Source organism: Quercus lobata, chromosome 8 (assembly GCF_001633185.2).
Source record: "Quercus lobata isolate SW786 chromosome 8, ValleyOak3.0 Primary Assembly, whole genome shotgun sequence".
Classification (NCBI taxonomy): Eukaryota; Viridiplantae; Streptophyta; class Magnoliopsida; order Fagales; family Fagaceae; genus Quercus; species Quercus lobata.
In genome coordinates, this window is record NC_044911.1 from 61564371 (window position 1) to 61615367 (window position 50997).

Below are 50997 nucleotides of genomic sequence, written 5' to 3' on the forward strand. Positions count from 1 at the left end.
ATTAGTACAATAAAGTGATATTTTTTATAGAAGATACAGTAAAGTGATTTACTCCTTTTATCTTGCACGTGAAAACAAGAAATTGCCAACATGTGAATTAAACATGGATATATGTCCTTTTGTGTTACACAATTTTACTATGCACTTGCCAAAGTCTATGTCCTTTTGTGTACAATTTTATAATATATGTACAGTTTTATTAAACATGGATATATGTCCTTTTGTTTTCTACAATTGCCAAAGTATTTTGTTATTATTTTATTAGACACTTCAAAATTTACTGTGCAAACAGTGCACTTCATTTGACGGCAAGGATTTTTTTTGTTAGTGGGTTGACGGCAAGGATTAAAATTGATGTGATTTTCTGTTTTCAGAAATTGAGGTAGGCGAATCAAGTTAGGGACCAAAATATAAGGACCAAAAGTGCATTTTTGCCTTAAAATAAATGACTACCAAGTAATAGCAATATAATGGAAACAAAAAAAAAAAAAAAAATTTAGTAAGCACCAATAGAAACATGGGAAGCATGGACATGGCAAAATTGCCTACGTACTGGTGTCGGATACGTACCTGACATAAACTCAAATGTGTATCATTTTTCAATTAAGTTGTTCTATTTTAATGTTGAATGTTGTTTATTTGAACTCTTTTATTCGTACTTTAAATAATATTTCGTTGTCTTTAAATTCATTTTAGATATATTCCAAACATTTCATTATTGTTATATACTTTTTAAATCCAAAATAAACCTAACTTATTCCAAATATAAAATATATATACCTAAAAATAAATATTAATTAATTGTCATATTCTTGACGTATCGTATCCTAGTTTTTCAAAAAATGATGTGTCATCGTATTACATATTGTGTCTATATCCATGCTACATAGATAGAAACACAACCATGCAAAACACCAAACTTATGTGGAAAACCCTTCAGTGTTGAGGGAAAAACCACAAGGCAGCTCCGAAAAGTATCTACTATGAAAATTGAGATCATAACTCTCAAATTTATGCCAAACTTGAATTCACATAAATTAGAGGTGAAAATAGCCAAATACCACGTTTTGGCAAAATTTGTGGCGAACTAGCACTGTTTCGGAAATATTTAGCAATCTATCACTTTTTTAGTACTCAAGTTCCACAAAATCAAGTTTTAAATAGTACTCGAGTTCAGTGAACTCGAGTTTCTAGTGAGTCGCCAGCGTGGCACTGCTGACTTGGAATTTGTATAATTAAAAAAAAATAATGTGGTACTCGATGTTAGTGAAATCGAGTATCTCTTTATAGTACTCGAGCTTAGTGGAGTCGAGTACCTCGTTTTTCTTTTTTTTTTTTTTTTTTTTTTTTTTTTTTCCTTTTTCTACTTTTTGTTTATGTTGGAAATGACTTGAATAGTCAAACTTAGTGGCTTGACATTAGCCAACAAACCATTAAATGGCTTGCATGCCCATGTCGGGAAGATGCATGATATTCAATAAGTTTCCTGCGTGAAGAAATGTAAGAGCTTGCATTAAATGTTCTTCATGAATTGTCAAAGAAGATGGCCAAGAAAAGAAAAGTAATATATATAAGAAAATGAGATTGCATGTGGCTTTATGTGGAGGAAAGTGAAAGAAAAGGAAAATAAGAAGATGAGGAAGAAGTGAACAAGTGGATGTGTGGCTTTATGTGGAGGAAAGTGAAAGAAAAGGAAAATAAGAAGATGAGGAAGAAGTGAACGAGTGGATGAGAAAAAAGAGAAAAAGAAAAAGGAAAAATAAAGGTTTTGGGTTTGGGTAATTAGAGCAACGTGGAAGAAAATATAGAGAGTAACTACACAAATTATTTCACAACTTCTTTTTTACAACTGTGATGTAAAGAAGCATGGAAGAAAATATAGGAAGTAAGAACACAAATTATTTTACAACTTTTTTTTTTGCAACTGTGATGTTGCGAAGAATGTGGTGAAGAAAAAATTATACGTACATGTATAAGTAAAAAACAACCACCCACAGTGTTGTGAAATAGTTTAGTAATCCTAGAACAACTCATTTAAAAGATAAGCATTAATAAAATTTTATTTTGTAGAGATTAATTCTACCAAAATGATTGGGTTTCAACTTTTAAGATAATAATTTTGTTTTTATTATGGAAAAGAGAAAAATTATTTCCACAACATTTTCACAACAGTTTCATAATAAAATCTAGTTATTGGTTGTTATGGATGAGCAAAAAAATAATTTAAGTGATAAGTTCAAATTAAATCCAACTTACTACATAGGATTTGTTGTGAAAGTGTAGCGAAAATATTGTGAACATAACATTTCTTAAAAAGAGAAATGCTAAAGCCAAATATTTTTTTACAAAATCTTTTATTAAGAGAGTCATTTATTATTAACATGAAGTAATTATTATTAAATTTATTCCTATTGTTATTATTAATAAGAACTTTATACTAGGTATGAAGTTATTATTAATATTGTTATTATTAATTTTATTCCTATTGTAAATTACCAAAAATGACAAAATATATATAAGGGAATTTATTTCATACTTAGTATAAAGTTCTTATTAATAATAACAATAGGAATAAAATTAATAATAATTACTTCATGTTAATAATAAATGTCTCTCTTAATAAAAGATTTTGTAAAAAAAAAAAATTTGGCTTTAGCATTTCTCTTTTCAAGAAATGTTACGTTCACAATATTTTCGCTACACTTTCACAACAAATCCTATGTAGTAAGTTGGATGTAATTTGAACTTATCACTTAAATTACTTTTTTGCTCATCCATAACAACCAATAACAACCTGTTATTTAGATTTTATTATGAAACTATTGTGAAAATATTGTGGAAATAATTTTTCTCTTTTCCATAATGAAAACAAAATTATTATCTTAAAAGTTGAAACCCAATCATTTTGGTAGAATTAATCTCTACAAAATAAAATTTTATTAATGCTTATCTTTTAAATGAGTTGTTCTAGGATTACTAAACTATTTCACAACTTCTTTGCCACGTCTTTGACGTGGCAAACTGTGAGTGGTTATTTTTCACTTATACATGTACGCATAATTTTTTTTTCACCACATTCTTCACAACATCACAGTTGTAAAAAAAAAGTTGTAAAATAATTTGCGTTCTTACTTCCTATATTTTCTTCCATGTTGCTTTACATCACAATTGTAAAAAAGAAGTTGTGAAATAATTTGTGTAGTTACTCTCTATATTTCCTTCCGCGTTAATTTAATTACCCAAACCCAAAACCTTTATTTTTCCTTTTTCTTTTTCTCTTTTTTCTCATCTACTCGTTCACTTCTTCCTCATCTTCTTATTTTCCTTTTCTTTCACTTTCCTCCACATAAAGCCAAACGCAATCTCATTTTCTTATATATAAATATATATATTACTTTTCTTTTCCTAGCCATCTTCTTTGACAATTCATGAAGAACATTTAATGCAAACTCTTGCATTTCTTCAAGCATGAAACTTCTTGAATATCATGCACCTTCTTGACATGGACATGCAAGCCATTTAATGGTTTGTTGGCTAATGTCAAGCCACTAAGTTTGACTATTCAAGCCATTCTAACAGAAACAAAAAGTAAAAAAAGGTAAAAAAAAGAAACAAAAAAAAAGAAAAAAAAAAGAAAAACTAGGTACTCGACTGCACTAAGCTCGAGTACTATAATGAGATACTCGATTTCACTAATATCGAGTATCACATTTTTTTTTTTTAATTACAAAAATTCCAGGTCAGCAGTGCCACGCTGATGACTCACTAGGAACTCGAGTTCACTGAACTCGAGTACTATTTAGAACTCGATTTTGTGGAACTCGAGTACTAAAAAAGTGATAGATTGCTAAATATTTTCGAAACAGTGCTAGTTTGCCACAAATTTTGCCAAAACATGGTATTTGGCTATTTTCACCTAAATTAGATATGCAACAAATAAATCCAAAGGAGTAAATACAATCTCACCACAAAAATAGTAGCAAAGATCTTCCTTTTAAACACTAACTCTCTATAATTGTAGTATTCAAAAATCTCCAAGAAAACCTTCACAAATTTATCTTCCTTATGAATAGCTAGAGCGTTTCTTTATCATTCTCTCAGATTCTCACTGTGTATCTCTCTCAATTTCGGACTGCACCTCTCCCTATCCGTGTGTCTTTCTTTTTCTTCATTTCTCACTCGCCGAATGACCTTGTATTTGCAGCAACCAATTTTTCTTCTTTTCTTCCGCATGTCCCACATGCTTAAGTCATTTCTCAATAAATGAGAAAGCTGGACTTCAAGACTTTTCGAACAAGCTCATGTGCTGGACCATACAGCTCATGTGCTCCGTATGGTCCAGCACACAACTTATCATTACTTCATGTGTATATATATATATATATATATATATTTTTTTTTGATGGGTACTTCATATGTATAATTGCAACCAAGTGATGTTGGTTATTCATTTGCATATCTGAGACCACAATATCTCCTAGCCTTCTGCTTCTCAAACCAAATGAAGCTTCACCAAACCAATTTATTTGCATTTTGGCCTATACTCCTCTTTTCTATAAGCCTACTATGCTTATTGCAACCTACCATGACTGCCATCCCTCCAACAAATGAAACTGATCGTTCGGCTTTGCTTAAATTCAAAGAATCAATCACTAACACATATATGATGTTGAGCTCATGGAATGATTCTATGCACTTCTGCCACTCGTCTGGAATCACATGTGGCCGACGACACCAAAGAGTCACGGCCTTGGACCTACAAGGTTATAAGTTACGAGGATCCATATCACCTTACATCGGCAACCTCACCTTCCTTAGGATCATCAATCTCCAAAACAACAGCTTCTATGACAAAATCCCACATGAAGTTGGCCGTTTGTTCCGACTACAAGAGCTGTATCTTAACAATAACACATTGGAAGGTGAAGTACCATCCATTTTATCCAACTGCTCCAATGCTAGAATCATAAATTTTAATTGGAATGAACTTAATGGGAAAATTCCAGCAGAGTTAGGCTCTTTGAAGAAGCTTGAAACGCTTGCGCTTCGTGCAAACAATCTGACAGGAAGAATTCCACAATCTTTTGGTAATCTTTCATCAATTAGAAATTTATCTCTACCAGTTAACAAATTGGTGGGAAATATACCATATCACATTGGTCATCTGAAAAGCTTAGTCCGATTCAGCATTTCTGCCAATGAAATCTCAGGTACAATACCTTCCTCCCTTTATAATATATCATCTCTCCAAATAATCTCAGTCTCAATAAACCAACTCAGCGGTACACTGCCAGCCAACATTGGCCTCACTCTCTTTAATCTCAAATTACTTTTATTTGGTATTAATGAATTCTCTGGGCCAATTCCTATTTCATTATGCAACGCATCTCAGCTTCAAGTCCTTGATCTTGGTTTAAACAATTTTTCAGGATTAGTTCCAACTAATTTGGGAAATCTACCAGATCTTTGGTATATAGACTTATATAGCAATTGCCTAGGAAGGGGCCTGGATTTCTTAAAATCTTTGACCAATTGTAGTGGACTAGATTTTTTGGATTTTGGTACAAACCAATTTGGAGGTGTTTTGCCTATACATGTTGGTAACTTGTCAACCCAACTTACGGGATTATATTTTGGAAGCAATGAAATTTCTGGAACTATTCCTGTAACATTAGGGAATCTTGTCAACTTAATTGCCTTAGGCTTGGAGAATAATCTTTTCACAGGCCTCATTCCCACTATTTTCGAGAAGTTTCAAAAAATTCAAAAATTGACTTTAAATGGAAATAGATTGCTAGGAGAGATACCAACCTCCATAGGCAACCTTACTCAGTTATTCGAACTCCATTTAGATGGAAACAGATTAGAAGGAAGCATACCTCCAAGTCTAGGTAATTGCCAAAATTTGCAAATCTTAAGCATTTCACAAAATAATCTTAGTGGATTCATCCCCCCGCAGCTTATTGGTCTATCTTCCCTTCCAATACTACTTAACCTGTCTCACAACTCATTTTCCGGCAAACTACCTTTTGAAATAGGCAATCTGAAAAATATTTACCAACTTGATATCTCTGAGAATAATTTGTCTGGGGAAATTCCTAGCTCTATAGGAGACTGTTTGAGCTTGGAGTACCTTAGCTTGGAAGGTAATTCCTTTGAAGGATCCTTACCGTCATCTATAGCTTTCTTAAAAGGCCTCAAATTCCTTGATGTTTCAAGAAATAACCTGTCAGGCTCAATTCCAAAAGGTTTAGAAAAGCTTCCTTTTTTAAAAGAATTGAACCTCTCATTCAATGATATCAAGGGTGAGTTGCCAACAGAGGGAGTTTTCAAAAATGCAAGTGCTATATCAGTGATCGGAAATACTAAACTTTGTGGTGGTGTTCCACAACTGTTGTTGCCTCCATGTCCTATTGAAGTCATAAAACCTACAAAGTCCCTTTCATTCACACTTAAAATTGCAACCATTGTTGTTGTTGTATGTTTCCTTTTGTTTTCATTCATTCTTTTTCTTCATCGGAGGAAAAAATCAAAAAGGAATTCATCTTCTTTGGATTCAACAATAGACCTCCTGCCAAATGTTTCTTATAAAATGCTTTATCAGGCAACCAATGGATTTTCTCCTAGTAACTTAGTTGGGACTGGCAGTTTTGGCTTTGTATATAAAGGAGTTCTTCACCCCGAGGAAAGATTAGTTGCTGTAAAGGTCCTTAACCTTCAACGAAAGGGTGCTTCCAAGAGTTTTATGGCTGAATGTAATGTACTAAGAAATATCCGACATAGGAATCTTGTCAAGATATTAACATGTTGCTCGAGCATGGATTACAGTGGGAATCAATTTAAAGCTCTAGTCTTTGAATTCATGACAAATGGGAGTTTAGATATCTGGCTTCATCCAAAGATAAACAGGGAAGATCAATCAGGGGTCCTGAGCCTTCTTCAAAGACTAAATATTGCAATTGATGTTGCTTGTGCATTAGATTATCTTCACAACCATTTTGTGCAACCAATCATTCATTGTGATTTGAAGCCAAGCAATATTCTTATTGACAATGACATGGTGGCTCATGTAAGTGATTTTGGTTTAGCAAGACTCGTCTCAACTGTTACTGATTCTTCTCAAAAGCAAAGTAGTACAATTGGGATAAAGGGGTCTATTGGCTATGCTGCTCCAGGTTACTATCTTTCCAACAGTCTAATTTCTTAAAAATGATTATTGATCTTGTTAATAATAGTTTTTGAAACATATTGAATTGTTTTTTGCAATTATCCTACTATTAATATAAAACTATCTTTGTATTAATATGCAGCACAAAAACACACAAACTCACAACATGATTTATACCTTGATAAATCATAAATTTCATTAATTGACAGAGCTAATTATTGACTATGCATTGGCCATGCCTTTTTTTAGGCATTTATTTCCTCAATTTTGTATGTTGTGATGACAACTTGTCAATCAACTATATCAGATATGGTATAGCTGGTCTCAAAACAAATCTAATGTATTGTTTTATGTTCTTTTTATTGCATGTCAACCAACATTATTCAAGTAATGGATAATAATTGGACCTCTGATTTTATTTGAACATGGGTCCAGCGAAGGCATTTAGGAACGCCAATACCTAATGTGTGCAACATATCCATATCAATTGTAAAATAATTTGCTTACATTTTTATATTCCTAACCATTAACCATGTTTCTTGTGCTTCATAGAAATCCAAAAAATACCTCCCAAGTTCGACCAGAGACCCTAAGGGTCTATTCTAATGTCGAAATTCTCATTTTTTCACATGAAATTTTGAAATGATAGCATCTATCTTATCCTTCTTTCTTAAGTTCAAATTTTTTTTTGTTTTTGATGAATCAAATGAATTTGCACTCTCATTAAATCCCAAATCTCATTATAATAAGAACTGCAAAATCTTCTTACATATCATAAATTGTAGAGTATGGCATGGGTGACGAAGTATCAACAGCGGGGGACGTGTATAGCTTTGGAGTATTTCTAATGGAGATGTTCTTGGGAAAGAGACCAACTGATGAAATGTTTAAAGATGATCTCAATCTCCACAATTTTGTTAAGATGGCATTGCCAAAACGACTTGTTCAAATTGTGGACCCAACACTTCTCATAAGAGAAGTTGAAGAAATTCCAGCAGTTGCAGTGCTAGCTAGAGAATATAATAATGAGAATGAAATTGAAGCAGAAGAAGTAAATCAAGGTAATGTTAATCACTGCCAAGTGGAAGCTAATGTGTATAAGTGCTTAGTCTCAGTCCTTGAAATTGGTCTTGCATGTTCCATGGAGTCACCAAAAGAAAGAATGAATATGGAGGAAGTTAGCAAGGAACTACATTCAATAAAAAATGCTTTTCTTGGTTCTAGATTTGAAGAGGTTAGAGAATCCAAGCTGAGGTCCTTCTACATTTCAAATTTGAATTTGCTTAAATAAAATTGCACATGACAATTGTCTCATAAATTGGTGATGTCCTAAGTTGTAACATACTGGCCATTACTGTTTTTATTCTTTTGGGCAGATGATCTTGATTGTATAACTAAATTTTCTGTATTAAATTATTTGAGTAACATATTCGATTGTTTAGACCTGACCTTACTGGACAAGATGTTAATTTTACATGAAATGACCAACTTAACTAATTTTTACTTGGATTGCATTGCAAGAAACTACATTAAAACTAGATTTGTGGATTCTCCGTACTCTGTAGTTGATTTGGCATTTATACGTAAAATATGTTGTCATGTTTGTTAAATCTTGTTTGAAAATTAGTGGATTATTTTGTTATCATGTTATGGCACTAATGATGCTACAAATTTTATTACAAAGATTTATAAATCAATTTATTAACTTAACAAAATTAATAAAAATTATTTATTATATGGATGATATTCATTATCAACTCAATTTGTAAAATTTTTGTGGTAAAATTAATATTAACTTTAGCATTTTCCTTTTGTTGTGCACTCTTCTTTTGGGTCATACTTGTATATGCATATCATCGGGGATGGACCTATGCTTAAACCACAGGGGCCTTGGTCCCCTGGCCTTAATTTTTTTCAATTTCAAAATTCTTTTTCTTCTTTTCTACAAGAAATTATTATGGAACAGTGAAAATTTCTCCTTCAAAATATTAACTTAAGTGGAACTCATTAGATAAATGGTCGCTGTTTAACAGTTGATGTTCATAGAGAGTCACATGACTGAAGAACATCATACTTTGTCAAAAGAAATTTTCACCAAATGAAACTATTGACTCTTCGCTTGACTAAAAACTCCTAAGTATTAACTCCATGTTATTTGGATTCTGAAAACTCTTCAACAATCAAGTCTTAATCCTAAAATTTTGGGAGTCGGGTATGAATTCTCAAAAAAATAATTAAGGTCAACCCCATATTATATAATTGAGTGAAATGATTTCAGTTATACAATGTTCAATTGACTAGAAGATCTATAAGGTGATGAAGACATCAATGGAATCCCACTGGCACAAAAATTGATATTCTTTAGCATAAAAGAGTGAAAGAAGCACGGGCTGAGCAGTAGGAGCTAGCAAGACAATGTAGTATTGGAGATGCTGATTTGAGAGGTCATTCTTTTATGGTCAATGAAGTTTTGTTTTTTTGTTTTTTTTTTTTTTTCAACCTTAGCTCTCATTGTAAGGTCACCTTTACATAAAATAAATTCTATTTTAAGTCCTTCACTCATCTCCTTTACATAATTGCAATCGAGCGAACTAGGTTGTTCAGTTGCATATCTGAGAGTGACACCAAAGCAATTTACCAGCTTCCTGCTCCTCAAACCAAATGAAGCTTCACCAAAAACATTTATATGCATTTTGGCCTATATACCATATCTTTGTTACGAACCTATGTTTATTGCAACCCACCATGACTGCCAATGCTCCAACAAATAAGACTGATCGTTTGGCTTTGCGAAAATTCAAAGAATCAATATCTCATGATCCATATATGATGTTGAGCTCATGGAATGATTCTATGCACTTCTGCAACTGGTTTGGAATCACATGTGGCCAACGACACCAAAGAGTCATGGCCTTGTACTTACAAGGCTATTAATTGCAAGGATCCATGTCACCTTACATCAGCAACCTCACCTTTCTTAGGTTCATCAATCTTCAAAACAACAACTTTTATGGTGAAATCCCACATGAAGTTGGTCATTTGTTCCGACTACAAACACTCAACCTTAACAACAACACATTGGTAGGTGAAATACCATCCAACTTGTCCAACTGCTCCTATGCCAGATTCATCAATCTTCTTTGGAATGAACTTCATGGGAGAATTCCAGCGAAGTTAGGCTCTTTGTTGAAGCTTCAAACACTTCAGCTTAGTGGAAACAATCTGACAGGAGAAATCCCAACATCTTTAGTAAATCTTTCCTCACTCAAAATTTTGTCTCTATCATATAACAAATTAGTGGGAAATATTCCAAATGGCATAGGTAATCTAAAAGGCTTATACTTTTTCTTAATCTCAGTCTATAATCTGTCTGATACAATCCCCTCCTCCCATTACAATATATCATCTCTCCAAACCATTTCATTTTCAGAAAACCAACTTGAAGGTACACTTCCAGACAACATAAGCCTCACTCTTCCTAATCCCAATAGTTTTCTCTTTGGTAATAATAAATACCCTAGGCCAATTCCTGTTTCATTATGCAATGCATCTTAGCTTCAAATATTTGATCTAGGTGAAAACTATTTTTTAGAATCAGGTCCAACTAATTTGGGAAATCTGCCATATTTTTATTGGCTAGACTTGAGTGACAATGACCTAGGAGGGAGCTTGGATTTCTTAACATCTTTGACAAATTGTAGTAAACTAGAAACAATGGATTTGAGTACAAACCAGTTTGGAGGTGTTTTGCCCATATCTATAGGCAACTTGTCAACCCAACTTAGAGAATTATATTTTGGAAGCAATGAAATTTCTGGAACTATTCCTGTAACATTAGGGAATCTTGTCAACTTAATTGCCTTAGGCATAGAATATAATCTTTTCACAGGCCTCATTCCCACTATTTTCGAGAAGTTTCAAAAAATTCAACTATTGGCTTTAAATGGAAATAGATTGTTAGGAGAGATACCGACTTCCATAGGCAACCTTACTCAGGTATTCCTACTTGATTTAGATGAAAACAGATTAGAAGGAAGCATACCTCCAAGTATTAGTAATTGCCAAAATTTGCAATACTTAGACCTTTCATAAAATAATTTTCCTGGATTCATCCCCTAGCAGCTTATTGGTCTAACTTCCCTTACAACACTACTCAATTTGTCTCACAACTCATTTGATGGCAAACTGCCTTCTGAAGTAGGCAATCTGAAAAACACTAACCAACTTGATATCTCATAAAATAATTTGTTTGGGGAAATTCCTAGCTCCATAGGAAATTGTTTTGAGCTTGGAATATCTTATCTTGCAAGGGAATTCCTTTGAAGGATCTTTACCTTCATATATGGCCTATGTACGTTTTTAGACCCTTTAAAACATAAGTTGTTTAACCTAGTTATTTAACCAAGTGATTACTTAGATAAATTATACAGATTTAGGTTAACACAATCAAATCATATCATGTAAATAATGCGAAAATATAAAGAACACACGATATGATAACCCAGGAAAACCAAACCAATAAAAAATCTAGGGAGGATTTAACCTAGCTATCCTCAAGGTAAAACAGATCCACTATGAAAGAATTGAAGTTTATACAATAAGACTTATACCACTAACATCCTATTACCACCTCGAGTAGAAAACTTGCTACCATGACTATTAGGACATATGTGATTTAATGTTAGGAGCATATATCATTATTTTATGTAATTGGCTAATCCTTTGACAAAACACACTTTACTTGTAATTGGGTAGATCTAGGATGTGTTTAATGCTTCAAGAAACAAGGTTTCAAGTTCAAGTATTAAAGCCATACAAGTCTGTCCAAGAACCAAGTCAGAAAGTGTTGTTCATTAAAGCTCGACAGCTAGCATCTATCGAGGCTTAGAGAGCTGTCTGAATCTCGTGGCTCGACAGCTACTTGACAGATAGGTATTTGTCGAGGTTTATGAAACTCAGTTTTTCAAGACTGTTTTTCATCCAATTCGTGAGTATGTGTTTGGGCTTTCTTTTCTCACAACCTTAAACATATATAAGGATTATTTTACGGACTATAAAAGGTTACGCACAATTGCACTAGAGTAAATTTCACAAGAGTGAAGAAGTATGATCATAAACCTAGTTTGCCCTAGTTCTTGAAAAAGCTGTTGTGTTTGTACACCATAGGGTTTTATGACCAAGCAACTTTATGATCTGAAAAACTTTGCAGCCAACAACCTTCTCTAGTTGGTGATTGAAGTCACGTACTGAGATCCGCGCAATTGGTTAGTCACGTACTGGGAGCCGAGCATTGAAAGGAGAGATTGTCACTACAGAGTCCAATTGGGTATTAAGGTAAGGGTTCAATTGTAGGTTGGTATAAAGTACTGGAATTCCTTTACTTATAACCGCTTGTTTTGATAATAGTGGATTCTCAGGAGTGGTGACCTTAAAATCACCCGGTGGGGTTTTTGCTGTGTAGGTTTTCCTTATTCGTAAATAAATCACCATGTCAATTTATTTTCTGCTGCATACTTAGTTTAATTGGTGATTTGTTTGTACTACCACGTGCTTTGCATGTTAATTTGATTAGTTAATAAACTTGGCTAATTAATCAATTAACTTGTCACAAGGGGTCAATAGGTTTTTGGCCTATCAAGTGGTATCAGAGCAGGCACACTCTGATTAGGGTTAATCTTTGCTGTGTGATCCATTGACCCCTGTTATCATGGCTATAACCGACTTGAAGAGATCTTTGTTTTCAAAGACATCTTGTTTTTCTAATCTCTACTTGTTTGAGTGTATCAGAAAATGCAAGTCTAAAAGTTATTTGAATACTATTATGATGACTATTGGAAAAGATCTTAGGTTGACAAAGAAGAAACTAGACTATCTTAGAATGAAAATGTGCAAAGGAGTTCATTTGAAAAGAGTAAGGGTTAAAGGTTTAGTTGATCAAAGGAAGATGAGAGAAAACACCATTCCCACTGATCTGTCATCTAAGCACGAAGTGTGCTTCATGATGAAGTTCGTATTTAAAGTTATGGACACGTGTTTGTGGTACCTTGATAGCGGCTGCTCAAGACACATGACTGGAGACCGATCTCTCTTCAAGGTTTTCGAGTCTAAGAAAGGTGGCAATGTCACTTTTGGTGATGGGAGCAAATCACATATTAAAGGGAAGGGAATCATCTCTCTACCTAGACTGTCGGACATTGCAAATGTTCTATATGTAGAAGATCTAATAGTGAACCTGTTGAGCATAAGTCAAATATGTGATCAAGATTTCATGGTACTATTCTCGAAAGGAAACTGCCTTGTCATGGATGAGTCTGGAAAGAAACTCATAAGTGGTGTTCGCACTCTAGAAAATTGTTATGGATTGGTTACTGATGCTGATATTGTGTGCAATAGCATTCGTTTACCAAATGAAGATCTATGGCACCAAAGGATGGGACATTCTAGTTACAAACATCTTTCAATTGTATCTAAGCATGAATCAGTCTTGGGGATACCAAAACTCAGTAGAGTGAGCAATGTGGTGTGTGGACCATGTCAGCTTGAAAAACAGACAAAAGCTAAACATCCGGGCACCCAGACATCTGCTACATCTAGACCATTGGAACTTCTACATCTGGATCTTATAGGTCCAACTAGAACCGAGTCTTTTGGTGGTAAAAGATACATCATGGTTGTGGTAGACAACTTCACTAGGTACACTTGGGTTATCCTCCTACGATCCAAGTCTGATTCTCCTGAGCACATTGAAGCCTCGTGCACAAGATTGTAGAATGAAAAGAGCCTGAAGATTGATCGAATTTGAAGTGACCATGGTAAAGAATTTGAGAACTCATATATGGAGTCCTTTTGTACAAGATCGGGTATATCTCAAGAATTCTTTGCTCTTATTACTCCTCAGCAGAATGGTGTAGTAGAAAGGAAGAACAGGGTTATCCAAGAGATGGCTAGAGCAATGTTGCACAACAAGGATGTGGCTAGAAACTTGTGGGGAGAAGCCATAAATACTACTTGTCATACGATCAATAGAATGTACTTTAGACTCAGTACCAAGAAAACACCATATGAGTTATGGAAGGGAAGGAAGCCTAATGTTAAGTATTTCAGAATCTTTGGAAGTACTTGTTTCATTCTCAAGGATAGAGAGAATGTGGGAAAATTTGACCCCCGAAGTGATGAAGGAATATTTCTGCTAAGATACTCCTCTACAAGCAAGGCTTATCGGGTATACAACAAAAGAACCATGAAGGTAATGGAGATAAATGTTGTTATTGATGAATCTTCAGATACTGGTTCTGAAAATTTTGGTGAAGAACTTCCCAAAGAGATTCTTCCTCCCGAACCCAAAGAAGTTCAAGAAATTGTTGAACAAGAGCCCGTATCACCTAGTACTCCAAATACTCCAAGTGTTGTAGAAGATTCTACAGATAAATCCACTTCACCAGATTCTGAATCCCATGAAGAGAAAGGACCTTCCTCTAGGGTTAAATTGAATCATCCTCCTGAAGTCATTGTGGGAAACATGAATGAACTCACATTAAGGAAGCGTACAGTTGATAAATGTGTTGCTAACTTTGTGTCTTATTCTTGTTATTTGTCACAGGTTGAACCCACTAAAGTTGAGGAAGCTCTTCAAGATGAAAGCTGGGTTGAAGCAATGCATAATGAACTACTTTAGTTTTAGAGGAATGATGTATGGACTCTAGTACCTAGACTAGAGGGTGAGCACATCAATGGCACGAAGTGGATATTCCGCAACAAGACTGATAAGGAGGGTAATGTGACCCGCAACAAGGCTCGTCTTATAACTTAAGGATACTCACAAATGGAAGGAGTAGACTATGATGAGACATTTGTCCCAGTTGTCTATGTGGCTCAACCAAAAGGATTCATTGGTCCACACTTTCCGGATCATGTGTTGTATCTCAAAAAGGCACTTTATGGTTTAAAGCAAGCCCCTAGAGCTTGGTATGATCGGCTCACACAATACTTGGTGTCACATGGGTTCACAAAAGAAAAAGCTGATTAGACTCTCTTCATCAAAAGGGAAGACAACGAATTGATAGTTGCTCAAGTATATGTTGATGATATCATCTTTGGGTTGACTAAGGATGAACTTGCTCATAGCTTCTCAAAACTCATGCAGGCCGAGTTCGAGAAGCATGATTGGAGAGCTGACTCACTTTCTTGGATTGCAGATTCATTAACAAGATTTAGGTATATTCCTATCTCAATCTAAATATGCTAAAAATCTTGTGAAAAAGTTTGGTTTAGAATCTTCTAGTTCTATTAGAACCCCTGAGTCCAAATGTTAAACTCACTGTTGACTTGTTAGGTAAAAGTGATTATTCATCTTTTTATAGAAGCATGATAGGTAGTTTTCTTTACCTTACTGCTAGTAGACTTGACATTAGTTACAGTGTGGGAGAGTGTGCTAGATATCGGCTAATCCCAAAGAGTCATATATGATTGCTTTGAAAATAATCATAAAGTATGTCAAAACCACTGCCGACTTTGGTGTGTGGTATAGCAAGGACACAAATGATGTCTTAGTTGGGTACTCTGACATTGATTGGGCTGGGAATGCCAATGATAGAAAGAGTACATCGGGGGGTTGTTTCTATGTGGGTAATAATCTTGTCTCTTGGATAAGCAAAAAGCAGAATTCCATCTCATTATCCACTGCAGAAACTAAGTACATCTCTACCGGTAGCTGTTGCACCCAACTCCTATGGATGCAAAAACTCTTCCATGATTATGGTATTTGTCAAGAGCATCTTACCATCTACTATGACAATACCAGTGCCATCAACATCTCTAAGAATCCGGTTCAACATTCTCGAACTAAACATATAGAGATTCGACATCACTTCATTAGGGAGCTTGTCGAAGATTGTACTCTCACTCTTGAGTTTACTCACACTGATGATCAGAAGGATGATTTGTTTACCAAACCTCTTGACAACAAACAATTTGAATTCTTTCGTCAAAACATCGGTGTCATCTCCATGGATTGATCTCTTCCTCTCCTCTTTCCTCATCATGCATTTGCATCTAATTTTATGCATTGCTTAGTTTTTGTTTAATTTGTTTTTGTTTGTTTTCTTTTCAGTTTTGGGTTTTTTTTTTTCCCCATATAAAAATTTTAAAAAAAAATTGAAAAAATACAAAAACAGTGTGTACACATTGGTACTTGTGTACCTTGGATGGCCAATGAAACAAAATTTTCTAAACTTTGTATCTTTTGTAACTTAGATGAGCATCGTTATGCACAACTAAGCAAGTGAGTTTTGTGGCTCATGTTTGTGATGAGTAAGGTTAAGTGATCTCTTGGACTTAACACTTGTATCACTCTTTTTTGACGAGAAGGACTAGAAAATCCTAAGAGAAATGCATAAATAACCATCTCACCACTGTTACCCGCCAATCATAAAATGACATCTGTATGCTTCGGCATAGTAAAAGTGCAATGTTGAAAGGTTAACATCATTAGGTATTTCTTTTCTTTCTCTTATATGCCCATGCATGATTTGCTTAAAATGAAAAATATGCAAAGAAAATAAAAGGCAAAAAGATCAAAATGCTTTATATATGATTACAAGTGTGTATTCTAGGAGATGTGGAAGTTATAGGATGTACCTCAAAGGTGATAGTCCCCATCAAATAGTTATGATTGTGTATGAGTTAAAGTGATTTTCTCATATCTCAAATCGTCATAACATGTAGACACTTATGCAATCTTGCAATATTTTTCACACACAACACGCAATATTCTTTGATACTTTTGATACTTGTGCAAGTACAATGTGATTTGGCCATCACAAGGTTTACATGTGTTAATATATGCTCACTAAATTGTCTTAACTTGTTTTTAAAATATAAAATTGGTTAGACTTTTAGTGTGTGTGTGTGTGTGTGTGTTTTGGGATCTAAATGCCTATCAATTTTACTAATGAGAGATGATTTTGAAATATTAAAATGATGTTTGGATATTTGGTTGAGTTGCATGTTGATTGCATTTATGTCTGTGTTTTTCTCTTCTTTGAAAAACTGTTTTTAAGCAAACTGTTTTTGAAGTTCTAATACATTTAGTTCCTAATTTCTTAAAAACTAACAAACTCCCCCTTTGGAAATCCGCGACAAAACACATTACAAAACTGAAATGCTCAAAGTTACAAAACAACCCCTTTAAATAAAATGCCCAAAAACAATTCAACCTAACTACTATCTATCAGTTGCCAGTGTAGACAGCAACACGATTAAATTAACTTGTATATTCCTGAAACACTCAACAAACACATAAACACGTGTGGAAAATACAAGTAAAACAAAAGAAAATTCTTGATTTCACAAATCATAAAATAAAAGAAATATATCATGAATAACCTCATCATATAAATCAATAACCAATGTATCACATGTGAAACAAGAAAAAAATAAAAGAAACAAAAACATAAAACAAAGTGTCTCCCCCTAACATATACAACCCATAAGAAATTAAAACATCACAAGAAGAAATAAATACATCACGAGAAGAAATAAATACATCACAAGCCCAACAACATATACAAAAAGCTCCTAGATACAATCTAAAACTCCAAAACTCCCCCTATCTCCATCATATGTACTCCCCCTTTTTGTGACGAATTGCCAAAGGGCAATCAAGGCTCATCATCAAAAGGAGGTGGTGGAGTAAACCACCGAGAACTCGCCAAATCAGCACGCAAAGCCTGAAGCTCCATAAGCACATCCACCAAAATCTGTCCATGCGACGCCTGAACGGTCATGACAGTGTCTAACATACTTCGTAGAGAAGCCTCGCTAGAAGAAAAAGGTAGAGGATCAACAATGGCAGTGGGATCGACATATGCCTCAGCAGTGGGATCACCAAATGAAGGCATAGATGTACCTGTAGAATACTCGATATTAGGGCATTTAGAGCTAGCTTTTAACTGAGCTACTCCTTGCCTAAGGAAGGTGGCCCCTATGGGAGCTATAATATGAACAGGCTCGAATGTAGGAAAATCCTCTAAACCTAAATGTAATAAAATCCTATGGATAAAAACAAGGAAGAAAAGACCAAGTGATTTAGAACTACTCCTATGAACCTCAACCAAAGAATGAATGAAAAGAGTAGGAAAACTCATAGGAGCATCAGTCACAAGGGCATACAAAAATGCACATCTCTCAATAGGAGTGGTGTGCAAGTGAGAGATAGGCCAAATAGAATGACAAGAATTCCAGAAAAACAAATAATTGATCTCAGTAAGCTCATGAGAGGTGACACGAGGATCAGTACTCCAACTAATGGAAGTACCGGTGATGTAAGACATAGTTTCATCAAGAGGAGGGGTCTCAGTGTATGGGTACACCAGCTGCTATACCAAAGGTACACCAAGAGCAGTGGCCACTACGGAAGGAGTAATGACATATTCTTCACCCCTTATCCAACTTATCACATATTGAGTGTTGAAATCATCGAAGTGAACAGAGAGGTTCGAATAGAACTCTCTAATCAAGGTAGTAGAAGGAGGGTGCTCAACCTCTAACAATGGTAACCATCCCCTACGCTCAAAGTTCCTACGTATCTCCGGATCTAACTCATCTAGTATGACCTTAGACTCAGCCCAAACCGACCTAAAAATGTTAAGCTTCTCATAGGTTTCCTGGTTTTTCTCAAACCTAAACTTATCACTCTTAAAAGCCGGGGTAGAGGGGGTGGAGGTTTTCTTATTGGCTCTAGTCTTCCTAACCATGATGCTAAGGGTTGGAAAGAAAAGACAAAAATAGAAACCAAAGAAAGAAAACAAAGTAAACCAAGGGCAGACTGCATAGAGAGGGTTAGATTAGAAAAAATATAGAAAATAACAATCTATATGATGCATGACATGAATGCACATATGATGCATGCTCTAATGCATTGAAATTTGTTCAAATTTACTTCACAAACCATCAATTGACATGAACATAGAGTTTTAGAACAAAAAACCCAAATTTAGAAAAACCCAATTTCAAAAATCCTAACAAATTGATCAATTTATCATTACACTAGTTAGATAACATCATATAATGACATGATCAATCAATAACACAAGTCAATTTTATCAAATTTAGCCCAGTTGAACAAAAACCCAATTTCTTAAACTTTCAAGCCCTAGAATTTCAAAATTTTCCCAAATCACAAAATTAATCAAATTAATTCATGGGAATCATGTTAATAACATGCAAGGGCAAAAACCCATCAAACAAAATTAATTAAAAACAACTGATTTGAACAAAAATCCCAAAATCCCTAGGTTCGAAATTCAAAAAAATGCATGAAAATGCATGAAAAATATTAATAAAATGAAAAGGAAAGGGTAAAAGTGACTTACAAGCACTAGAATACAAAAACCCTTGAGAAATTTGAGGAAGAAATCGAAAAATTTGGCTTAGATTGGATCGGTCGAAGAAGAACAGTCACAAGAGTGTTTGAAAAGTTTTAGAAAGTGTGAAGAAGAACACATGAGAAAACTGTTTTTAAAACACTCGCTGACCGATTTTCGATTGGTCGAAAATTAGATTCAATCGATCTAGCATCAATTAAGCACTGATCAAGCCAGGCAGATTGTAACCAAAATTTTTATTGCATTTTCGATCAGTCGAGAAACAACTTCGATTGATCGAAAAATCTGGAAAATTGAATTTTTTGAAAAACAAAGCAAGATAATGCAGAAACAACTCAAAAAACCATATTTCATGAATGAAATGCATGAGTATGAGTTTAAAAGTTTTCCAAAAACACATGAATTCAACCCAGGTCTTCCAAAAACACATTTTTGAATCAATTTGTCCTCAAAAACTCAAACATTAAATACATTTTGCAATAAAATCAAGGAATTTTTAATCTTGGATGGCCACAACAAGATCACACACAATATCATGTACTAGGTTTAGCAAAGAATAACTTGTGTAGTGTGTGCAATTAGCAATAGGTTGAGATACATGTGATGTGATATGTAGATAGTAATCAATCATAATTTCTACAAAATTCATCACATAAGTTTGAAAGAGACTATCACTCAAAGAGTTACATCATATAACTCTCACATCTCCTAGAAAACAAGATTGCAATCATGTAAGTTTCTTGTTTTGCCTCATAATGTACACACCAATTTTATTTTATTTGAAATTATGAGATTAGTCAAGTAATGTACACACCAATTTTATTTCATTGTGAATTTATTATAGCCCAATAATATACACACCAATTTTAGCATTAATCCGAAGCTACACCTTATGTTCTTTTTGTGCATGTGCTATACTTTTTTAAGCACAAAATCTTATGATATGCACTAAGGTGGTCATGATTGGCTAGTAAATAGTGGTGAGATGGTTATTTATGCTTTTCTCATTAAATTCAAGTCCAAACAATCAAAAGCATGTGACTTCAAGATCAAGTGATCAAAAACTATAAGCAATTCCCACACAACATGCACTATAAAGCTGCAACTAGCAAAGTGTAGTAAAATAAGCTCATCCAAGCTAAAAAAGGTACATAAACATGTTATGTAAAGATAATATGGCCAGACTTGATTACAAGTCTAAAAAATAATGCAAAACACATTTTTCCTTCTTTTTCCCTCTTTTTTTTATTATTATTTTTTTTATATATTTTGAAAAGAATAACAAAAACAACCTATCATGAAATGCATGAATGTTATGCAATGCAAATCCTAAAAAAAAAAGTAAATAAGAATGGTAACAAATAGTAGAGAGATGAAGCACAAGGACCATGAAAGCCAAAGATGACTAGGGACACAAAATCACACCAATTACTTGACGAAGTGTCTCAAACTTACTTCTATCAAGAGGCTTGGTGAAGATGTCAGCATTCTGATGTTCAGTAGGGATATATTCAAGAGTCACAATTTTTCTTTCAACCAGATCCCTAATAAAGTAATATCTAATCTCTATGTGCTTAGTTTTAGAGTGTTGAACAAGGTTCTTAGAGATATCGATAGTAATAGAATTATCACAATAGACAACTATGGTGTCTTGTGATATTCCATAATCACTCAAAAGCTTTTTCATCCAAAGAAGTTATGAATAGCAACTTCCAGTAGCAATATATTCTGCTTCTGCAGTAGACAGAAAGACAGAATTTTGTTTTTTACTCATCTAAGCAACAAAATTGGCTCCTACATAAAAACACCTACCAGTGGTGCTTTTTCTATCATCGGCATTGCCAGCCCAATCTGAATATGAGAATCCAGCAAGAGACAAATTTGACTCTTTGCTATAAAACAATCCATAATCACAAGTTCCACTAACATATTTTATGATTCTTTTAACAGCATTCAAATGTGAAATCTTAGGATTAGATTGAAACCTAGAACATACACCAACACTGAAAGCAATATCAGGACGACTTGCAGTTAAATACAAAAGATAACCAATCATGCTTCTATATAATGTAACATCAACAGACTCACCCAATGAATCATTGGTTAACTTTGCATTAGCAGTCATTGGTGTTCTAGCATGTGTAGTCTTGTCAAGTCCAAATCTCTTGACTAGATTTCTAGCATACTTTGCTTGGTTGATGTAAATTCCAGAATCCGTTTGCTTCACCTGCAATCCTAAGAAATAAGTTAGTTCACCAACCATACTCATTTCAAACATCTTCTTCATTTCATCTGCAAAAGATTAAGCAAGAGAATCATTAGTAGCACCAAAAACAATATCATCAACATAAATTTAAGCTACTACAAAATAATTCTTATCCTTTCGTATGAAGAGAGTAGTATCTGTAAATCCTCTTTTGAATCCATGCTTAGTGAGATATGCAGTTAACCTATCATACCATGCCCTGGGAGCTTGTTCCAAACTGTAGAAGGCTTTCTTCAACTTCTAGACATCATCTAGTCTTTGAGGATCAACAAAACCCTTTAGTTGTTCAACATACACCTCTTCTTGCAACATCTCATTCAAATTCAAATGACATCCATTTGATACAGCTTGAAATTCAAATGACTTGCTATGGCCAAAAGTATTCTAATGGATTCCAATTTTGCTACCAATGCAAAAGGCTCATCAAAATCAATCCCTTCTACTTGTGTGTATCCTTGAGCAACAAGTCTTGATTTGTTTCTAATAATGGTACCATGTTCATCTGACTTGTTCTTAAAAATCTACTTAGTTCCAATCACATTTACTCCATTTGGTTTAGAAACTAATTCCCACACATCATTCCAAACAAATTGATGAAGTTCTTCATGCATAGAATTAACCCAATTAGCATCTTGAAGTGCTTCATCTACCTTTTTCAGTTCAAATTGGGATAGATAACATGAGTGAGTAATTACATTCAAGGCTTTGGATCTCAATCTCATGTTATCATTCAAACTACCCAATATGTTTGTGGCAGGGTGATTTAACTTTTCTCTAGAAGATGGACATTTGACCAGAGATGTGGAAGTACCTTTTTGCTCTGATGAAGGACTAGGCTCACTTTGTTCTTGTTGAGTTTCATGAACCGGTGTGGATGGTTCTGAACTAGATGGTACTGAAACAGCATCATTCAACAACAGTAGCTCTTCATCACTATGCTTCCCAACATAATCATCAGAAATAGAATCATCAACCTCCATAATCTTTTCTTGAATTGGAGGAGTGTTTTCTGAATGAGTTTTTGAATATAGTTCATCATTAATCACCACATTTGAAGACTCCATGACTGTTTTAGTTCTCAGATTGTATAATCTGTATGCTCTACTAGTGGAAAGTATCCTAGAAAGTATCCCTTGTCGCTCTTTGCATCAAACTTTTCTAAGTTCTCCCTATCATGCAAAATGTAACAGTCACTGCCAAGTATCTTGAAGTATTTGACAACAGGCTTCTTTCCTCTCCAGAGTTCATAAGGAGTTTTCTTGGAATCAGGTCTGAAATACACCCGGTTAAGTGTATGGCAAGCAGTGTTAACTGCTTCTCCCCAGAAGGACTTGGGCATCTTTTTGTTATGTAGCATGACACAAGCCATCTCTTGAACAACCCTATTCTTTCGTTCCACTATTCCATTCTGTTGTGGTGTCTTGGGTGAAGAGAACTCTTGACGTGTGCCTTGACCATTACAGAAGGTAGCCAATTTTGTGTTTTCAAATTCTCTTCCATAATCACTTCTAATTCTGGCTATCACAGTACCTTTCTCAACTTGCAATTTCTTGCATAAGTGTGTCATCTTTTCAAGAGCCTCAATTTTATCTCTTAAAAGCACAACCCAAGTATATCTAGTGAAATCATCCACAACAACTAGAACATACTTCTTTCCAACTAAACTCTGAACTCTGGCAGGACCCATGAGATCAATGTGCAACAACTCTAGAGGTCTTGAAGTTTGAACTTCAGTTACAAACGGATGTTTGGACTTCACTTGTTTACCCATCTGACATGGTCCACATATGCACTTTTTTATCTTTTCAAACTTGAAATCTTCTCTAATTGCTTGTGACTTGCATGTCCCAACTGTTGATACCATAAGTCTACTTGATTGATCTTTACACTGAAACACTTGTTGCTTATACTTGGTATTATACCATAACAGTTGTCAACTGTCCTAACACCAATACACATGCAGTCACCTCCTCCATCAAGTATCTCACATTCATACTTGGTGAAGAGAACATTCAGTCCATTGTCACAAATCTAACTGATGCTAAGTAAGTTAGCCTTCAGCCCTTCAACATACCAAACATCTTCAAAAACTGGCAACCCTGGAATGTCCACAGTTCCAATGCCTCTAATCACAGATTTGCTTCCATTTCTAAACGTGACTATCCCAATCTTTCCTTCAAAAAGTGTCTTGAATAAAGCTTTATTTCCTGTCATATGCTTGGAACAACCACTATCCAAATACCAAAGACAAGAATCACGTGCCTTTAAGGCGGTTAAAGCAGTATAACACACATAATTATCATCACATGTAATTATACCAAGATACTCAAGGAAAGACTTAACAAATGCAAAAAAAGACAAACCAAAAGTAGACAAGTTGGAATTTTAGCAATAAGAACTTCAAAGAATCCATGACAATAAGGGTCAATGATCAACTCTTAGATCAAAGGATCTAAATACAAGATCTAATCCGCTCTGATACCACTTGTACATTTTTAGACCCCTTAAAACACAAGTTGTTTAACCTAGTTATTTAATCAAGTGATTACTTAGATAAATTATTCAGATCTAGGTTAACATAATCAAATCATATCATGTAAATAATGCGGAAACATAAAAAACACACGATATGATAACCCAAGAAAACCAAACCGGTGAAAAACCTAGGGAGGATTTAACCTAGTTATCATCAAGGTAAAATAGATCCACTATGAAATAATTGAAGTTTGTACAATAAGACTTAGACCATTAACATCCTATTGCTACCTCAAGTAGAAAACTTACTACCACAACCACGTGACAGCTCTGAGTCCACGGACTACTTCTTTCCTTGATCCACAGCAACCACAAGTTCTCCTACTTGTGTTTTTCTTTAAGCTCTTGAAATAGCAACTGAAGAGATCACCAAGTTCTTGACATCAATCTTGATCTTGATAACCTAAGTGTGTATGAAGGTAAACACCTCTAGATCTCACAAAAGATTCACACACACAGCATATTAACAACCTCTAAAATGTGGCTAGGGTTTTTCCTTTTATACTTGAAGCAAAACATAAAACCCTGCACGTCATATTGACTTGGGTTGAGTTAGAAATTCAGCAAAAAAAACAATTTGCACGAGATTCGATCAATCGAGTCTAATTTTTGATCAATTGAGCCTTGCAGATTTAGTCCAGTAAATTCTGCAATCACTCGATTCCAACTTTACACATAAACACATTTTGAGCAGCCTAAATCTAGACTCTAAGTTTTGATCATGGTTTGTCAACACATTACACATTGAAGTTCTAATACATTTAGTTCCTAATTTCTTAAAACCTAACAACCTACTTAAAAGGCCTTCAGTTCCTTGATGTTTCAAGAAATCACTTGTCAGGATAAACGCCAAAAGGTTTAGAAAAGCTTCCATTTCTAAAAAATTGAACCTCTCATTCAATGATATCGAGGGTGAGGTACCAACAAAGAGAGTTTTCAAAAATGCAAGTGCTATATCAGTAAACGGAAATACTAAACTCTGTGGTGGTATTCCACAATTGCAGTTGCCTCCATGTCCTGTCAAAGTCATGAAACCAAGGAAGTCCCTTTCATCTATATATTACTAAAAGTTAAAGCGTAGCATTTAATATTGTTACACTCACGTTGAGCCACATCAGTAGCCATGTCATTCCTATCCTCTTTCCTAAATTTATCCTACAATTTTAAAATAGTTTTTATCAGTTTTAAAATACTAATAAAACTAAAATTATTTCCAACCTACCTCTACCATAAAGCCCACTTCCTATAAATTTAATTCCACCAGCCTACTTCTTCTAAATTTAATTCAAACATAAAGCCCAAACCCAAGCCTTCTCAACCAAAAATCCTTTGAAAATCAAAGTTACAACTTCCTAGATTTCCTTCCCTTTTCTTTCTCATGCAAAACGTGTTCCTTCCCCTTCCCCACCTTCTAACAGCAGATTTCTCACGCAAACCGTGTTCCTTCCCCTTCCCCACATTCTAAAGGAGGACTTTCAAAATGCTGTCCACCAAAACAGCCAAACCCATTCCAAATAGCCCTTACTTTATAACGCCAACCCTTTCTTTATCCCCTCCTTTTGCTCTACCTGTGTTCAATGGTTTCAAAACTTCAGCCCTTCAGCTTGCTAACACCAACATCTCTCTCTTCCAAAGACAGTTTCAAAACTTAAGACCTTTGGCTTTCTAAAACAGAATATTTGATGATTCACTTCAGACCTTTAAAACTTGAACAAAACACTAGGTGGAGCTATTGAAGAGGAGGCAGATTTCACAGAAACAGACATCCTCGGCAGTTAAGACGGAGTGCTGATATGCTCCCATGATGTAACACTGGATCTCGATAATAGAGCAAATATTGCAAACTTCAGTCAGTTTGCTGATCGAAAAAGAACTTATGAGGTCTAGGGTGTGAATATGACTGGGTGTATGTCTCTCAATTTCTGGCTTAATAGCACTACACATCTGTTTTATTAAGTCCTTTTTTATATGAAAACTAGGTTATATATCTATTCAATTATTTTAAATTTTTCTCTTTCTTCTTTTCCCCTTTCAGTTTTAGGTTACTATGGTGAGAATTACAGAAAGAGTCGTTAATCTTTACTTTGCCGGACTATATTTTAGCAAGGTGATTAGAAATTTACGATTAGTATGTCCTCATTATCTTCAATTCAGTTTTATGTTACATCAAGGCATTTGTTATTTGCAGCCTGGGAAAAATGGCATTCTAAGTGTGGATGCACGTCCCTCAGGTGCCATAAATGTGGCAAATAGATGCAAGGTATATATTTTCCACAGATTAGCATTGCATTTGGTACAAGTCAATTTTACACAATAATGAAATTCAGACTTTCCAGTTCAAGATAGTTGAAGTTACCTTGATGTGAATGGAGTTTCCAATTGGTGGTTTTTTTTAAAAAATTTTAATAGGTAGTTGTTTGAGCAAGTACATGCTTGCATTTGTGCATTCATTGTGTGTGTCTATATATATATAGAGTGTGTGTGTGTGTGTGTGTGTGTGTTGCAATATTTTTTCTTCTGTATGAAATCTGACGGGGATTGCACAACAATGCCACCCCCTTATCCCTCTAGACGTCCTTTGAGACTTCAGTAGATCTAATAACATTCCTTGGCTATGTATGAATGTTTCTTTAAAGCTTCTATAATCAGTTTAAAATTTGCTTTGTGCAGGCACCAATATTTGTAAGTAGACAAATTGTCTTGGAAGATGCTATTAAAATTGGTTATGGAATGGGCTGAACACATGATACTAAGTCTACTTATGATGTGTCCCTTGACAAGTATTGTGCGCATAGTTGGGGACCTTATAATTGCTATCATTTGTTATTGTTGTATCTCGTAGCATGAGTTATTTCTTCTCCAGTGCTGCAGATGGTCCAGATATACTGTCGGACCTGCTTGATTTTTTATGTATTTATTTAAATGTTAAATTTTGTATAATGGGTTTTATTTATTTTGATCATTATGATATTTGCAGGTGAACATCTTTGCATTTTTTGCAGTCGCTAATTTTTTTTCCCTCTCCATCTCTACATGAAGTTTGTGAGTTTTTTCCTGCAAATTAACATATATGAACATAGCTAGCTATGTACCTATTTCTCTGTTTATACAATTGAATTTCTGTTTTGGGTGATTCAATTAATTTTGTATTTTTGGGAAAATCTAATGGTTGGACCTAGCTTCATGCTAACTCAGTTTCATTTTATTCATTTGTCTTAGTGACTTTAAAGTTATACAAAAGCAAAACTATATATGCTTAAGCCATTTTAGGCTGCAGCTCAATAATTTTTCTCTTTTCTTAACATATAAGAACATAATATTTAAGAAGAAAAGAGAGAAATAAGTTGTACCCTTTATATAACTGGCAGAGATCCTCTTTTAGCTATTTGAATTTGGATTTTCCTAAACACCTCCCACCTCTAACTTTGATAAGTAGAAGTTCAAGGCCATACTCTTATATTTGTATATATCAGTTTAGTGATTGGAATTTCTTCCCTTTTTTTTTTTGGGTGTATCCCTTCTAAGGTCATGAGTTTCGAAATGTCTAGGTTCAAGACAACTACCTTAGTGTTTTGTAGTTGTCCTTTATAAAAAGACCCCATAGTTAAGATCCTTATTCAAGAGTTTATGGCTAATTCGAGGTATCCTGACCTCCAAGAGAATTGAAAGAATAAAAGAGGGAAATTAGAGAAAATAACTGATAGAGGAATAGAGAGAGAAATGCAGACTGTAATTTTTCATAGCTTGAGAAGAATTACAGCACACACACCACTTTTATGTTTTTCAAATTCTTTCTGATTTGAATTCACTCAGACTCCATGTAATTTCATTTTTTAAACACATACCATACCTTCTTGCTTTATTTATTTAAATGTTAAATTTTGTATAATGGATTTTACTTATTTTGATCATTATGATATTTGTAGGTGAACATCTTTGCATTTTTTTCCCTCTACATCTTCGCATGAAGTTTGTGAGTTTTTTCCTGCATAATTAACATATATGAACATAGCAAGCTATGTACCTATTTCTCTATTTATATGATTGAATTCCTGTTTCTGGTGATTCAATTAATTTCATATTTTTTTCAAACATTTTTTAAGTAAAGATGTGGTTTTTATCTTTTTCACTGTGTCATATAGTCCATATACCTGGGTTTAGGAACATATTGTGTGTATCATTGAAATTCTGCAAACATGTTTGGGCAAAGGTGGGGGGTTTTCTATTTTCCACCATGTCTCATAGTTATTATATGTGGATTTTTTAGGATGTCACTCAATAGTCCCATGGACCTTTCTGCTTTTGCAATCTTCTCTCCTAATTAGGTTGATGTAAAAGTCTCCCACTTTCAAGAATTTACTTCTTTGGGTTCGGATTTGTAGCTAGAAAAAAAAACACACAAAAAATCAAATTTCTATTACTTATAATTCAATGTAAGGATTAGATTAATAATATTGTTTCTTTTGATTGTTGTTTTTCGCCCCCTTTTATCACTACCTCTTTTGTGTTGTGGGTCTTATATGGGTCTGTTCATTTTTAAGTATTTGGGATGGGATAGACAATACTTGAAGTAATTGTTACTTTTTATATATTACACATCATTACGTAATATTTATATTCCCACGCATCGAGTAGGTCTGCGGCTAGTTCAAACTAATAATTGCAATCACTATTGTTATTCTATGTTTCCTTCTATTTTCATTCCTTCTTGTTCCTTTTTGGAGGAAAAAATCAAAAAGGGATTCTTCTTTTGTCTCAACAATAGAACTCCTTCCAAATGTGTCGTACAAAATGCTTTATCAAGCAACCAATGGATTTTCTCCAAGTAACTTAATTGGAACTGGCAGTTATGGATTTGTATATAAAGGAGTTCTTCACCCCGAAGAAAGATTAGTTGCTATAAAGGTCCTTAACCTTCAATGAAAGGGTGCTTCTAGGAGTTTTTTGGCTGAATGTAATGTATTAACAAATATCTGGTATAGGAATCTTGTTAAGATATTAACATGTTGCTCCAGCATAGATTACAGTGGGAATCAATTCAAAGCTTTAGTCTTTGAATTCATGAGAAATGGGAGTTTAGATATCTAGCTGCATCCAGAGATAGATAGGGAAGATCGATCAAGGGACTTGAGCCTTCTTCAGAGACTAAATATTGCAATTGATGTTGCTTTGGCATTAGATTATCTTCATAGCCATTCTGTGCAACCAATCATTCATTGTGATTTGAAGCCTAGCAATATTCTTCTTGACAATGACATTGTTGATCATGTAAGCGATTTTGGTTTGGCAAAATTACTCTCAACCATGACTTATTCTTCTGAAACACAAACTAGTACAATTGGGGTAAAAGGATCTATTAGCTATGCTACTTCAGGTAAAACCCATTCTATTTGTATTAACATGCAACACAGAAACACACATAGCTCTAAACATGAATTATGCCGTGATAAATCATAGATTTGATTAATTGGCAGACATCAACTATTGACTATCCATTGACTAAGCATTTTTTTCGGCATTCACTTCCTCAACTCTATAAGTTGAGATGATAGCTTGTCAATCAACAACATCAAATATGGAATAGCTGGCCTCAAAACAGAACTATGCTATTGTTTTTTGTTATTGCGTCTGTCAACAAATAATATTCAAGTAATGGATAATAATAGGACTCGTGATTTTATTTGAACCTGGCTCCAGTCAAGTACCTAAAGTAAAGTGTGCAAATTGTAACAGTTGTAAAATAATTAAATTAGATTATCATAATCCTGACCATTAACCATATTTTCCGTTCAACATATACCAGGTGCTATTCTAATATAGAAATTATCATCTTTTATAAATGAAATTTTGAAATGATAGCATATATCATACCGTTCTCCTTAAGTTCAACTTCTTTTTGCTTTTTTGACAGGTGAAATGAATTTTTACTCCCATTAAATCTCAAATCTCATTACAAATAAGAACTGCAAATCTTCTTCCATATCATAAACTGTAGAGTATGGCATGGGCTGCACGGCATCAATCGAGGGGGATGTGTATAGCTTTGGAGTATTTCTGCTAGAGTTGTTCCTGGGAAAGAGACCAACTAATGAAATGTTTAAAGATGATCTCAATCTCTACAATTTTGTTAAGAACTTAAGATGGCATTGTCGGAAGGATTTGTTCAAGTTGTGGACCAAACCCTTCTCATTATAGCAATCGAAGAAATGCCAGCAGCAATATTGGTAGCCTGAGAAGATAATAATGAGAATGAAATTGAAGCAAATGAAGAAACTCAAGGTATTGTGAACCTCTATCAAGTGGAAGCCAATGTGTACAAGTGCTTAGTCTCAGTACTTGAGACTGGACTTGCATGTAGCGTGGAGTCACCAAAAGAAAGAATGAAAAATATGGAGGAAGTCACCAAGGAACTACATTTGATCAAAAATACTTTTCTTAGTTCTAGGATCTGAAGACTTAGTAGAATCCAAGTTGAGGTATTGCTAACTTTCAAATTTGAATTTACTCCAGTAAAATTTCACATGAAAATTATCTCATAAAATTGTTGAAGACGTCCAAAGTGAAATATACTGTCCATGAAGGGTATTTTTTCATAAACACAAGTGTGGAGTCTCAAATTTTTTTTTTTTTTTGGTTGCAGATGATCTTGATTGTACAACTAAAATTTCTGTATAAAAATGTTGGAGTAACAACTTTGGCCAAAATATGTTGATCCATAAAATTTATATATGACGTAAATGCACTTTTAATCCCTACATTTTGAGCCTATTTCTATTTTGGTCCCTACATTTTCATTTTACCATTTTTAGTTCCTAAACCAATTAACACGTGTTATTTTTATCTTTTCCGTTAATCAATAGACAAAAATATCTGAGGTAGCTAATGGAGGAATTAAAATATTATTAAAAATCCATCATGGCACTCATCACCCAATCCACATCAGATTATAATTTAAAAATTAATTTCTCAATTTTAACAAAAGAAAACATATGAGTTAAAAATTTTAAATAAATAAGAACACATAGGAACATAAGAACAAGAACAAGAACAGAACCCCAAATTTAATCACAAACACAATTAGAGGATTCTTTTATACAACATTTTTTATTTGTTTTTCTTAGAAAACAAACACAAAAATAAACCCACACAAACCCAAAAAATTGAACCCACTTGGCTTAGACTCTCAAACTCATGTAAATTCTCAAACTCTCTCTCTCTCTTGACAAACTTTCTTTTCCTCTCTCACCTCTCTTACTGAGCCGGATCTCATGTTGTCTACCTTGCCCTCTTAAACCCACACCCTAGGTGGCGGTGCCTAAGAGAGGAGGAAATGTTGCAACAGATCTAGCGATGGGTTTGGTGGTTTCAGATCTAGTGTAGCTGTTTGTGTGGTGGCGGATTGGCTTGGGATGATTCAGGACGGCAGTTTAGGGTGGGTGTGGTTGTTTATGTGGTGGCGGATCGGCTTGTGGTGATTCCAGATGGCGGTCTATCATATATGTTGATTTTTGGCTATGTAGATCTGTGTTGCAAATCGTGTTTTGTATATGTAAATGTGTATATAATCGAGTAGGTTTAGATAAATTTTTTGATTTGTATTTGATTGGGGTTGGGTTTAGATGGAATGGACTTTGATGGTGCTGTCCAAATTTTTATTCTTTCATTTTCTTGGCAACCAAACAAAGGCTAAAAAAAGAACTGAAATTTTTTTGTTTTTATCTTTTTCTTTTTTTCTCAATATGTAAATTTGAGAAATGATTTTGCTTGGGTTTGAGGATGGGAGCTTTGGAATTTATGGTTTTTTTATTTTTATTTTATGGTGTTTTTATGCTGAATTTTCTAGGTTTATGAATTGATTTGCTGGAGGTTTCATTTCTGATTGAAAGATGAGAAAATCTGGGTTTGAGTTGTGATTTTGTATATCTGGGTTTTGTGGTTTGAGAAAATCTGAGATCTGCTATTGGGTTTGTGTTTGTGTTTTTGTATTTGGTTGACAAGAAAGGGCAAGAAAATGCAAGAAAATCTGGGCATGTGTTCTTATGTTTAAAATATGGGTTTGTGTTCTTTGGTGTTCTTGTTGAAGATGAACATAGATCTAAATTGATGTATTTTTGGATTTTAATTTTTTTTTTCAATCGGTTAAAATTGATAAATTAAAAAAAATTAATTGGTTGTTGATGTGGCATTTTTAATATTATTTTAAGAGAGGTGCTACATCCACAACATTTTTACAACAAATCATAGGTGGTTAATTGTTATTGGTTTAAATTTGAACCTAACACTAAGATTACTTTTTTTGTCCCAACAATAACAACCAGTAACAACCTACCACTTAGAATTTGTTGTAAAAATATTGTGGACATATCATTTCTCTTATTTTAATGGCCATGTAGCCATTCTTAGTGCCAGCAGTGCACTTTGTTAGCCACGTTGAATATTTCTGTTAGGAAACTAATGGTAGGGACGGAAATGGATGGCATTTTTCAAAATAGGGACGAAAAGCAGTAAAATAAAAATGTAGAGACCAAAATAGAAATAGGATCAAAATGTAAAGACTAAATGTGCACTTACGCCTTTATATATTAAATGTATTTTGTCCCTAATGTCTTAAATAAATGTGCATTTTTCTCAGTGCAAAAAAAAATAAAATAAATAAGTGTGCATTTTGGAAACCGATTAAAAACTAACTTTTTGCTTAAATTATTCATTGTTTGTGGGTACTAAATTACTTTTTGTCTCAAACTTTATTTTAAATATTCTAACTTTCAGTTTTTTTTATATAAAACAACCTAACTTTTAACTTTTTGTTTCATATTATGCAAATAAAAATAAACTACTAGAAATAAGCAATTGTCAAAACGGATACTAAAGTTTAACAAACTAATGCTATTAATCTCTCTAATTACATTAATTTTTCTTGTATATATGGCTAACAAAGCAATGAGATGACTTTTTTTAGTTTTTTTTTTTTTTTTTTTTTTTTTTTTTTTTTTTTTTTTTTTTTTTTTTTGAGGAAAAACTTTGTTTAGTAACTTGGCAGTTGAATTTTATGGCTAACAAAGCAATGAGATGTTGAATTTTATGGCTAACAAAGCAATGAGATGACTTTGTTTGGGCTTTGCTTCTCCTTCTTCTTCTTCTTCACACTCTTAACAGTTTTAGAAAGAGGGTTCAAATTGTGTATGGTTGGGTGGTTGCCCCTCTCTGAACCCAATGATTTCATCAACTTAGCCCTTCAAATCAACCACCCATGACCCTTCTCTTCTAAACCCTACACCCAAAGATCAATATCAAAAAAAGATGACTTTGTTTAGTTTTTTTTTTTTTTTTTTGAGGAAAAACTTTGTTTAGTAACTTGGCAGTTGAATTTTTATTAAATAATTACAACATGGAAAAAAAAGAGCCAAATAAATTTTAATTTTTGTTTTAAATTTTCTTACTGGCCCTTGAGTTTCAAAATTTTCAGTTTTATGAAGAGCCAAATAAAAAACTGAATCAAATAAAAATGACCAAAATAAAGTATTTAAAAGGTAAAAGGTCAATATCAAGAAAATTCAAATAGGAAGGATCAAAATAAAAAATTTTGAAACTTAAAAGGCTAAAATAAAAATAGCTCCAAACCAAACTTTAAAAAGTTACTAAAAAGTTAAAACCCTCTGGGAGTCCAAAATCATTGTACCCTTGTCCCTAAAACCCCAAACCCCTTCTCTCTGCAACTCAAACTCAAGTCAGAGAAATGGCTTTCACTTCCATTCTTCGCAAGTCGGGTTCTTCTTTGGCCCCACTCGCAACTCGACTCGTTCGTGGCCAGGGAAATTACCATCGTGCCCTCTTCACGGCCAAAACCCACTCCAATCTCTCTCACAGTCATGGGGCTCGTTTGGTAAATATGTTTAAAATTGAAAATTGTTGTTTAAAAATATATGTGAAAATATGTATAGATAAAAAAGTGTGTAAAAATTAGTGTAATAATGATTAAAACTTAAAAATTGTTGTTTGAAACACAAACCAAACACCCCCATAGGATCACATTTCTGAGCCCTTTTTTGGTTCCCAACCTTCACTACTCTTCTGCTTCGAAGAAGCCCAGCTCTGATGAGACCCTTTTACGAGTGATTCTGTCAGAGATCCAGTGCTTGCAGGAGACTGATGATCATGATCGTGTAGGTATTTATGTTGTTTTATTCTATTTTTTATAAATATTTTTGGGGTTTTGGGCTGTTTGGTTGCTGAGAAAGTGTGGCAAAATGAAAAGAAAATGGAACTTATAGGGCTATTTTTGTAGTTTTTTGGGAGAAGATGAAAAACCCACCTCAATGTCATCGAAGGGTTGTATTTGGGCACGGAAAAATCAATAATAATTTGATATCTAGGATTTTAATTTCTTGAATGTTTACTATCTTTCTGGGCAATAAAATGGCGGGGTTGAGTGGTTGCTCCTGTTTTCAGGTCCTGGGACCTGAATTGTGAATAATTTTAGTGAGAATGGGAATTTCAGTTTCTTTATTGTCACAAAAAAAAAAAAGGGCAAGAAATGAAAGAGAAGGATAGAGGTTTGTGCTTCAAGTTTTGATTACTGCAATTCTTAATATGCAAGCAGCTAGAGGATGTTTTTTAAAAGTTGTAGTTATTCTTTTTATTCTTATTACTTTCCAGATAGACAAACAGAATTAAGACTTGTGATAGTTATTGTTGCCTCATACTTGGGTTGTTATTCGGCTGTAGTTCTTGGTTTTTAATAAAAAAGAGCCAGATGATCCAGAGGTTTCAGATGGATTTTGGAGATAATACTCTGAATTGTGTTGGTTTTGGTTTACTTAGAGAAACATTTATTGGTTTGTTAATGTTCGATGGATATCCTTGTATACATTTGTCGATCACTTGTGGAAACTTCCTTTGATGTGGATGTCTTTTAACTATAGATGCTCTTGTAATGTAGTGCTTTAGGAGCTTACCTTATCTTTTTCTTTTTTTTTCTTCTTTTAATGAATATGCTTATACACTTATTAATTGTCTTACTGATAGTGGTGATCACATCTTTTTATTTGATAGGTTGAACAGATTCCAAGTGATTTTCCTTTCGAAATTGTGGATAATCCAGGACTTCAAACTAAATAAATAAATTCTGTTTTGATTTCATGTCCTATATTGATTAATAACAAAATAAAACGGGTTTGCCCTTGTTGACAACTCCGGCCTTAGGCATAGCTGGAATTTGTCTCGGTTTCATATTTCGAGCTAAATCATTTGGATGGAATTTCACTTACTGTTTTCAGCGATATGATTTATCTTATAATACTTGTGTGAAGCTTTTGGTTGTTCTGTAGGCACGTATTTGTTTGTGGCGTTATTATACATATAGGAGATAATGGGGATTTATCTGCCATCTGAACTTTGACTTGCATTCTTTATTAGTCTGTAATCAAAACTGTTGCTAACATCCTCACCGTGTAATCAATAGGAAAAGCAAGGGGCATATCACAATGAAGGCACTTATTCTCGTTGGAGGGTTCAGAACAAGGTTGAGGCCATTGACACTTTGTTACCCTAAGCCGCTTGTTGATTTCGCTAACAAACCTATGATCCTTCATCAGGTATTAGTTTATGTTCAACCATGTTCATCAATTGGAAAATGCGTTGTTGTCAGCTGTCTTTCTCCTTAGTATAATTTTGTTGATTATGCGCATTCTCTGTGAGCTTTTCTGTTAGAGAAATAATTATTTTGATTTTCATGATTGAAATTTGTAATTGAGAAGCTACTAATGTGAAATTTGTAATTGGGAAAAGTGTTAAGAAAAGTTCCAGTGGTTGACCAAGTATGATATTGAATATTTTTTCACCATGTTCCTTGTCCACCTATAATCTTGAAGTCCTGAAGTTTTGAAATTCAACCTCTGACTTGGTATTCTGAATTCTTCATATAAATATGATTTCTTTTTTGGTATTGATGGTGAAAATTTTTCCAATTTTTCTTAGAAAATGAATACAAAATGTAAATAACATTGATGAACTAGAAAATGCTATAATATATTGCAAACATTACTATAGATTCTGTTTGATTACTTTCTTAGTCCCTCTTGTGGTTGTACAGCCTCCTTTCCCCCACCTTACCTGCCTTTCCCTTGTTTGTTTGTGTGATAAATATAAGTTGACATATCTTTTGAATTTTTCATCAAATAGAGGCCCTTAAGGCTATTGGAGTCAGTGAAGTGGTTTTGGCCATCAATTACCAACCAGAGGTAAAGAATATGGCCTTTCTTCTTACTACTATGGTATAGTGATGATTTAATGCTGCAGAAATTAATGTTGCTTAAGTTCTGCAGGTAATGTTGAACTTCTTGAAGGATTTTGAAAAAAAGCTTGCGATCAAGATCACATGCTCACAAGAGATTGAGCCACTTGGCACTGCTGGTCCTCTTGCTCTTGCTAGGGACAAACTACTAGCTGATTCTGGTGAGCCATTTTTTGTTCTCAACAGTGATGTTATTAGTGAATATCCTCTTAAGGAAATGATTGCATTCCACAAGTCCCATGGAGGAGAAGCTTCAATAATGGTGACCAAGGTAACACTCTAAATTATCTTACTTGAAGACATTGTGAAACATGCGGGGAAAGGTGATAACAAATAATTTCTTCTTATTGTCTAGGTGGACGAGCCATCAAAATATGGTGTGGTGGTTATGGAGCAATCTACTGGAAAAGTTGAGAAATTTGTAGAGAAGCCAAAATTATTTGTTGGTAACAAAATAAATGCTGGAATTTACTTGTTGAACCCCTCAGTTCTTGATCGAATTGAACTGAGGCCCACCTCAATTGAGAAAGAGGTCTTCCCAAAAATTGCAGCAGAGAACAAGCTCTATGCTATGGTGCTACCAGGGTTTTGGATGGATATTGGACAACCGAGGGATTACATTACAGGGCTGAGACTCTACCTAGACTCATTGAGAAAGAATTCTCCATCAAAGTTGGCCAATGGCCCCCACATTGTGGGAAATGTTATAGTGGATGAGACTGCCAAAATTGGCGAGGGATGTCTGATTGGGCCTGATGTTGCCATTGGCCCCGGTTGTGTTGTTGAGTCAGGAGTTAGGCTCTCTCGCTGCACGGTAATGCGGGGAGTCCGCATCAAGAAGCATGCTTGCATTTCCAGCAGCATCATTGGCTGGCACTCCACTGTTGGGCAATGGGCCCGTGTGGAGAACATGACCATTCTTGGTGAAGATGTACATGTGTGTGATGAAATTTACAGTAATGGTGGTGTGGTTTTGCCCCACAAAGAGATCAAAGCAAGCATTTTGAAGCCAGAGATAGTACTGTGAGCGGGGAGCGTTTGTGAAATTAGTGTATTGTGTTTAGGAAGTAGTAAAGTTATTGCATCTGATTCTCTGAAACATGTTTGTTCTATTTTTCCCCTTTTCTCTTCTTTGTAAAAGTCAGTTTCTTCAAATCTGAGTGATGCGAGTTAAATTATTGAAGGGTCAGCGTTTTTTTTATTTATTGTAGGGCATAAAATGCACATTGGTGTGACTTGTATCTTAAAAGTGTATATATAGAAATAAATTATTTGTTGGTTTCTCCAGCTTTGTGTAACTTATCGAGATGAATATTCTATTAATATTTTGTTTTTAATAACATTTTTAATCAGATGGTTTATGCAATGTTTTCAATGTTTGTATTCTGTGATGTGTTCTTGAAGATCCTGTGTCCCAGTGTCGGTAGCATAGGTTTTGAATTCTTTACTCATCTCAATCATAACGGCAATAAATATTTTACAGAGTGGACCTATACAGATCTTTCTTTATCATATTTTGTCTGATTTGCTGAATAGTAATGCTTTCTTGACATATGCAACACAAGGTGAATAACTTTTTTTTTTGGATAGAGACTCAGGGTGAAGAACAAGTATGCGTTTGAGCATGGCATTTTTTTTTTTTTTTTTTTTTTTTAAATTTAAAAGTTATGTGACATTTTTTTGTAATGCATGTATCAAATATGCACTCATAAAATTGCTTGTTTGAGTGGGACAAGTTTGTCATGCATTCTTTTTCCTGCATAGCTTTTACAAGCTTTAGGAAAACATGGTGATCCTAATATCAATGGGATACAATGCAAAAATGAAGCAGATGTTTTATTTCAACTAATATGTATAATATGTATAGCTCAATGACATTGTTTGGTATTTCAAAATTTCAACCGAAACATCCAAGATTCAACTCCTCTCTCCCCCACCTAAAATATATCGAGAGTACATATTGGGCTAGAAGAGAAATTAGAGCCCTATGATTTCTTCTTCTGAATCATAGGCCAGAGCTAACTAAAGATCTGGATTGATGTTTTCCTGACCTGAAAATTTCATTTTTCTATCTCATTGTTTAGCAAAATTAACAATATAATAAAAAAGCCAAAAATTTTGGACTGTTTATGCCTCATCCATACATAACAGAGTGGCACCGACAATATAAAAGGTTCTACAGATTAATGGCTTATGGAAAATGTTAGATGTGAGCTGATTAGCTGGCTGAATCTCTTCAATAATTGCTGAGTACATTCTTTTGTGAAAAGAAAATATAGAAAACAATTGGAAAGTAATAAAGTACACAGAGAGCAATCAGTACGTGTGGCCTGGTCTTAAAATAAAAATTAAAACACGTGCAGTTCCTCATGGGAGTATGGACTATGGAACCATGTCCAAAGTCCAATCACTTATAAGAAGAGAGATGATGTAAAAAAGAGTTCTTCACGGTGAACCCTTGGTGTGCAATGATGGGCCAGAAAAGAAGCCCAACAAGTATGACTGTGTGGAGTATTGGGCCAACCCAAAGTCGAACTACTGGCTTACAACCCACAGAGCAAGGCGAGGAGATCAAGTCCTGGGATCTGGGCCTCTAGCACTGTCAAGCGAGGCAAGCTCTACATAAAAAGAAGTAGTTTTTAAATATTTTCTATTTAAAAATATCTGGTTTTTCTTTTTAGACAAGAATTCATCGTGGAAGGTTGAAAATTTCTGTCAAATTATTAAATTAAGTGGAACACGTCAGCACGTCGCTGTTTATTACTTGATGTTCATTGAGACTTGAGAGTCACATGACTGAACAACATCATTGATCATACATTTTCAAAAGAAATTTTCACCAAATAAAACTATCTTCTTTTATATATATATATATATATATATATATATATATATAAACTATTAGCTTAAATATAAAATGCTACTAAGAGAATTCATATAAGTACGTTTAATTTTGTTTTTTTTTTTGTTTTTTGGTTTATTTTAGTATTGGAACTTACTTTTTCTAATTTATATACTCACTTTTCAAAATACCTCACATCAAATTATCTATTTTATACTTCATTTTATTAAAATATCAAATTTCTTTTTTTTTTTTAATTGTTTCTCTTTCTTCACACAATAATTACCATCGACTCTCATTCTTTATCTATAGATACGTAAAGAAATAATAAAAATTAAATGTAAAATGAATAATGCTAGTGTAAATTGACATGATTACTATAACAACCACGTATTTTTCTATAATTTTGCACGGCCTAATTCGTATAAATTTTGGGTTTGATAGGCTAAAATGTGATATATGCAAACATTGATACAATTGGTCTAACTATTAATTCCGTCTTATTAGAATTCTGAAAACACTTAACAATTAATTGTACTCCTAAATTCTAGGAATCAATTATGAATTCTTTGCAAATAAATCATGGTAGACAACATAATTGCTGTAACTCTAGCACTACTCCAATACAATGAATGAGTGAAATGATTTCTGTTGAATTAACTAGAAGACTAATGAGGTAATGGAGACGTCCATGGAATCCAACCGGCAAGACTTAGTGGGAGCTGCTGATATGAAAGGTCATTCTTTTATGGTCAACGAGAAAAAAAAAAATTTCTCCTAAATGGTGTTATCTTATATTGGTGTGATTCCTGAGTCTTTTAAGGCGACTTTCCTGGCACATTGTGTTTCTGTTCCAACAACCTTATTAGCTCTTATTGCAAGTCCGCCTTTACCAAAAAAATATTCTATGTATAGATGTTCACTCGTCCCCCTTACATAATTGCAACCAAGTGAAGTTGATTGTTCAGTTGCATATCTGACACCAACAATCAATTTACCAGCTTCCTGCCCCCTCAAACCAAATGAAGCTTCACCAAACCAACCTATATGCACTTTGGCCTATGCGCCTTCATGTCATTCTTCCTTTTTCTATAAACTTATTGCAACCCACCATTACTGCCAATTCTCCAACAAACTTAGTATAAAGTTCTTATTAATAATAACAATAGGAATAAAATTAATAATAATTACTTCATGTTAATAATAAATTACTCTCTTAATAAAAGATTTTGTAAAAAAAATATTTGGCTTTAGCATTTCTCTTTTCAAGAAATGTTATATTCACAATATTTTCGTTACACTTTCACAACAAATCCTATGTAGTAAGTTGGATTTAATTTGAACTTATCACATATATTACTTTTTTGCTCATCCATAACAACCAATAACAAACTGTTATTTAGATTTTATTATGAAATTATTATGAAAATGTTGTTGAAATAATTTTTCTCTTTTCCATAATAAAAACAAAATTATTATCTTAAAAGTTGAAACCCAATCATTTTGGTAGAATTAATCTCTACAAAATAAAAATTTTATTAATGTTTATCTTTTAAATGAGTTGTTCTAGGATTACTAAACTATTTCACAACTTCTTTACCACGTTTTTAACGTGGCAAATTGTGAGTGGTTATTTTTCACTTATACATGTACGCATAATTTTTTCTTCACCACATTCTTTGCAACATAACAGTTATAAAAAAAATGTTGTAAAATAATTTGCGTTCTTACTTCCTATATTTTCTTCCATGTTGCTTTACATCACAGTTGTAAAAAAGAAGTTGTGAAATAATTTGTGTAGTTACTCTCTATATTTTCTTACACGTTGCTTTAATTACCCAAACCCAAAACCTTTATTTTTCCTTTTTCTCTTTCTCTTTTTTCTCATCAACTTGTTCACTTCTTCCTCATCTTCTTATTTTCCTTTTCTTTCACTTTCCTCCACATAAAGCCACACACAATCTCATTTTCTTATATATATTACTTTTCTTTTCCTGGCCATCTTCTTTGACAATTCATGAAGAACATATCATGCAAGCTCTTGCATTTCTTCAAACATGAAACTTTTTGAATATCATGCAAGCTCTTGCATTTCTTCAAACATGAAACTTCTTGAATATCATGCACCTTACATGGACATGCAAGCCATTTAATAGTTTGTTGGCTAATGTCAAGCCACTAAGTTTGACTATTCAAGCCATTCCAATTGTGTATCTCTCTCAATTTCAGACTGCTCCTCTCCCTGTCCGTGTGTCTTTCTTTTTCTTCATTTCTCACTCGCCGAATGACCTTGTATTTGCTGCAGCCAATTTTTCTTCTTTCTTCCACGTGTCCCACACTCTTAAGTCATTTCTCAATAAATGAGAAAGCTGGACTTCAAGACTTTTCGAACAAGCTCATGTGCTGGACCATACGGCTCATGTGCTCCGTATAGTCCAGCACACAACTTATCATTACTTCATATGTATATATATATATTTTTGAAGTGAAGTTGGTTATTCATTTGCATATCTGATACCACAATATCTCCCAGCCTTCTGCTTCTCAAACCAAATGAAGCTTCACCAAACCAATTTATTTGCATTTTGGCCTATACTCCTCTTTTCTATAAGCCTACTATGCTTATTGCAACCTACCATGACTGCCATCCCTCCAACAAATGAAACTGATCGTTTGGCTTTGCTTAAATTCAAAGAATCAATCACTGACACATATATGATGTTGAGCTCATGGAATGATTCTATGCACTTCTGCCACTGGTCTGGAATCACATGTGGCGGACGACACCAAAGAGTCACGGCCTTGGACCTACAAGGGTATAAGTTACGAGGATCCATATCACCTTACATCAGCAACCTCACCTTCCTTAGGATCATCAATCTCCAAAACAACAGCTTCTATGACAAAATCCCACATGAAGTTGGTCATTTGTTCCGACTACAAGAGCTGTATCTTAACAATAACACATTGGAAGGTGAAGTACCATCCATCTTATCCAACTGCTCCAATGCTAGAATCATAAATTTTAATTGGAATGAACTTAATGGGAAAATTCCAGTAGAGTTAGGCTCTTTGAAGAAGCTTGAAACGCTTGCGCTTCGTGCAAACAATCTGACAGGAAGAATTCCACAATCTTTTGGTAATCTTTCATCAATTAGAAATTTATCTCTACCAGTTAACAAATTGGTGGGAAATATACCATATCACATTGGTCATCTAAAAAGCTTAGTCCGATTCAGCATTTCTGCCAATGAAATCTCAGGTACAATACCTTCCTCCCTTTATAATATATCATCTCTCCAAATAATCTCAATCTCAATAAACCAACTCAGCGGTACACTGCCAGCCAACATTGGCCTCACTCTCCCTAATCTCAAATCACTTGCATTTGGTATTAATGAATTCTCTGGGCCAATTCCTATTTCATTATGCAACGCATCTCAGCTTCAAATCCTTGATCTTACTTTAAACAATTTTTCGGGATTAGTTCCAACTAATTTGGGAAATTTGCCAGATCTTCGGTATATAGACTTATATAGCAATTGCCTAGGAAGGAGCCTGTATTTCTTAAAATCTTTGACCAATTGTAGTAGACTAGATATTTTGGATTTCAGTACAAACCAATTTGGAGGTGTTTTGCCAATACCTGTTGGTAACTTGTCAACCCAACTTACGAGATTATATTTTGGAAACAATGAAATTTCTGGAACTATTCCTGTAACATTAGGGAATCTTGTCAACTTAATTGCCTTAGGCTTGGAGAATAATCTTTTCACAGGCCTCATTCCCACTATTTTCAAGAAGTTTCAAAAAATTCAAAAATTGACTTTAAATGGAAATAGATTGTTAGCAGAGATACCAACCTCCATAGGCAGCCTTACTCAGTTATTAGAACTCCATTTAGATGGAAACAGATTAGAAGGAAGCATACCTCCAAGTCTAGGTAATTGCCAAAATTTGCAAATCTTAAGCATTTCACAAAACAATCTTAGTGGATTCATCCCCCCGCAGCTTATTGGTCTATCTTCCCTTCCAATACTACTTAACCTGTCTCACAACTCATTTTCCGGCAAACTACCTTTTGAAGTGGGCAATTTGAAAAATATTTACCGACTTGATATCTCTGAGAATAATTTGTCTGGGGAAATTCCTAACTCCATAGGAAACTGTTTCAGCTTGGAGTACCTTAGCTTGCAAGGTAATTCCTTTGACGGATCCTTACCATCATCTATGGCTTTCTTAAAAGGCCTCAAATTCCTTGATGTTTCAAGAAATAACCTATCAGGCTCAATTCCAAAAGGTTTAGAAAAGCTTCCTTATTTAAAAGAATTGAACCTCTCATTCAATGATATCGAGGGTGAGTTGCCAACAGAGGGAGTTTTCAAAAATGCAAGTGCTATATCAATGATCGGAAATACTAAACTTTGTGGTGGTGTTCCACAACTGTTGTTGCCTCCATGTCCTGTTAAAGTCATAAAACCTACAAAGTCCCTTTCATTCAAACTTAAAATTGCAATCATTGTTGTTGTTGTATGTTTCCTTCTGTTTTCATTCATTCTTTTTCTTCATCGGAGGAAAAAATCAAAAAGGAATTCATCTTCTTTGGATTCAACAATAGACCTCTTGCCAAATGTTTCTTATAAAATGCTTTATTAGGCAACCAATGGATTTTCTCCTAGTAACTTAGTTGGGACTGGCAGTTTTGGCTTTGTATATAAAGGAGTTCTTCACCCTGAGGAAAGATTAGTTGCTGTAAAGGTCATTAACCTTCAACGAAAGGGTGCTTCCAAGAGTTTTATGGCTGAATGTAATGTACTAAGAAATATCCGACATAGGAATCTTGTCAAGATATTAACATGTTGCTCGAGCGTGGATTACAGTGGGAATCAATTTAAAGCTCTAGTCTTTGAATTCATGACAAATGGGAGTCTAGATATCTGGCTTCATCCAAAGATAGATAGGGAAGATCAATCGGGGGTCCTGAGCCTTCTTCAAAGACTAAATATTGCAATTGATGTTGCTTGTGCATTAGATTATCTTCACAACCATTCTGTGCAACCAATCATTCATTGTGATTTGAAGCCAAGCAATATTCTTCTTGACAATGACATGGTGGCTCACGTAAGCGATTTTGGTTTAGCGAGACTCCTCTCAACTGTTACTAATTCTTCTCAAAAGTTAACTAGTACAATTGGGATAAAGGGGTCTATTGGCAATACTGCTCCGGGTAACTATCTTTCCAATTGTGTCTAATTTCTTTAAAATGCTTGTAGATCTTGTTAATAATAGTTGTTCAAAACATATTGAATTGTTTTTTGAAATTATCTTACTATGAATATAAAATTTTCTTTGTATTAATATGCAACACAAAAACACACAAACTCACGACATGATTTATACCTTGATAAATCATAAATTTGATTAATTGACAAACATCAATTATTGACTATCCATTGGCCTTGCCTTTTTTTAGGCATTTATTTCCTCAACTCTGTATGTTGTGATGATAGTCAATCGACTATATCAGATATGGTATAGCTGGTCTCAAAACAGATCTAATGTTTTATGTTTTTTGTCATTGCATGTCAACCACCATTAATCAAGTAATGAATAATAATAGGACAACTGATTTTATTTGAACATGGGTCTCGCAAAGGCATTTAGGAAGGTCAGTACCTAATGTGTGCAACATATCCGTATCAATTATAAAATAATTTGATTACATTGTCATAATCCTAACCATTAACCATGTTTCTTTTGCTTCATATATATATAAAATTACCTCTCAAGTTCCTCAAAAAAAAAAGTTCCACCAGAGACCCTATGGTGCTATTCTAATGTAGAAATTATCATTTTTCTCACATGAAATTTTGAAACGATATCATCTATCATATCCTTCTTTCTGAAGTTCAAATTCTTTTTGGTTTTTGTTGAATCAAATGAATTTGCACTCTCATTAAATCCCAAATCTCATTATAACATGAACTGCAAAATCTTCTTATATATCATAAATTGTAGAGTATGGCACGGGCAACGAGGTATCAATTGAGGGGGACGTATATAGCTTTGGAGTATTTCTACTGGAGATGTTTTTGGGAAAGAGACCAACTGATGAAATGTTTAAAGATGATCTCAATCTCCACAGTTTTGTTAGGATGGCATTGCCAGAACAACTTGTTCAAATTGTGGACCCAGCACTTCTTGTAAGAGGAGTTGAAGAAATGCCAGCAGCTGCAGTGGCAGCTAGAGAATATTATAATGAGAATGAAATTGAAGCAGATGAAGAAACTCAAGCTATTGTTAACCACAGCCAAGTGGAAGCTAATGTGTATAAGTGCTTAATCTCAGTCCTTGAAATTGGTCTTGCATGTTCCATAGAGTCACAAAAGGAAAGAATGAAAATGGAGGAAGTTAGCAAGGAACTACATTCAATAAAGAATGCTTTTCTAGGTTCTAGGATTTGAAGAGGTTAGAGAATCCAAGTTGAGGTCCTGCTACACTTCAAATTCAAATTAGCTTAAATAAAATTGCAAATGAGAATTGTCTCATAAAATGGTGATGTCCTAAGTTGTAATATACTGGTCATTAAGGTCTTTTCCTTTTCTTTTTTTTGGATAGATGATCCTGATTGTACAACTAAATATTCTTTCATATTAAAATGTTGGAGTAACATATTCGGTTGTTTAGACCCCCGGACGGAATATTAATTTTACAAGAAATGACAAAAATAACTAATTTTTACTTGGATTGCTCTGCAAAAAACTATGTCTGGCGATACGTGTTTTGGGGATTACAGAGCATTTATCTGAGTACCAACTGACCAGATGAAGAAACTTCAGTATCCGGGATGTCGGACACATTTATAGATTCCATGAGTAATCAGTTTGTGATGCTCCTATGTGTGAAGCCTGACCAGCTGTAATAGTTGATGTTTTCCTAATGATTTCGCCAACTATAATCACTGCGAGGCACAAGTTGCTTACCCACCAGTGTTCCTTCAACCCAGGAAATAAAAGAAATTTCAATGTACTCCAGCAGTGAGAAGAGCATTGCCATGATATAGTTTTTGCTGATCAGAAGAGATTTGAGAGTAACATTTGATGTCCCATGAGTGGCAATTACTAAAATGTATTCAGAACTGTGAAAGAAGATTATTGCAACGAACATCTGACATAACCGTCTGTAAGCTGAATAAGTGAAGATTTCTGTCATTTTTGGCAAATAAAAGGAATCAGTTTTTGTCTCAAATTCAATGTAGTGAGACCTATATGGCATATATATAGCTATCCTCACCGAAGAACTAGATAAAGAAACTTTTTGGTGCTAACTGTAGACCTGAAAAAGACGCATGGGAATACAACATTAATATGGAAAATTGAATCTCCAAATCGCCCCAAAGTCGCTTCAAGAATGAAATCTCCTGCCAAAAAGAACCGAGGATCAAAACAAGAGACCTGTGTAGAACCAGAAAACTGTAACATGACACAGAAATGTTCCAAAAACGTCTTATCAAGCAGACTAATTACAAGGTGAAATTGAAGAGAATGCGTGGGCTACCATGTGAAGTGGAGCCTACTCTGTAGCATAAACAAATTGTAATTTGGAGAAGAAATATAGAAAACAATTGGAAAATAATGAAGTACACAGAAAGCAGTCACTTGCGTGGCCTGATCTTAAAATAAAATTAAAACACGTGCAGTTCCTTGATGACGGGCCTTTGGTGTGCAGTGATGGGCCAGAAAAGAAGCCCAACAAGTATGATTGTGTGGAGTTCTGAGCCGACCCAAGGTCCAACTAGTGGCTTATGATCCACAAAGCAAGCCCATCAAGTCCTACGACCTAGGCCTCTGGCACCGTCAAGCAAGGCAAGCTCTTGCTTCTAGAATCTACATTACAAGAAGTTGTTTTTAAATTTTTTAAATTTTCAAAAATCTGGTTCTTCTTTTTCGACAAGAATTCTTTGTGGAAAGATGAAAATTTCTCTTTCAAAATATTAAATTAATTGGAACTCATTAGATAAAATGGTCGCTGTTTATCACTTAATGTTCATTGAGACTAGAGAGCCACATGACTGAACAACACCATTGATCATACATTGTCAAAAGAAATCTTCAACAAATAAAACTATTTTAGAACCACCATTGGAGTGTGGCTTGGTCAGCAGTTTGAGCGATTGTCCTAGTGGTACACGTGGTGTGAGGTGAATGAGTTCACAATGAAGACCCCTTTTTTTTTATTTAGCAAAAAATAAAACTATTTTATATATAAGTAAGAATTAAAAACTAAGGGTGCGTTTGTTTTGGGGGAAAATGATTTCCTAAAATCATTTTCCCCCCGGAAAATGATTTCAGGAAATCATTTTCCCCCAAACCCGCGTGTTTGGCAGCAACAGAAAATGAAATTTTCCGGAAAATCATTTCCTGTTGACCAAAATTTACTCCTTTGACCCTGAAATGATTTTACACTTTCATTTTCACTTCAAATCATTTCCAGGTCACGCGCAAGAGAGAGAGAGAGTGAGAGAAAGAACGAGAGCTCAGCCAAACGCCGATCCAGCCAACGAGCGAGAGAAAGAAAGAAAGCACTCCCTCCCACTTCGCCGGCGAACCCAGAAAGAGATCAAACCCAGAGCCCAAATCGCAACCCAGAGCCCACTTCGCCGTTCGACTTCGCCGGCGAACCCAGAGAAGGATTGAACCCAGAGCCCAGATCGCAACCCAGAGCCCACTTCACCGGCGAACCCAGAGCCCTTCGACTTCGCACCCTTCGACTTCGCCGTTCGACTTCGACTTCGAATCACAATTGAGAAATGGTTGGGTTTTGATGAATTTGACCGGATTTGATGAATTTTTTTTGGTTGGTTTTTGTTTCGGTGTTTATCAATTGAGAAATGGGATTATATATTCGTTTGGCAACCGAGAAAATGTGAGAAAATGTGTTTTCTATGGTATTTTCAAGAACACAACCAAACACCAAAAAATATTTTTCGAAAAATTTTTTGAAGTGCAACCAAACACATGAAAACATTTTCCTTTCCGGAAAATAGCATTTCCGGAAAATGGAATATTTTCTGGAAATGCTTTTACACGAACCAAATACACCCTAAATATAAAATGAATAGTGCCAGTGTAAATTTTAAGATTACTATAGCAATCATGTATTTTTACATAACTTTGTTTGACCTAATGTGGGTAAATTTTGGGCTTGATTGGTTAAAATGTGATACCATTTCTATTATGCAAATACTAATTCAAGTGCTTTAAGTAATAACTCAGTTTTATTAGAATTCTGAAAACACTCTGCAGTGAAGTCTTAATTTTAAAATTTTGGGCATTAGTAATGAATTCTCAACTAATTAATGATGGTTGACAACATATTCGTTGTACTCTAGCAGTATTCCAATACAATGACTGAGTGAAATGATTCCTGTTCAATTGACTAGAAGACTAATGAGGTAATGGAGACTAATGAATCCAACCATGAGAATTGACATTCTTAGCATAAGAGCATTCACATTGGTGATACTAATAAATTAAGCTTTTAATAAATCAAAAAGTTAATTTATCTCATATTTTTACATACATCCCATTAAAATAAGATAAACAATCTATTAAAATAAAATAAAACAACTTAATAAGATGAGAGAAAGATTAGTTGCTATCTCCGTAAATGACTTATGCTCAAAAATGAGATGAGGTAATGGTCATTTACGGAGCCATAGAAATTACCCACTTTGAGAGAATGAGCCTAAATGACTTATGCTCAAAAATCCTTAATCCTTAATAAAGGGTAGGCTTTTAGAGGGAGAGAAGGGATTAGCCTATTGGTGCATGCCTGCTATCTCACTCTTGCCTACTCTTTGTTTTTCTTTCTAACTCTTTTTCTTTTCTCAGTTTTTTTACTACTCTTTTTTCACTCTTTTTTTTTTTTTTGTTATTTCTTTGCTTCCATGTTTTTTGCTCGTGTGATGTTGTTCTTGTGATGATGCCCTACTATGCACGACGGGGACTCCTTTTATACTGCCTGTCATGACTAGGTTTTTACTATTTTATCCCTTAACCACTTTTGTCTGGGTGCGGGTATCCTTCCAGACCACCCACTGGTCTGTCAGCTATCCAACCACCACCACTTACCTGTGTTGGCCGTGCCACATCCCATTACCAGACAAAGAGATCCATTTTGTTTGCTTGTTCACTGTGGCATTCCCATCCGGATAAGGGTGGGCATTCTCTCTCACTATCCCTTATGGCATGCACTTAGTGATTCCAACTCATCTTTCCCTCTTTTTGGTGGTATGTCATCCCAGTAGGACATTCCCCCAAAAGAGTTTGAGCGGGAACCCCAGAATAGGCTCTCCCCTTCTCCCCACCGCCAAACCATACCCTTTTTTACCTCTGACCCTCGGCCCACCACTCCTGTATTGTCTGGGTACAGGTTGGTGGTGCCTGAGCCTTATGCATGCTCCACTTCCATGTGTGTCCATTGCTTTTCTGCTGCTTATGCATTTGCCATGACCTGAAGGCTCGTCTATGTACTCTACTGCTCATTCTTGACCTTTTGTGGTGTGAATGGGTTTCTGAGCTTTTGTTCTCTATGGCTTGCTTCCTTCATGGGCTAGGCCTTGCTTGATTGTGGGCTTTTCTCTCTTTGAGCCATTCTTTGCTCCTTTCGTAGGCCTGCTAGCACTTATGCCATGCCATTCTGTTATTCCTGCTATGCTATTGTTTGATATGTGCTTACTGGGCTTCTTTTGGGCCTACTGTATACTTTTTCTTTTACTTAATTTCAGTGGCCCAATATTATCATTGGGCTAGCATTCATGCTATTTCAGGCTTTCTTGACCCATTCCATTGCTTACGGGCTTCCTTGGCCCATTTCCTCCTTTTTGGGCGTCCTCGGCCCATTTCCTTTCTTCGGGCATCCTCGACCCATTCTAATTCTACATTCTCATGGGCCTTTGCTAAGTCTTTTGAGCTTCCCCGGCCCAATTATCACATCATTTACTTTTGGGGTTCATGGGCTTTCCATCAACCCCTTACTCACTTAATTCATTACTTACTCACTTAATTCATTACTTCGGGCCTCTTTGGCCCATCTTGCTTGCTTTCTATTTCATATAATGTCCATGGGTTTACTACTTCTTTCTCTGGGTATGGGCCTTTGCTAAGTCTTTTGAGCATCCCCGGCCCAATTATCACATCATTTACTTTTGGGGTTCATGGGCTTTCCATCAACCTCTTACTCACTTAATTCATTACTTCAGGCCTCTTTGGCCCATCTTGCTTGCTTTCTATTTCATATAATGCCCATGGGTTTACTACTTCTTTCTCTGGGTTCTTTTAGGCCCACTTGCTTCCTTTGAGACCCATTTATTATTTTCTAGGCCTATGATCCATTATTTCTGCCATTTAGGCTTAATGGTTTTCCTCTCAATTTGCTAACTTTTTTCCTCCCATATTGTTGGGCTTCTTCTTGCTATTAGGCATTTTTGCCAAAGTGAGCATCAACACT

The 50997-nt window shown here is 34.6% G+C and overlaps 4 protein-coding genes, 1 long non-coding RNA gene and 1 pseudogene across 8 annotated transcripts; 5 read left to right on the plus strand and 1 right to left on the minus strand.

Moving 5' to 3' along the window:
• The first annotated feature begins 4424 nt into the window (after nt 1–4424).
• Nucleotides 4425–8618, plus strand: LOC115955958 (putative receptor-like protein kinase At3g47110). Its single transcript, XM_031074382.1, has 2 exons — nt 4425–7175; nt 7954–8618. The coding sequence occupies exons 1-2, from the start codon at nt 4502–4504 to the stop codon at nt 8457–8459; spliced, it is 3180 nt and encodes a 1059-aa protein (XP_030930242.1). The 5' UTR covers nt 4425–4501; the 3' UTR covers nt 8460–8618.
• Nucleotides 8619–25698: 17080 nt separating this feature from the next.
• Nucleotides 25699–27311, plus strand: LOC115955237. The gene is made up of 4 exons (XR_004084069.1): nt 25699–26258; nt 26388–26459; nt 26541–26612; nt 27023–27311. It is a non-coding gene; the product is annotated as an uncharacterized LOC115955237 (long non-coding RNA).
• Nucleotides 27312–34348: 7037 nt separating this feature from the next.
• Nucleotides 34349–37931, plus strand: LOC115957882 (mannose-1-phosphate guanylyltransferase 1-like). 4 transcript variants are annotated; one of them, XM_031076224.1, is made up of 5 exons: nt 34349–34515; nt 35814–35952; nt 36535–36591; nt 36676–36915; nt 37000–37931. In XM_031076224.1, exons 1-5 carry the CDS (start codon nt 34502–34504, stop codon nt 37669–37671), a joined length of 1122 nt encoding a protein of 373 aa, XP_030932084.1. In that variant the 5' UTR covers nt 34349–34501; the 3' UTR covers nt 37672–37931. The 4 variants fall into 4 exon arrangements, with proteins under 4 accessions (XP_030932084.1, XP_030932082.1, XP_030932081.1 ...); XM_031076223.1 differs by having other exon boundaries at nt 34350–34515; nt 35814–35946; nt 36533–36591; XM_031076222.1 differs by lacking the exon at nt 36535–36591 and having other exon boundaries at nt 34349–34519; nt 35814–35946.
• A 4083-nt stretch (nt 37932–42014) lies between these two features.
• LOC115958052 (putative receptor-like protein kinase At3g47110) lies at nt 42015–44725 on the plus strand. Its single transcript, XM_031076414.1, has one exon. It carries the CDS (start codon nt 42040–42042, stop codon nt 44140–44142), a length of 2103 nt encoding a protein of 700 aa, XP_030932274.1. The 5' UTR covers nt 42015–42039; the 3' UTR covers nt 44143–44725.
• On the plus strand, nt 44401–45950 carry LOC115957191 (probable LRR receptor-like serine/threonine-protein kinase At3g47570). Its single transcript, XM_031075403.1, has 2 exons — nt 44401–44713; nt 45505–45950. Exons 1-2 carry the CDS (start codon nt 44401–44403, stop codon nt 45948–45950), a joined length of 759 nt encoding a protein of 252 aa, XP_030931263.1.
• A 326-nt stretch (nt 45951–46276) lies between these two features.
• Nucleotides 46277–49664, minus strand: LOC115957192 (annotated as a pseudogene).
• Nucleotides 49665–50997: the final 1333 nt, after the last annotated feature.

What these genes read in the sequence shown, in the direction of transcription:
- LOC115955958 (XM_031074382.1), top strand. Translation starts at nt 4,502, where the DNA reads ATGAAGCTTCACCAAACCAATTTATTTGCATTTTGGCCTATACTCCTC. An exon ending in TATTGGCTATGCTGCTCCAG is followed by an intron (nt 7,176 to 7,953) that starts GTTACTATCTTT and finishes CATAAATTGTAG; the next exon opens with AGTATGGCATGGGTGACGAA.
- LOC115957882 (XM_031076224.1), top strand. An exon ending in CCATCAATTACCAACCAGAG is followed by an intron (nt 36,592 to 36,675) that starts GTAAAGAATATG and finishes TAAGTTCTGCAG; the next exon opens with GTAATGTTGAACTTCTTGAA. An exon ending in CTTCAATAATGGTGACCAAG is followed by an intron (nt 36,916 to 36,999) that starts GTAACACTCTAA and finishes CTTATTGTCTAG; the next exon opens with GTGGACGAGCCATCAAAATA.
- LOC115958052 (XM_031076414.1), top strand. Translation starts at nt 42,040, where the DNA reads ATGAAGCTTCACCAAACCAATTTATTTGCATTTTGGCCTATACTCCTC.
- LOC115957191 (XM_031075403.1), top strand. Translation starts at nt 44,401, where the DNA reads ATGACAAATGGGAGTCTAGATATCTGGCTTCATCCAAAGATAGATAGG. An exon ending in TATTGGCAATACTGCTCCGG is followed by an intron (nt 44,714 to 45,504) that starts GTAACTATCTTT and finishes CATAAATTGTAG; the next exon opens with AGTATGGCACGGGCAACGAG.